General features: G+C 42.6%; 1 protein-coding gene across 1 annotated transcript; it reads right to left on the bottom strand.

The window, feature by feature from the left end:
* Positions 1 to 6458: 6458 nt before the first annotated feature.
* On the bottom strand, positions 6459 to 55773 carry LOC145357472 (protein ABHD15-like). The gene is made up of 3 exons (XM_080210839.1): positions 55258 to 55773; positions 15472 to 15824; positions 6459 to 8028 (listed from the first exon to the last, which is right to left on the bottom strand). The coding sequence occupies exons 1-3, from the start codon at positions 55714 to 55716 to the stop codon at positions 7494 to 7496; spliced, it is 1347 nt and encodes a 448-aa protein (XP_080066965.1). The 5' UTR covers positions 55717 to 55773; the 3' UTR covers positions 6459 to 7493.
* Positions 55774 to 72089: the final 16316 nt, after the last annotated feature.

A 72089-nucleotide genomic window follows, 5' to 3' on the forward strand; every position in this document is an offset into this window, starting at 1 on the left:
CTCACTGTATCAGGGTCACAAAGTAATTTTCAAAATGTTAGCTAGTAATTGGCTTAGACTCGAATTTTGCAGCTAATGAAAGATATCAGGCATTAGCAGAGAATGATAGCTAAGAACAGAGGATAATTTGAAAGACAAATGGCAGATCTAACTGGACATGCCCTTGCCTTTGGAAAATGATGAGCAGAGAGAGCAGAGGGCTAATGGTGATTTGGGCAGCCATCCTCAGGCAAACCTACATTTTTATGATGCCTTCCTTGAGGCCCTAATTGGGGTTGTGGGGGACTGGAGAGCTGTACTCTTTCCTAGCTTCATCTGGAAGAAGACTACAATGCATCATTCACAGGAGGCATGGCTGTGATGACCATAGAGGCTTAGCAACCTAATGATGCTAGGCTAACTCATAGGAGTTTGTACATTCTCCCTGTGTCTGCGTGGGTTTTCTCCAGATGCTCCAGTTTCCTCCCATTGTCCAAAGATGAGCGGGTTAGGTCGGTTGGTCATTCTAAATTGTCCCTTTTTGTTAGGGGACTAACTAGGGTAAATGCATTGGGTTATGGGGACAAGACCTGGGTGGGATGTAGTCAGTGCAGATTCGATAGGCCAAATGGCCTCCTTTGGAACAATAGGATACTATGATTCTATGCTCCTCTCAAGAATCAAAGCACTCTTTTCTACAAAATCAAGCCTCGCAGCCCTCATGATGTTAACTTGGCACCACTGCATGAGTAGCTGAGTTTAATAAGGCCTAGGTTTTTCCTGAGTTGGATTGATTCAACAGTCCTTTAAAAATGGTGGGTGGGTTCTGATTCAGTTGTTCCTAACTCCATTCATAACATAAGAACATCTGGACCCCCGAGCAAACATTGGTTGATTGACACATCAAGCTTCCTCATCTGTGAAGTCAATTTCCCAACATTTGTTTACACAGGTTAAACGGTTTTAAAGATTTGTGGTTTGCAGATTTTGAAACTCTAAGGGCCTGAATGATTGACGCTTTTATTAGCATGCAATCCAGACTTTTTTTCAAACTTAGGAGAAAGTTATCAATGGAATAGTTAAAGTTTTTTTGTTTATACGTGCACTACTGGCTTCATTAGATCTAGAAAATATGTAGTGGGTAAATGGGCATTGAAGTGCCATCAGGGGACATAGGGGTGGGTGGAGGACATGACGTGACATGGATGGGACATGAGGAGTGTTTGGAAGATGAAACGAGTGTGGAGGAGTGAGACCTGGAAGACATTTTTTTTTGACTGGCACAAAGTCCCACTTCACCAAGCTGAGTCTTTTAAACAGGTCATCTCAGCCTGTGACTGCTGCTGTATTTTTTCCAGGTTGGTTGATGCAACTTCAGCTATGACCTGGCCCCAACATAAGAACATAAGAACATAAGAACATAAGAAATAGGAGCAGGAGTAGGCCATCTAGCCCTTCGAGCCTGCCCCGCCATTCAATAAGATCATGGCTGATCTGTCGTGGCTCAGTTCCACTTTCCCGCCCTCTCCCCATAACCCTTAATCCCTTCTCTTATCAAAAACCCATCAACCCGCTTCTTAAAAATATTTAGCGAGGCAGCCTCCACCACTTCAACGGGCAGAGAATTCCAGAGATTCACCACCCTTTGAGTGAAGAAGTTCCTCCTCAACTCCGTTCTAAACCGCCTCCCCTTTATCTTGAGGCTGTGCCCCCTAGTCCTACTGTCTTTTTTGAGCGGGAAGAGTCTCTCCACCTCTATCCTATCCATCCCATTCATCATCTTATACGTCTCAATGAGATCTCCCCTCATTCTTCTAAACTCTAACGAGTACAAGCCTAGTTTATTCAGCCTCTCCTCATAGCTCAATCCCCTCAACTCCGGTATCAGCCTAGTAAACCTCCTCTGCACTCCCTCCAGGGCCAAAATATCCTTGCGCAGGTGCGGCGCCCAAAACTGCACACAGTACTCCAGCTGCGGCCTCACCAATGCCCTATACAGCTGCAGCAAGACCTCCCTACTTTTATATTCAATCCCCCTCGCTATGAAGGCCAGCATCCCATTCGCCTTCCTGACCACCTGCTGCACCTGCAAGCTGGGTTTTTGCGATTCATGCACAAGGACCCCGAGGTCCCTCTGCACCGTCGCCTGCTGCAGTTTTTCGCCACGTAAGTAATAGTCCTTCCTACCATTCTTCCTACCAAAGTGGACCACCTCACACCCATCTTAGAGGCACTTTTTCCCGAAGCAGGTGGGCAGGCCGAGCTGGGAATTTTCCCAACTCCTCCTACATGAAGTGAAAATCCAGATTAAATCCCATTAATACAACTTTCTCACACTGCAGTTACAAGGACTAATGGATCTCCTTTATTTTCGTAATAGTTATGCTCAGATGTCCCTAGAGCTTTTGTACTTTCCTTGCTTGTAATTTGAAAATTGCTACTTCTTGCCCCCCCGCCAACCCCGAAACTCATAACAGGTTATAAAATGAGCTCAGGGTGCAATTAATTGGAAGCCTGTAGTTTCCCCCATTCATTTAGAAGAATTAAATAGGTCAATGAGACATTGCAACCAGTGATGCTTTATGAATGCATGATTTTCCAAGCCCATTTGCATCTGAACTTGCCCCCAAAAATAACTGAAGATTTTGCCCAAGAGTGGCACGGGTGGCACAGTAGTTAGCACTGCTGCCTCACAGTGTCAGGGACCCGGGTACGATTCCCGGCCTGGGTACTTGTCTGTGTGGAGTTTGCACGTTCTCCGCATGTCTGCATGGGTTTCCTCTGAGTGTTCTGTCAAAAGACATGCTAGTTAGATGAATTGGCCATGCTCAATTCTCCCTCAGTGTACCCGAACAGCACCAGAGTGTGGCGACGAGGGAATTTTCACAGTAAGTTCATTACAGTGTCAATGTAAGCCTACTTGTGACCAATATATAAACTTTTAACTTTTTATACACAGAGAGGAAATGAATAATAGTAGTTGTGAATAATAGTAGTTGGGAGTTGTGAAATCAAAAATTTAGCCCTTTTTAGTTTCTGAATAATTGTGCCCCTATGTAAAAATCACATGATCTTTAGTCTGGGTAAAGATTGCTGTATTTATTTCATTAATTGCTGGTTGTTTTGAAAGTAATATAGAATTTGAAAACAAGTATATATTTGAGTTATTACTTTAAGTACATAAATATATTTAGAGTTTCTGTTTCATGGAGATGTTGAATTCAGGGGAAAGAAAAAGCAAAATTGCAAAGGAGTCCATTGAAAGTATTAATCCACCAGTTCTGTTCATTTGCTGGTTAATTGGCTTTGCATTTCACCCTTTCTGTTTTTAGTTCAGTATTCATTGAACTCCTGCTTCATTGTTTATCTCTCAGCTTATGTTGTTGCTGGTATCCAATTCTTTCCATTCTTTCTCTTTTGGCTTCTGTTGAATCATTTCTGTATCTTTGTCTTCACTGTTGTTTTCAGATTTTGTAAATTCATTGATGGGTTGTGGGTGTTGCCAGCGAAGACAGTGTTTGTTGCTCTCCCAATTGACATTAAGCAAGTGGTGGTGAACTGCTTTTTTGAACTGCTGCATGTAGTGTGGACACATGCACAGAATCATAGAATTCCTACAACGCAGAAGGAGGCCATTCAGCCCATCGAGTCTGTGCTGACCCACAATCCCACCCAGAGCCTATTCCTGTAACCCCACATATTTATGCTGCTAATACCCTGATACTAGGGTCAATTTAGCATGGCCAATCAACCTAACCCGCACATCTTTGGACCGTGGGACAAAACCAGAGAACCTGAAGTAAATCCACACAGACATGGGGAGAATGTACGAACTCATTAATGGATGGTGACCCAAGGTTGGAATTGAACCTGGGTCCGTGGTGCTGTGAGGCAGCAGTGCTAACCACTGTGCCATTGCAAAATGCTTCTTGGGAAGAAATTCCAGAACCTGGACGCAGCAACAATGAAGGAACAGTGATATATTTGCAAGTTGTGCTTGTGTGTGATTCAGAGAGGAACTTATAGGAGGTGGTGTTCCATTGCACCTGTTCCTGTAGTTCCCTGGATGCTTGAATTCACAGGACTTGAAGGTGCTTTCAAAGAAACCTTGGTGAGTTCCTGCAGTGCATTTTGTAGCTGGTGCAGACTGCTTGACTTACGCCTTGTAGATGGTGAGTTGGTTTTAGGGAATCAGGAGATGCTTTATTCATTGTCACATTCCTAAACATCTGTTCTTGTAGTCACAGTATTTATGTAATTAGCCCTGTTTAGTTTCTGGTCCATGACCATCTCAATGTCTTGCTATTTGTCTTTGGATGCTTTTGCATTACCTCTCACAAACTGTTTCTTTTGCCTTCTGTGCATCTCAAAATTGTAAGTGGGCCCAGAAGTCTTTCTATTTTTCTGTTTGTCTTTTTTGAAAAATTTATGTCTCTTTAAGCACATGCTGAAATTTAAAAAACAGTCTGAATTGGCACAGTGATTGTGGCTACTTTCCAAAGATAAAATATATTACATAATATAAAAATTGAATTACTAGAGTACTATATAAAAAAAAAATTCTGGAGGGAGCTCAGAGGATCACAGGATTGGACTGAGGTACAGAGTGGAATTTTTTGAGAAAAATTCTAAGTGTCCAGCCAGCATGAAAATGGGAGAGTTGCAGATTTTTTTTACTCCCAATTTTATGTACACAGTGCATGAAAAAAGGGCTAGATTATTTCTAGCTACTGGAGGCAATGGGTGGAGCTCTTCTCACTAGCCAGCCTGATCAGGCAGCAGAGGGAGTTTTGCGCACATACAGACCTCTGTATCTGCTCATGCGCAATTCCGACAGGAGAGGCTTGACGGAGAAAGACCTGTCAGGCCTCTGCTGTGGCTGCTGGCCTCAACCTAGCCTCCCTGCAATTACAAAGGCCAGCAGCCAATTGCAAGCCCCACACTGCCTGAACATCTCCTCTCAGCCTCCTCCCCACCACGCAGATCGATCACCTGCTCCACTGATTGTATGCAGAGGGTCCCCCTCCCTCCACCACTGACTGCAGCTGCAGAATGTGCGGCGGTCCCCAGTCCCCATTTGGGCCAGCGCAACCTGGTCCTGACCCCTTCAAGCCCTGATGAACAGTGCCAATATGCTAGACTGGCACTGGCTTCTCCTCAATGGCCTCCATTTTTACTGGTGAGGGCAACGTGATTGTTCCCCAATCATGGGGAAAGGTGTTTTCCTCACCTGAGAGATCCTCTTCCAGTGAGGCTGCAAAGGCAAGTGAGCTCGGATGATTGAGTGGTGGGCTCATCAAACACATGCAAATCAGGATTTAAATAAATTGAAATAATATATTCAGCCACTCACTGGAAATGGGTGAGAGGCTGACCGTGCCAGAAATCTGGTGCCGAAAATATCGCGAGAGCCCAGAAATTAGGCGAAATCCTGATTTCTCAGCTTTCACACGATTTTACCAGCTTGTCCCATGGGGGGAGTCAATAAAATCACAGCCATAATCTCTAAAGTTGGGAGGTCAGTTCTACATACTAGAATCAAGTAATCAGAGGGTAAGTAAAAGAAATGTACTTGTTTAGGTATGATTTAGACTGAGGTGACAGAAAGAAGGTGACAGAAAGGGAGTGCTGCCCTTAGCGCATGCTCTCAGATGATAAATAAACAAGTTTTGATTTTTGCCTGGATGAGTGCAGCTCCAACCATATTGAAGAAGTTCAACAGCATCCAGGACAAAACAGGCAGCTTGATTACTACTCCTTCCACAAACATTCAATTCCCCCATCACTGACTAACAGTGGCAGCTGTATGTACCATCTGTAAGATGCACTGCAGGAACTCACCAAGGTTCCTTAGGCAGCATTTTGCAAATTCACACCACTACCATCTAGAAGGAAAAGAGAGCAGATACCTGGGAATGCCAATATATGGAGGTACCCCTCCAAGTGACTCATTATCCTGACTTGGAATATACCACCATTCCTTCACAATGGCTGGGTCAAAATCCTGGAATTCCCTCCCTAACAGCACTGTGGGTGTACCTACACCTCAGGAACTTTAGCAGTTCGAGAAGGCAACTCACCATCGCCTTATGAAGGGAAATTAGGGGTGGGCAATAAGTGTTGGCCTGGCCAGCAATCCCTAATCCCGTAAATGAATTTAAAAAAATCAATGAACTTTTCATGTCTTATTTCAAATATGTAATAACAGCATCCAATCAGCTGACACTAATATATTATCAGTTATAGTTGGAGAGCACAATAGTAAATTCCATTTGATAAGTCAAAAGGTAGATGTGAAAGACTGTCCAACTTGAAATTCATAGAGGCTTTGGACATTTGTGCTGCTCAATGTGGTTGCTGCTCAAAACCTTAAAAATATACACATCTTTCATTTGACAACTTGAAAAACGATATCTTAATACAACTGAGTAAAGGAGGATTCTCCAGAATATTAAATGATATTATCATTTGTCCTTCAGTCTGAACATTTTTGACCATTTTTATTTACAATGGAAATCCATCTGCTCCTTATATAGCTACTAACAGAAGAATGATGACACTGAATATTTTATTTCAAAAATGAAAGGTAAAAGATAAAGGAGACTTTTTAGTGGGGGTGGAGGTGAATGGTGTGGTTAGTCCAAATGTGTAGGTCTCCTGTCGAGGAGCAGATTAATTTTGAGGCACATTGAACAGATACAATAAATATAAAACCACAGGGTATATGAAACATGACATCTATCACTTTAACAGCATACATCTATAAAACACTACTTTTCATGTTGCATTGTCAATAAACTTCCCTTTAAGTCTTTATTTCAACTGATATTGTCAAATGGAATCTTGAACTTATTAGCAAAATATTTCAGATCTTAAAAAAGGCCACAGAAAGCATTATTTCTTCCAATCACATTGAGCCACAAAACAGTAATCAGTAACCTTACAATTGCTTTTGTTTTAATAAATAGGCTGGACATAATACAAAAGTTAAGCCTAACTTACCCTTTGGGATTTGGCAGTGTTATTTTATGTTTGTTGGAATGGTAAGAAGTTAGTTGTCAACGAAAGTGTTTTCATCCTGGGATGAAGTATAAAAGTCAAACTTGATTGCAGCAAACTGTTAATGCAGCTCCAGCTGCTATAGCAAACTTTATCCAGTCCTTATAGGATATCTTAAATTATAGCTAAGACTATAAACACATCAACAGGTTCTACTACATGCCTTGTGATCATCTTAGCCCTGTTTTAAATTAATTTGTAACTTAAATCAGAGGGATTCTTTAATATTAATAAAAATTTGCAGACCTATTTTCACTAATAGTCAAAAAATGTTTCTCTGGAAGTGAAGTCATTTGGGCAAGGCAAACATGGGCCCCCGGTAAAAAAAAAGAAATGTTGTACCCTTGTCTGTGCTACTGAAGTTCCATTTTATAATCCACATAAAAAAGGGCAGCACTCCTTTAATCATCAAGGTCATTGACAGCAATCATTTCCTGAATGGTTTTAACTTCTAATCACCTGGTATAAGATCGCTGCCAGTTGAAAATGTCATGAATATTGTGAGAGCAAAATGAATCTCTTTTGAAGCTATTGCCTCTGCCACATTTATAAGACATGGAGTTTCCAGCTCCCACACATTTTCTTTTTGAAAAGCTTTTCGTTCTTTCCTCGGTCATGAAGAACTCACTGACAGATTTAAAATACTCTAGTAATACCTCATGACTCCATACAGAGGATCTGTTTTTCAAGAAGCCACAATGGCCACCATGTTTAGTTAACAATAGGAAAAAATGGGGATTGGTTTCAAAGAGCTCAAATGGCAGGGCTGCATCTGTTTCCCCTCTGCATGGGTCGTCTTGGCTGCAAATACACAGCACTGGCACTGCAACTTCATCCACATCCCGTAATGGATCATTCTTCTCCCAGTATAAGTCCCAGCATGGGTTGCTCTTCTTTGTTTGGCAGAACAATACCTCTTCTATCTCCCTTAGAGTGCGTGTGGCAAACAATTTATCCATGTCAATAATCTCACCCAGCACAGTGGCGTACCTGTGGAGTCGGTAAAATTATTAATAGTTACACTTTGAATTCTATAGTTAATTCCAACTTTATTATTTTATGGCGTTGAGAAAAATCTCTAGTTACTCTATTTTCAAGATTTGATGTTTGATTGATAAAATGTCAAATGAATTTAATCCCTAAGTAAAAATGCCCATGCTTGAAATACAAGATGCTGACTACCACCATGAAAATTGATGGGCCATAAATTAGCTTGATTACAAAAGAGTAAACTACTGCTCTAACTGCAACCTTCCTTTCCTCTGTAATATTCTTGATGCTGCCTCCCAAATTTGAGCTCCTCTTTTCCACAACTTCACATCTGAATATCTCCAATCAGGTTTCCTCCCTTGCCACAGCACAAAATCAGTCCTAATTAAAGCAGTATATTACTCTTAGTAATAATGGAGAAAATAGATGCTCTCACCTTTTTCAACCTCTCTGCAACACTTGAGATGGTTGGCAATACGATCCTCCTCTGATGCCTCTAAGTCCAGTGGACAGTCTTCGCTTGGTTTTTACACTTACCTATCTAATTATCCACAATATGTTAAGCATTGATTTTCCTTCCAACACCTCCCTGGTCCCCTCTCTACTTCTCCTGTCTATCGTATTTGGCCCCTACCCTAATTTCTGTGCCCATTGCAATAGATTCTACTCCTTCCCCAATCACTGCCTCAGGTTGAACCAAACTGTTAGCTCAGTGTTCTATTTAACCATGAACTGAACTTCCTAAGCTATCTCTTCCATTTCATAGAGACTGCCAACTTCCATTCCTGTATTAGCACTTTTGCTATTGCAACCCTCATCCATGCCTTTGTCACTTTTAGACTCAACTATTCTAATGCTATCCTGGGTGGACTCCAATCTTTCACGTTCTACACACTTCAACCTATTCAATTTTTTTAATCCATGGCTTGTCCCAAACAGATTTCAGTCACCCAATATCCCTGTATTGCTAATCTTCAAGTACTTTTCATTCATCTAACTTTGGCCTCTTGTGCATTTCCCATTCCCTTTCCTGTATCTTTGTTCTGGAATTTCTTCCTTAAAACTTTACTTTCATTTTGTTTAAGAACACTTCTTAAAACCAAACTATTTGCCTGTTACCTGTGTTAGGATTCCTTTTTGGGCTTTCTGTTAATTTTTGACTCATTACATTCCTGTCACGCCTTTAACAATGTTTGGAACTTTAAATTATGTTATAAGTGTTCTATATATGTTGTTAGCTATTGCATATTCCTAACCTACAATGTCAAACAATGAAGCCAGACTCTTAGTCACAGTATGATTTAAATTAGCAGTCATGTAACCAGAAAAATTGGAGCAAGTGTCATATTGGAAACAGAAGTAGAGCATGGCTATTTGGTACTTATTCACAAAGAAACTTACCACTTCAACATTTCTCCAACACTTTCATGTGCTGACTATTTAAATCACTAATTGATCCAATAACGTGGTTACTTGATCTTTGGTCCAGAAATTATGCAAGTCTCTATCCGTGCAGTTACTAGGCTTTATTTGGCTCACTTACCCTGTGTGTTTATATCAAATAAAGTCTAATAAATTGCTAATAATCGCTCGCCTCTGAAGTCACAAATAGATTTTGGTTTGAACTAGCTTTTTTTTTCATGTTTTACTTATAAGCGACTTATATTTCCTTTCTCTGTTTAAACTCTTAAGATTCTTGCATCATCGACATGTTTTAACTTTCATTCTACAAATGCAATAAGATCCAGGGATATGAGTGCAACAAGTAGGCAGCACATAAAAATAGTGCTGCATCTGACAGCACAGCCATGGGCTCAGATTTTGTCTGAGATGTTATTTATATCTCCTGGCCATGACTTGCAAGGATACAAATGACTCCCGTTGGGTAGTTCTTTTATGTACCCAATGAGTAAATGAACTCAAATCAACTTAGGGACAAATTAAGAGGGGTAGTCCTCCCAAAAAGGGGGGATGGCCTGAACAGAAACCAAAGTCCAAAGGAAACTTAAAACATTTAATCAAAATGTGATTGTAAGGGTCTGTAACACACAATGATTGAAACCCAGGAAAAAAAAGTGGAGCAGCAGCCTTAAAGAGCTGCATGTACGTTAAAGTTTTGGTTATGCTGGGGTATGGGGAGATTCAAAGGAGGAAATTGCAAATTCTGAGCCTGAGTGAAAATTTATCAAGCTCTCAAATTGTAAAGAAATATTCTGAGGTGCTTTGGTGAATTTACTTATGCTGGCAGAAAATGTTACTCTTTTAGTAGGAAAAGCAGTGTAAAATAATTCAGATTGCTGGTCAAGAGGGGGGCTCACATAAGAGTAATCTGTTTCGATCACAGAACCGTTGAGCAGTTGCTGGAGGTAAGGTCTCAAGAGTAATAGCATGCAATGGCAAGATCAGAGGTATCTGAAAAAATGGCAGCACCAACAGTATGCCATGAACTTAGAAGCAACCCTGGAAATTATTAACAAGAGGGGAATTGCGATTGCAAACTTCAGCACAAAAGTAAGGGCCAAGATTCACTGGCCTTGTTCGCTTTTGACAGGAATTCCAATGGCCTGTTGAATTGGGCGTCAGGCTTAAAATGGGACTCCTTATAGGTGTCAAACAGTTGTAATGCACTCAGCCTACCCTGCCAGCCCTGGACAGGTTCCCATAAATATGCAAAACTGCTAATATACTTGTTATTAGCTGGCTGGAAGCCCAATTCTCTGCCTTCACATGATATGCCCACTTCCCCAGAGACATGAAGGCGTGATTTGGTGCAGGTTCTGGAAAGTGAGGATCTGGTGCCATGGAATCTGAGGGGGGATGGGAAAGGAGGTAAGTACCCTTTTAAACTTTATTATGAGTGAACAGAGGGTTGTGGAAGTCACCTGTGAGTAGCGGCGGTTTGTGCTGGTGTGAAGTGGGGGACTCCTTGGGACAGGGGTGCCTTGGATGAACTATTTCATGGTGCAGTTAAACACCAGCAACACACTCAATCCAGTATGTTCCCTACAACAATCCATTCATAATGCGACCTTGCCCTTGCTTCATCTAATGAGCCATAGCTGTTGCCTCTTCTCTCTGAACTCTTTTCCCTCATTGGGCCTGACACTTTCATTAGAGTTCTCTCTCTTTCAGGTTCCACTGAACCCAAGCTGCTTGCACACCTCTAATCTCCCTTCATTGATAGCCCCACAGCAGATGAGAGAGAAGCATAGCTAAGGTCACTAAACACAAGGATCACATGCACCAGTAGTAACTGAATGCTGTGTTGCCAAACAGCCCATGTTACATCAAAGACTTCATTGTTCATATTATCAGTCAACGCTTCATGACGGCTTATGCACTCTCACTCTGCCCCGCAGCAACTCAGTCTGCCTTCATCCTTTTCCCACTGGATCACTTTTATAATATCAGATCCTTCCTGCAGATCACAACAGCGTTATGATAGGACTCTCATTTTAAACACTGGTTCATCAACAAACACGTGCATATCTGGGTTTCGTTAAGCTACAGTCAGTGGAATTAGTTCAGTTTTTCAGAAGGAGCCACATGCTTAACCAGAAGTTACATCAGCTCCATACAAACAGTTGCCACAGCTCACATAAGGAGGCAGAAGAGTCCCTCATTGAAGGGTTTTAGTGTAAACTCTATATCCTGGAAGGGACTGGCGGGGGGTGGGGGGTTGTTGGTGAGCACCATAGTAGTCTGCCATTTATCTGAAAATGGCAGACTACACCATGGCATTGCAACTGTTTGGAGTGTGGCAACTACCAGGAAGAAGGTGATGTGATGGTCATTCCAGTTCATAAACCTGGCATCCTTCTTCACCTCTGAGTGTACTTATGCCCTCTCACACTTCTACTAGCCCAAAGCCTCCTAACAACTGTCCATTATCTTCACTAAATTAGCTAGTCCCCCAGACGCTAAATCAAGGTGTGGCTCAGGGGAAGAGATAGTCACAGGCAAGGCCATGGGGCTCGTGGCCATGGAACCAATGTGTGATGTCTCTCTCTCTCTCTCTCTCTGTCTCTCACATGAGCCGGAACTCAAATATCCTGCCACATAGGCTCAGGTGGTGCCCGACAATCAGGTTGACGAGGGGAAAAAGAAGACATTGATACTGTAAGCCACATTTCTATAGGAGGCGCTGGTCTTATCATGAGCTGTCGAACAAAATGTGCCACTGAAGACTGAAGGGACCTGTGCCAAGTCAGAAAAAAGCCACAAAAAAAGCTATGAAGAAAAGTGAGATTGATTATAAGAGTAAACTAGCTCAGATTATAAAAACAGATAGCAAAAGTTTCTACAAATATATAAAATGAAAAAGAGTAGCTAAAGTAAACATTGGTCCTTTAGAGAATGAGAAGGGGGATATAATAACTGCAAATAAGAAAATGGCTGAGGCATTGATCGGGGATTTTGTGTCACTCTTCACAGTGGAAGACACAAATAACATGCCAAAAATTGATGACAGGAAGGTTATGGCAGGGGAGAACCTAAGAACTATCATTATCACGAAAGAGGTAGTATTTGGAAAGCTAATGGGACTAAAGTTAGACAAGTCTTATGGTCCTGATGAAATGCATCCCAAATTACTAAAAGAGATAGCAGGAGAAATAGCAAATGCAGTAGTGATAATTTACGAAAATTCATTGGACTCTGGGATAGTTCCTGCAGATTGGAAAACAGCAAATGTGATGCCACTATTTAAAAAAGGAGGTAAACAAAAGGCCTGTTAGCTTAACTTCTGTAGTATGGAAAATGCTTGAATCTAACATCAAGGAAGAAATAGTGAGACATCTAGATGTAATTTGTCCTATTGGTAAGATGCAGCATGGGTTTATAAAGGGAAGGTCATGTTTGACTAATTTGGTGGAATTCTTTGAGAACATTACATGTGCAGTGGACAATGGGGAATGTGTGGATGTGGTGCATTTGGATTTCCAGAAGGCATTTGACAAGATGCCTGCACCAAAGACTGCTACATAAGATAAAGGTGCATGGTGTTACTGGTAATGTATTAGCATGGATAGAGGATTGGTTAATTAACAAAAAGCAAAGAGTGGGGGTAAATGGGTGTTTTTCTGGTTGGCAATCAGGGATTAGTGGTGTGCCTCAGGGATCAGTTTTGGAACCACAATTGTTTACGATCTACATAGAAGATTTGGAGTTGGGGGCCGCTCCAGGGCCTATTGTGGGCGGGGCCTAGGGACGATTGGTGGGGGTGGGGAGTCCTGCTGCCACTCTGCAGATAAGATCAATCTGGGATGAAGGGAGGGCAGCACTTAGGGCAGGCTCATGGGGGGCTGGTCCGCTGCCGGTGGTTGTCTGACCCCGGGGGGGGGGGGGGGGGGGGGGGCAGGGTCAGTGGAGGGATCATCACTGCTGGGGGGGAGTAGGCTGGATATCGGGGTGCTCTGGTACAAAGGAGTCAGGGCTGGCCTGGAGATTGTTATGGCAGCTGTGATTGGGCCATTGGGGAGTGCTGGAGGGGCAGCACTGTGGAGTCCCGGGCTGGCCAGCAAATGGGGAGCCTGACGGATAGGGGCTACTGTGCATGTGCAGAGTTCCAGAACTGTCAGTTACTGGTCCCCGCCCCCTGGGTTTTTAATGATATTCATGGCTGGAACGTCTGCAATGCTCAGAGTGCGGAGATTCAGCCGAGAAGCTGAACTGACAAAACATTCAGGATCTAGAACAGTTTTCCTGCCAATTCAGTGCTTTTGGAGAATCACGGCAATGGTTTCCAACCCTTCCCATCAACCTTTTTCCCCTGTCCCATGACCAATATTCAACACCCCCCCCGCTCCCCCACCCCAACAAAGGCCAACATGACATCACACCAAGGTGATGGGCCTGAGTTTAACAGTGTTAGTGGGCCTCTTTGCAAGGCAGGAAGGTGATAACCACTCACTGTGAACAAGTATGCCTCAGATCCCTACCTCATAAGTGTTTGATAGGGGCATTTTCTTATAAGCCAAATATGGGAGTGGGGGAAGGTGGGGAAAAAGGGAGCAAGGTTTGGCCTCATAGATTAGTGATGCTGTGATACCAGGATGTCCCAGACTGTTGCGCTCATGGTGTCTCACTTCTGGGTGAGACTGGACAGCCTGCGAGAAGATTGTCCCTTCTCTTCACCTTGACTATGAAGGTTTGTGACAGGGTGATGGGGATTGTTGTGTGGAGGAATAACAGAGAGGCTGGTAGTTTGGCTGTTTGAGTCTTGCAAAGGTTAATGTAAAACGCTGGAGGTTAGGGACAGGAGAGGTGCCAGGGCAGACAGGTGGTACTTACCCTTGCAATTCAGAGGAGGTCATTCATCTTCTTGTAGCATGGAAGTCCAGTTGTCCTCATGATGCTGTGAGTGCTGATCATCTCCACCACTGTATGTTAGGCCTCCAACACTATGGGGGCGTTTCTTCCAGTCTGCTGTGCTATTTTTGTGTGCAGTGGGCTGAGAGACTCGAGCAGAGGCTGTTTCGCAGGCTCCCCGCTGGGTGCCACTGCCTCTGCGCATCTCCGTCAGCTAGATTTCCTGCATTGTCAGCTCCATGTAGTGGAGAGTTATTCAAGAGTATGGGAGATTCATTTTGAAACTCCTGCTGAAAAAAACAGCGGAATTTACTCCAGTTTTTGTGCGAATTTGAAACTTAGAATTCTTTTGGGAGAATCGCGCCCCCCCACATTGGTAGGTAGTCTCCTGCCAACACTTGGAAAGAGGGTGGCCCTCCTCTCCTTCCTGCATCCAGTCCACATCTAAATCCAGGAATCTTGGAGTAGCTCACCTGGCAGCCATGTTGCTGCTTGGAATGAGAGTTGGTGCTGAAGGGACCGTTTATATGCACCTCCTGCTTGGAGAGGACTAACAGGTTGATTCCTGACTCCAGCGAATCTGTTGCCTGTGGAACCAGGAAATCAGCATGACTCACATGGAGGGAGTGCCGGCCCATTTGAATAAGTTGAATAGAGTCTGTTCAGCGCTGCTGACACTGAATGTAAAACCGGTTTGGGTGAATTATGCCCAAAATGTTTATGCCCAAGATATCCTGTCATGCACTATTCATTGTCTGGTGACATACCGTTTTGTTTGATGCCCTCTCCTCCCCAGATGTAATGCTTGCAAAGCAATGACACATATTAACCTTTACTCAATCTTACAACAAAGGAAAAAGGATTGTGCAAGTATTTTGGGGCATCCTGACACTGCAAATACTCATGAAAATGTAATGTGTCTACAGGAAAAAAGGCATTTAACAGAAGATGGATCATAGTTATCTGAAAGAGAGCCTACAACTGTTTAAGAAGTGACCTCATCTGTAGGTCAATAGAACTCCAATAATAAGAGTGCTCCACATAGAATAATTATGAGACACTGTCTGCTTCTACTTTACACAATTCTCGATTTAGTAACAATCACTCTTCATGTAACTGATTGGGTAGACTCACCTGCTGAGCCAGGTTTTTTGGTAAAGGAGTAGTAACCAGTGATAAAGCCATGGTGATCCTGTTTCAAACCATTCTTGATACCTGAAGACAGGGGAGATGCAGGCTGCAGACGTCACATAACTGGAGGATCCACATTCACCAAGATAAGAGAGCAAAAGCCCAGCTCCTGTACTCTCACTTACAGTGAACAACCTGGCATTTGGATGCTTGTATCGAATGTATCTAACTGCTTCTCTCAGATCAGATGGATCACCAAACTGTTGCAGCTTTAGTGTAGTTAAAAGACTCCCATTGTGGCACCTTCTATTAAAAATCACTGGACGATAGCCACAATCCATGGCAGAGGCACAAAGCTTCAAAGACAAAGTAAAGAACAGTCAGTTTAAAACGGTAATAGTCAGGTCAAGAGTCAACAAAGATATGGATGACAGTTTCAACATGGTGGGATGCTCAACTCAATACAATACCAAAGCTGTAAGCAGCTTGGTTAGCCTCAGGCAGTTTCCAGGGTCAGTTGCCGGTTTCAGTGGCAAGGGACAGAGATTGTTGTGGAGCCAAAGTCAATGGGATGGATCTTATGGGCCCTTGCCAGTCATGTTTTCGGCAGGGGGGACTCAAAATATAATGAATGGCTAACTCATCCCTTTCTGTTCACCCTTTCCCTGACCTGATTCCCATAACGTGGGAATGCCCACTAACTAAGGCACCTACTAGCTTGCCTGCCCCTAGGGCTGTCAAGGGCTTCAAGTGGCCAATTATTAAGTGGTTACGATCCTTGCATTAAATCCAACCCAATGGGTTTGGTCTTGTGATACAAAGTTGAAAAAAATTTCTGCTCATTCAGTACTGGATGTCAGACAGACAGTCTGATAATTTAGAGATAATTTAATAATATAGCATATTAGTTTTGTTAGTGTTCTTTATTGATGAATGGAAATACATTATAGGTAAATAATTACAGACAACTGCTGTGAACTCAACATTTCATTGGTTACATGTATCAATCAGTACATGTCGCTTTGATTTAAAAAAAGCATACATTTTAGAGTTTGCCTTAATTGGATGGTTTCAAGGGTTTAACAAACATGGAACTTCTACTTTGTACACAAGGAAAAATCTTAGTTGAAATGAGCTCTCCTACACTTTCCTCACATGACATGTTTCCAATTAATATTCTTCTCTGCCTGTTGTATTATGTAGGAGTCATTAGACTGATTCGTACTGCAAAAACAATAGGATTCATTCAATTTTTAACCACTCAATTGCTGCAATCGTGTGATTGCTGTGTTGAAAATGCATAAGGGCAAAAACAAATTATCAAGTAGATTACAAAGTTATTATCAGTAGAAACTATTTAATTTATCATCATTTTTAATATAGTCATAGAATCATGGAAACCCTATAGTACAGAAAGAGGCCATTTGGCCCATCAAGTCTGCACCAACCACAGTCCCACCCAGGCCCTACCCCCCTATCCCGACATATTTACCCACTAATCCCTCTAACCTACGCATCTCAGGACACTAAGGGCAATTTTTAGCAATGACCAATCAACCTAACCCACACATCTTTGGACTGTGGAAGGAAACCGGGGCACCCGGAAGAAACCGATGCAGACTCTAGGAGAATGTGCAAACTCCACACAGACAGTGACCCAAGCCGGAAATCGAACCCAGGTCTCAGGAGCTGTGAAGCAGCAGTGCTAACCACTGTGCTACTGTGGTGCCCTTGATAATTCATTGATAATTCAATCCTAAACTATGGATCAATTTAAATAAAGGAACAAAGGCATGAAGAAGGAGTAGAAGGTTAATTTTCCAAAGATCACAGTTCACCTTTGGAGTAGCATTTTGAAGGTGATAGAGAGGACTGTGTTTGAATTTTGTGTAATTACTGATACGTTTCTTCCCACAGTCCAAAGATGTGTAGGTTAGGTGGATTGGCCAGGCTAAATTACCCCTCAGTTTCCAAAGATGTATCAGTTAGGTGGATTAGTCATGGTTATAGTGATAGGGCAGGAGGGGGTGGACCTGGGTAAGATATTCTTTCGGAAAATTGGTGCAGACTCTATGGGCCAGATAGTCTCCTTCCGCACTGTAGGGATTCTGTGGTTCTATCGATTGGATCTCGTGAGGATAACTTTATCATCTTTGTGGGATTTTGAGGTGTGGGAACACTTTGACAGCAATTCCCAATCGGCTCTCCATTTTTGTTTTTCCTTGGAGGTTTAAAAGAGGAGTAGGAAGAGTAGAGATTTAGGTTCAAGTTCGTTAAGAAGTGGGGTGTGCAAATATGACCCTGACAGTATTTTGTCAGTTTACAAATCCTTAAAAGAGTACAACAGATTTATATAACAAAAATAGTTGCAATAAAACTGTTTGCACTCTTTTGAATTTGTGAAAAATTGTTATACTCACACTATGACATCACCCTTGTTTCATTGCAATGATAAACAGCACAGCATGAAATATACACATATATAAAAACAGAGAATATGAATTGTAAATTAATATGATATCATATTGTTTGCACTTTTAATGGATTGTTACCCTATAGTTTGTATTAGTGAGGAAACGGTGTTAGGGAAATTGATGGGAATGAAGGCCTATAAATCCCCAGGGACTGATAATCTAAGGGCAGGATCTTGAGTCATCTGAGTTTCTCTCCATCTGTGAGATTGTCGCAGGGGCTCAAGATCTAGCAGAAATTGGAAATTGCAAATCCCACTGGTGATGTAATCAGGTTCACACCAATAATAGGCATGAAAATGATTTCAACACATTTTAAATCTGATTAAAGATCCCCCTCGCCAGACTTTTTCCCTTCGCGAGATTTTCATATGTTACCAACATGATGCCATCCAGACATAAACGTGTCGAGTTGATCCCTCTGGTGGCACAAAAGTCACTGGCTGGAAGGCCCACTTGAGATAGGTCATCTGAATAAAGTAAAAGATTTTCCTATCCTGCTGCAGTGAATGGAAATGTAGCTGGGCACCATGTTCTCTGATCTCGCTGCCGCAGTTGCATGGCATAAATGACTGGTAAGGTAACACCCATTATATCCCCCAGGAGAGAGGGACATGGCAAAGCAGTGCCCCAATGCAGCAATGCCAACTTCTGCAAGGGGCAGTGGCAGGGTGGGCCTTAAGGGGAGCCTCACATGTAGGACTCATCTATTGGGGTGGTAGGGGAAGAAGACACAGGGAGCAATGGGGATGTTGGCTAGGACAGTGTCAGCTTGGATTTATGAAAAGGAAATAATGCTTGACAAATCTACTGGGATTCTTCAAGGATGTAATTGGTAGAATTAATGAGGGGAAGCCAGTGGATGTGGTTTATTTGGACTTCCAGAAGGCTTTTGACAAAGTTCCACATAATGTTAAATTAAAGTGCATGTGGTTGGGAATGGACAGAAAACTGGTTGTCAGACTGGAAACAAAGAGTAGAAATAAACAAGTCTTCCTCCAAATGGCAGGCAGGGTACCACAGAGATCAGAGCTAGAATCCAACTGTTCACAATATATATCAATGATTTTGATAAGCGAACTCACTATAATATCTTCAAATTTTCAGATGACACAAAACTGGTTGGAAGTGTGAGCTGTGAGGAGGATGCAGAAATGTTTCAGAGCAATTTGGACAAGTTAAGTGAGTGGGCATTGCAGATTTAGTATAATGTGGATAAATATGAGGTTATCCACTTCGGTAGCAAGTACAAGAGGGCAGATTATTATTTGAATGGCTATAGATTGGGAGAAGGGAATGTGTAATGAGACCTGGGTTCTTGTAGACTAGTCACTGAAAGTAAGCATGCAGGTGCAGCAGGTGGTGAAGAAGGTGAATAGTATATTGACTTTCGTAATGAGAGGATTTGAGTACAGGAGCAGGGATATCTTACTGTAATTATACAAGGCCTTAGTGAGATCACACCTGGAATATTGCATGCAGTTTTGGTTTCATTATCTGAGGAAGGATGTTCTTGCTATGGGGGAATGCATGGAAAGTTTACCAAACTGATTTCTGGGATGGCGGGACTGACACTTGAGGAGAGATTGAGTCAGTTAGGATTATATTAGCTGGTGTTTAGAAGAATGAGGGAAGATCTCATAGGAACATATAAATTCCAACAGGACTAGACAGGATAGGTGCAAGAAGAATGTTACTGATGGCAGGGGAGTCCAGAAACAGGGATCACAGCACAAGGATGCTGGATAAACCATTAAACTATAGAGGGAAAGTGGAAACAGGTTGCTGAGCTGGATAATCAGTTTTGATCGTAATGAATGACAAAGCAGGCTCAGAGGACTGAATGGCCTACTCATGTTCTTATTTTCTATGTTTCTATAAAACACGAGGATATGTTTAAGTATCAAATAATTTAGTAAAAAGGAACAATTAGCAAGCATTACACTTAAATGTAAGTAACTATAGTCAGTTAACCTGTGCATGATTTTACAGAAAATCAATTCAGGAGTATTTAATGCACTATGAACTAATTATCATTTTGATTTTCAGAAAAGTCTCGTTTCAAGAACAATATATGTTCTTTATTGGTAACAGTGCAGTTCAATGTAAGGATCAAAATTAAAAGAAACACACTTCAGAATCTTTAATAAAATATGGATTGCAACTAATGCTCCAATATTGCACTTTTAAAGGAGCTGATCTAACTTGAATCTGCCGACTGGTTACTATTAACAATCGATGCATATGGGAGCTAATTTGCAACTTGGCAATTTTGTGCTATGAATTAGTGATGGCCTTACAAGAATTCTGATAGCAATCTCACCTCAAATTCATCATTCACAACCGTATACACTAATCAGACTAAATCACATTGTAATTATATGTTTAAGTTAGTTACTGTCATATTCAGATGAATAATTGTCATATTTGTAAGGGCAAGGAAGCATATTGCATTTATCTGCTACTTCAGATGAATAGTTTGATTTTATTGCAAAGTATGTCATAGTGCTATCTGCTAATATTTCCCTTTTGGTCACAAGTTGTGTGTTGATCTTAAATCAAAGCAATATACCAATGGCCAAATGCTCAACAATTTATATTTCAGACTCAATGACAAATGGACACCTAATAGATACACCTAGACTATGATTAAATGGAAATGGTTATAAACAGGAACATTTTATGCCTTGCAATGTTTTCTTGAACAAAGAGGATAATTTTATATCAGGGCTTAATTGACTTGGGGGGTAACCAATCTTTGATATTTAGCTGCTACAATTTCAACAATTTCATGTAGCATGTATAACTTCATTCAGGATGTGTGCATGACATTTTTAAAGATTTCATAAATAAGGTTTCATTATTCAAACGTATGTTCATGGCTTGGAAGCAAACAAAATATTCATGATTTGATCATCTTGAGAAATATATCAACCAGTTTCACTCTAAAACCATGCTAACGTCATATAAGAAAATGTTGGTCAAATATTTTGCCTCTGCCAATCTATTAAGTAGGGTTATTATTAATGGACCACTCTGATGCACCCCCCGCCCCGCCCCAGTCAGCTTTCTAAATTAAAAGTCTTAGGAAATATCACATTACACTGTCTCAAATGAAAGAGCACGTTAAAATCAGAGGGGAAATGAGTCACTGCTGACACAGACTAACCATATTTTAGGAGAGTCTGAAGAAATTTTATAACTTCCAGATTATTTGATGATGTTGTGAATCACAGGGAACATAGGAAGTTATATAGTATTGCAAATTTCACTAAATTTGAACATGTATGTATGGACATCCTCTCGCAATTATGGAATTCCATGCAAAGTTGGTACACATTTCTCAAAATTTCAGATGTTTCTGCGACATTATAGTGGATAGTTCTGTAACGATTAAGGCATAGAATAATCAGACCATAAAATCTTAAAAATTACGAGCATAAGTAGGCCATTTGACCCATTTAGCCTGCTTTGCCATTCATTAACATCATGGTTGAACCGATGTAGCCTTAACGCCACTCTCCTACCTTTCACTCATAATCCTTGACTCCCTTCTCTCTTTCTAACTTAGCCTTGAATATATTCAATGACCCAGACACCATTACTCGCTCGGAGAAAATTTTCTTCTGAGAGAAGAAATTCCTCCTCGTCTCTGTCTTAAATGGGAGATCTCTCATTTGTAAACTGTGCTCCTTACTTCTAGAATCCTCCATGAGAGGAAACATGCTCTCAGCATCTACCCTGTCAAGACCCTTCAAAATCTTTGATGTTTCAATAAGATAACTTCTCATTCATCTAAACTCCAATAAATACAAGTTCAACATGCTGAACCCCTTCTTATCCAAGGAGGAGCCTAGAGAACCTGCTCTGAACTGCTTCCAATGAAATTATATCCCTCCTTAAGTATAGAAACCAAAACTGTTTGTAAGTACTTGAGGTGTGGTCTCACCAGTGCCTTGTACAGTGTATAGCAAGACCTCCCTAATTTTATATTCCACCCCTCTTGTAATAAAGGCCATATTTATTTTCAAATTAAAGCCCTGATTTTTTTTATTTCATTGTTGGAATGTGGACTTCGCTGGCTAGGCCAACATTCATTGTCTGTCCCTGATTGCCCTTGAAAAGTTGGTAGTGAGCTGCTTTCTTGAACCATTGCAGTCCATGTGGTGTAGATATACCCGCAGTGCTGTGAGGGAGAGAATTTCAGGATTTTGACCCAGTACCAATGAAGGAACAATGGTATATTTCCAAATGAGGATAGTGAATGGCTTGGAGAAAACTCCAGCTGGCAGTGTTCCTATCTGTCTGTTGACATTGTCCTTTTAGACGGTAATGGTCATGGGTTTGAAAGTTGTTGTCTGAAGTTCCTGCAGTGCATCTTGTAGATGGTATACCCTGGTATTACTGTGCAGTGGGAGTGAATGTTTGTGGAAGGGATGCAATCAAGTTGACTGCTTTATCCTGGATGGTGTCAAGATTCTTTAGTGTTGTTAAAACTGCACTTATTCAGGCAAGGGGACAGCTCTGATGAAGGGTCATCCAGACTCAAAACCTTGGCTTTATTCACTCCCCACAGGTACTATCAAACCTGCTGAGATTTTCCAGCTTTTTCTGATTTAGTTGTTGAAGGGGAGAGTATTCTATCGTATTTCTGACTTGTGCCTTGTAGATTGTAGACAGGTTTTGGGGAAGCAGGAGGTGAGTTACTCGCTGCAGGATTCCTAGCCTCTAAACTGCTTTTGTAGTCAAGTTATTTAACTAGCTAGTCCAATTCAATTTCTGGTCAATTGGCAGGATGTTGATAGTGGAGAATTCAGTGATAGTGATGTCAATGATTGTCAAGGAGTGATGGTTCATTTCTCTCTTCTTGGAGATGCCTGACAATTGTGTGGCACAAATGTTACTTTCCACTTGTCAGCCCAAGTCTAGAAATTGTCCAGGTCCTGTTGCATTCAGACATGGACTGCTTCAGGACCTGAGGATATCAAGAATGGTGCTGAACATTGTGAAATCATCAGCAAACATCCTCATTTCTGACCTTCATTGATGAAGCAGCTGAAGATCATTGGGCATAGGACATTGCCTACCATTTGGGCAGAGTTCAAGATAACATCGTGAATGTCCTGAGTTCACAAAATTTAGAAGGTTATTTAAATTATGGATTGTTGTATCAGCAGTTGATGTCATGCTGGTGATTTCTGCAGATATCGAACAATTTAAAAATAACTTGGAATCTTTTCCCTCTGACAAAGTCAATCAAGATTCTACAATTAAGGTTAATTTTCAATCACTCAGAACAATGTCATACAGTAGCCATTCACCATTATAAAATCTCACCTTATCTGAGATTAAGATTGCATTTATATTTGTAACGGAACAAAGTGCAGCATTGGATTGGAAGAGGCCCTCAGCCCTCCAAGCCTACACCAATCATGATGCCTGCCTAAATTAAAACCATATGCACTTACGGAGTCCATATCCTTCTATTCCCATCCTATTCATGTATTTATCTAGTTGCCCCTTAAATGTTGCTATCTTACCTGCTTTCACCTCCGCCCCATGCAGCACGTTCCGGACATTTACCACCCTCTGCGTAAAAAACTTGCCTCACACATCTCCTCTAAACTTTCCCCCATGCACCATAAACCTACGTCCCCTAGTACTTTACTTTTTTACCCTATGAAAGAGCATCTGACTATTCACTCTGTCCATGCCACTCATAAATCTTGTAGATCTCTATTAGGTCACCCCTCAACCTCTGTCATTTCAGTGAGATCAAAGTGAGTTTATCCAACATCCCCCCATAGCTAATACCCTCCAGACCAGATAACATTCTGGTAAACCTCTTTTGTACCTTCTCCAAAGCATCTACATCCTTCTGGTAGTGTGCGACTAGAATTGTACACAGAATTCTAAATGAGACACAACTAAGGTTCCGTACAGCTGCAGCATGACCTGCCAATTTTTATACTCAATGCCCCAACTGATGAAGGCAAGCATGCCGTACGCTTTCTTGACTACATTATCCAGCTGCGTTGCCACTTTCAGTGATCGGTGGATATGTATGCCGAGGTCTCTCTGCTTGTCAATATTCCAAGGTGTTCTAACATTTACTGTACAATTCTCACATGCATTGGACCTCCAACAATGCATTATCTCACACTTATCCAGATTAAACTCCATCCACCATTTCTCCACCCAAGTCTCCAACTGGTCTATATCTTGCCGTATCCTCTGACAATCCTCTTCACAATCCGCAACTCCACCAATTGTTGTGTCATTGGCAAATTTACTAATCAGACCAGCTATATTTTCCTCCAAATCATTTTTATATAGTACAAATAACAAAGGTCCCAGAACTGATCACTGTGGAACACTGCTAGTCACAACCTTCCATTCAGAAAAGCACTCCTCTATTGTTACCCACAGTCTTCTATGGTCAAGCCAGTTCTGTAGTCATATTGCTAGCTCTCCTCTAATCCTGTGTGACTTCACCTTTCATACCAGTCTGCCATGAGGTACCTTGTCAAAGGCTTTACTGAAGTCCATGTGTACAACATCCACTGCCTTTCTATCATCTATCATTTTTGTCACCTCCTCGATAAACTCGATCAAGTTAGTGAGACACAACCTCCCCTTCGCAAAACCATGCTGTCTGTCACTAATAAGTCCACTTGTTTTCAAATGTGAGTAAATCCTGTCCCTAAGAATCTTTTCCAATAATTTCCCTACCACTGACATAAGGTTCACCAGCCTATAATTTCTTGTATTATGTCTGCTGCCTTTCTTAAACAATGGAACAACATTGGCTATCTTCCAGTCCTCTGGAACTTCACCTGTAGCCAATGAGGATACAGAGATTTCTGTCAAGGCCCTAGCAATTTCCTTATCTCCCTCAGTATTCTGGGGTAGATCCCATCAGGCCCTGGGGACATATCAACTTTAATGACACTCAATACCTCCTCCTTTTTGATATTGACAATACCGAGAAAATCTAAACATCCTACCCTAGGCTCCTCATCCATCAAGTCACTCTCTTTGGTGAATACTGAGGCATTGTATTCATTTAGTAACTCACCCATTTCCTCTTGTTCCATGCATAGATCCCCTCCACTATCCTTGAGTGGCCAACTCTTTCCCTGGCTACCCTCTTGCTCTTTATATGTATAAAATGCCTTAGGATTTTCCTTAATCCATGTTTATATCTCAACCTTTACTATTTTATTATTAGCATTGGAGGGGAAGTGGAAATGCACCTATGGTGGAATTTTAAAAATTCATTTGTGGGATATGGGCATCACTGGCTGGCCAGCATTTATTGTGCATCCCTAGTTGCAGTTGAAAAGGTGACAGTGAGCTGCTTTATTGAAATGCCGCACTCCACATGCTGCGGGTTGACCCACAATGAATTCCAATATTTTCACCCAGCGACTGTGAAGGAATGGCGATATATTTCCAAGTCAGGATGGTGAGTGGCTTGGAGGGAAACTTGAAGGTGGTGGTGAGCTGATGGTCTCTGCACGTGGCAGGGGATGGTTGTTCCACCACCTAAGCTGCAAAAGTGCTCCTAATTGGACTGTCAATAATGTTAATTGGCTGCCTTTCTTTGTGTAGCAGGCAGCCAGTCCAATTCCTAAGCTGTCCTGGGGAAAGAATCTCTTGGTCAGGAAAATTCAGCTTGTAATGCCTAGAATTCACATACCCCAGCTCTCAGAGGGTCCTGGCATATTGTTGAGGGTGCTGCACCTGGTCAGCCTGACCATTCTAGCTTGCTGAGTGACCAGATGGCCTCAATTTGGGTTGCAGGCTGGGATCATGCTCTGGACTTCAATAAATAATGTTTCTCATTGACTAAAGTTAAAGTTAAAAAGATAAATGTTAAAGTTTATTTATTAGTCACAAGTAAAGCTTATGTTAACACTGTATGGTCTCCTGTAAAAGATGGGGCCTTACAGCAGGTAAATGATCTTTCTAAGGAGCATAGAGAGAAAATGGTATTCTCCCCAACTCTTTGTCAGCCACTCCTACCAAAATTTGTAACACATCTGGTGAGCATCATCATTGTTCCTTTGAAGGCATAGCCATCTGCCATTTCTATTCAAGTAATCCTGTGAAGCTTGATTGGATCTTGAGTGGGCAAGTGAGTGCATTTTGGCATAAGTGCTCAGAAATCCTCAGATCCTCTTAGAGTCTTAGATTTTCTATCACTCTTCAGCCTCAGCTCCCATTCTGACATACCTAGATAAACTTATTAGAGTTCTTAAGCACAAAGACTAAGGCCAATAAATCCAAAAGCAGACGACTGCAGGTGCTGGTAATATGAAATGAAAACAGAAAATACTGAAAATAATTAGCAGATCAGGTAGCATCTGTAGAGAGAAACAGAGTTAAAATTTCAAATTGCAATAAGCCTTTACCAGAAAAATAAATATGCTGTTCTGACAGCTGCAGCTTATGTACTAGTTGTGATATATCTGCAAATAACTATTAAGTTCATAATAACATCAGGACAATGTTAAGATGTGAACATTTCATGTAAATGTACTGGTTAGATCATCACGGCAGAGAATATACATGCTAAATAACAAGCCCCAGTCCTCCTGGCTTACAGGAAGACAAATTATACTTTTAATTGGTAGAGGTGGAAGGAAGGCAGGCTACATCACCAAGGCCAAGGTTGCCATGTAAAAGCAGTTGTGGACCGCATGGAACATATCAGCCAATAACTTACCGCTGATATATAAAGCATGTTTGTCCAAGTTCCTAATAAATCATTTTCCAAAACTACTGGCACAGCAGTTGGAGAGGATGATGAACTTTGCTGATTAGCATCGCTTCTTCAGGTGCAAGAAACATAGACTTCACCCACATCACCATCCATGCTCCAACTGAGAATACCTTCAACTTATATGAAGAGAGAAAGATTTCAAGAAGTGAATATCCAGGCAGAATGGGGTGCCAACCATCTTGCCATGCATTTTAGCTGCCATGGTTCTATCTGTTTAAAAAAGTCAAACCTACTCTGCCCGTATTCTGGTGAAAGACAAGTGTCTGTTTGGTAAATTGGAGATCTACTGCATTGGCTCATGGTTCACCTCCCAGGAAAGCTCAAGGGCAAGCATCACAATGACATTCACAGTATCATTATAATTGTCATTAAATGCATTACTGGTATTGGTATTTTTGAAGTTTCAAGTCATGTGTCATGACAGATCTGAGAAAGCACCCTAGCCCATACCAGCTAAGGGCTCATGCTTTATTGTTATTTCCTGAAAATTGCACAATTTAAGAGTTTGCAAACAATATTGATGGTCTGCAGGAGGCAAAGGTTTTAAAGGAAGGGTGAGCATGCAACTGAAGGTCTGCTCCAGGAAGTGGTTACCCGAGATAAGACATCTGCGCGTACATCTAATAAAAACAATCTTCACCATGACAAGCTCCACTGTACAATGATTACAATACAAACTCAGTAAAGTGCTGACCTGTAGCTTTCCTCCACAGTTAGCAAGACCTCTATTTTGAAGATACTCCACTAAAGTTTCTCCACCTAAGTTCAATTCTTGTCACACAAGCCCTATCATTGATAAACAAAATTTTTGGACAACATTTCTGGAATTTTTCTTGAGACATTTCTCCCTTGGGGCATATATTGCACAACCCTTCAATTTTTCTTTCCCTTGTGTCTAATATGTCAAAGGAGGAATCTAAATGTTTGAGGGCTCTTGGCATTGATCAGACTGTCTCAGACATCTTTTCCTCGCTCCCATTACAGTAATGCTAAATTAATTTAATACCTCTTGATTTGATTTTAATTGATTTACTATTGTCACATGGATTGGTATACAGTGAAAAGTATTGTTTCTTGCGTGTTATACAGATAAAGCATACCGTACATAGAGAAGGAAATGAATGTAGTACAAAGAACAACCCAGCACGGGAAGCAGGCCCTTCGGCCCAACGAGCCCGCGCCGCCCCTTCAACAAAGCATTTTCCTACACCTACCCTGCCCTGTGTGTATGTGAATGGAACCCCTAATGTAGCCAGATTCAGGGGAGAATAGTGTCAATTTGGTACACCAATCAGCCTAAAAGCACATCTTTGGGGTGTGGGAGGAAATCGGAGCACCCGGAGGAAATCCACGCAACCACAGGTAGAATGCGCAAACTCCCACAGACACAGGCCCAAATCCATGTATCTGCACAGCTAGCAGTGATAGTCACTGAGCTGTTGTGGTGCCCGCCTGCTGGTCCAGGATTAAGCATACACAACGACACAAAGTACTAGGCCACTCTCGGAACCTCCAAGAGCAGCCCACGCACGACCCACCGTGTGCATGCCCCTCGTTTGACAACAAGATGGACCGACACCTGTGGATTAAAAAAGACAAAACATTAACAAGTAATACTACATTTCCGGTGTCGTCCCGAGGCTCTGACCCTATTTAATACCGTCTACTATAACCCTCCATCCCTGTTTCACTCATGTGTCTAAGTAAGCCTTAAACAAGTCCAATGTGCCTGCCTCCACCACCTTACTTGGTAGCGCGTTCCATACCCCCACGACCCTCGGCGTGAAAAACCTTCCTCTCATATCCAAATTATACTTCTCCCCCCTCACCCTTAGATCGTGACCTCTCGTAATTGTCCCCAATCTAGGGAAAAGCCTACCACTGTTGACTCTATCTATTCCCTTCATTATTTTATACACCTCTATCAGATCCCCCCTTAATCTCCGTCTTTCTAAGGAGAAAAGCCCCAGTTTCTCCAACCTTTCCTCGTAACTCAGTCCCTCCATGCCAGGCAACATCCTGGTAAACCTCCTCTGCACCCTCTCCAGGGTCTCCACGTCCTTCCGGTAGTAAGGTGACCAGAACTGGATGCAGTACTCCAAATGAGGACTAACCAACGTTCTGTACAACTGAAGCATTAGACGGCAGCTCTTACACTCTATACCCCTTCCTATAAAGGCTAGCATTCTGTAAGCTTTCTTCGCAACCTTCTCTACCTGTGTTAACACCTTCAGAGACTTGTGCACCTGCACTCCCAGGTCCCTCTGTATTTCTATACTCTTAATCTGTCTACCTTTTATCATGTAACTCCTCCCTGCATTATTCCTTCCAAAATGCATCACCTCGCATTTGTCAGGATTAAATTCCATCTGCCATCTATCTGCCCAATATACCAACCTATCTATATCCTGCTGTGTCACCTGACAGTCCTCCTCAGTATCTGCCAATCCTGCCATCTTGGTGTCATCCGCAAACTTGCTGATCACACCACGTACGCCCTCTTCCAAGTCGTTTGTATATACTACAAAAAGGAGAGGTCCCAGTACTGAGCCCTGCGGCACACCACTGGTGACTGACCTCCATGATGTGGATGTGCCGGTGTTGGACTGGGGTAAACACAGTAAGAAGTCTGACAACATCAGGTTTTCACCTGACGAAGGGACTAACCCGAAAGCTTGTGTGTTTACTATCAAATAAATCGGTTGGACTAAAACCTGGTGTTGTCAGACTTTGGACTGACCTCCAGCCAGAAAAGGACCCTTCCACTACTACTCTCTGTCTCCTATTGCCCAGCCAGTTTTCAATCCACCAAGCTACCTGTCCTTGTATCCCATGTGCCTTAACCTTTTCTACCTGCCTACCGTGAGGGACATTGTCAAACGCCTTACTGAAATCCATATAGATGACATCAACAGCTCGCCCATCGTCAACCGTTTTTGTCACCTCCTCAAAGAATTCTACCAGATTCTTAAGGCAAGACTTCCCCCGAACAAAGCCATGTTGCGTATCCCTAATCAGATCGCAATGCTCCAAATGCACATACATCCTATCCCTAAGAATTTTTTCCAATAATTTTCCTACCACCAATGTCAAACTCACTGGTCTATAATTACCAGGGTTATCCCTACTACCCTTTTTAAACAGCGGTACCACATTAGCTACCCTTCAGTCCTCTAGGACCTCACCTGTGTCCAAGGAAGAGACAAAGATTTGCGTCAGAGGCCCAGCAATTTCATCTTTCACCTCCCTAAGCAGCCTGGGATAAATACCATCAGGCCCCGGGGCTTTATCCGTTTTTATGCTACCTAAAAACCTTAGCACTTCCTCCCTCGTAATGGATATTTCCTTCCACTGATCAACAGCTCCCTCCAAGACATTACATGGCACCAAACCCCTCTCCTTCGTGAATACCCCCATTCCCTCTGACTCGATACATAGCTCCCCTCCTTTGTCCCTAAGAGGACCAATTTTCCCTCTAACCACTCTCTTGCTCCTAATATAAGAGTAAAATGCCTTTGGATGTTCCTTAATCCTATCAGCCAAAGCCATTTCATGGCCTCTTTTCGCCCTTCTAACTCCCCTTTTTAGCTCCCTCCTACTCTCTCTATATTCCTCCAGCACACTCTCCGTTCCCAGTTGTTTTGACTCAACATATGCCTCCCTCTTCTTCCTGACCAAGTCTTCAATACCCCCTGTAATCCACAGCTCTCTCATCCTGCCTTTCCCATCCTTCGTCTTTGCCGGCACATGCCTTTCCTGCAACATTATCAGTTTGCCCTTGAAAGCCTCCCACTTACCAACCGTTGACTTGCCAGCTAACAACCCCTCCCAATCAGTGTCCTTCAGCTCCCTCCTAATCCGACTATAGCTCGCCTTCCCCCAGTTCAGCACCCTCCCCTTCGGACGGCACTCATCCCTTTCCATTTTTATCCTAAAGTAGACGGACTTGTGATCACTGTTAGCCACATGTTCGCCTACCTCAACCTCAACCACCTGCCCCGGCTCATTACCCAACACTAAATCCAGTATAGCCCCCTCCCTAGTTGGGCTAGTTACGTACTGCTCCAGGGACCCTTCCAACACACATTTTACAAACTCCTCCCCATCCGTACCCCCAGCTCTAAGCACCTTCCAATCCACTCCAGGAAGATTAAAAAGTGTTCCTGTCATAGCTAGGGTGTTGAGAAACATCAACTTAATATATGGTAGGTCCATTCAAAAGTCTGATGGCAGCAGAGAAGAAACTGTTCTTGAGTTGGCTGGTATGTGGCCTCAGACTTGTGTATCTTTTCCTTGACAGAAGAAAGGGGGAGAATGTCCAGGGTATTTGGGGCCCTTGATTATGCTGCTTTTCCAATGCAGTGGGAAGTGTATTCAGAGTCAATGGATGGGAAGCTGGTTTATGTGATGGATTGGGCTTCGTTCACGACCCTTTGTAGTTTCTTGCAGTCTTGGACAGAGCATGAGCCATACCAAACTGTGCTGTAAAAGTTGGTGAGAGTCATAGCGGACATGCCAAATTTCCTTAGCCTCCTGAGAAAGTAGAGGCGTTGGTGGGCTTTCTTAACTATAGTATTGGTGTGGAACGACCAGTAGAGGTTGTTGATGATCTGCATACCTAGAAACTTGAAGCTTTCAACATTTCCACTTCGTTCCCATTGATGTAAACAGAGGCATGTCCCTCACTATGCTTTCTAAAGTCAATGACTATCTCCTTCATTTTGTTGACATTGAGGGAGAGATTATTGTCATTGCACCAGTTTACCAGATTCTCTATCTCTTTCCTGTACTCCATCTCATCATTGTTTGAGATCTGAGCCACTATGGTGATGTCATCAACAAACTTGAAAATAGAGTTGGAGGGGAATTGGGCCACACAGCCAAAGGTGTATAAGGACTACAGTAAGGGGCTGAGGACATAGCCTTGAGGAGCACCAATATTGAGGATGATTATGGAGGAGGCATTGTTGCCTATTCTTACTGATTGCGATCAGTAAGGGTTAGGGAGTCTCGGATCCAGCCACAGAGGGAGAGCCGAGCCCCAGGCCACAGAGCTTGGAGATGAGTTTTGTAGGAATAATGGTGTGGAAGGCTGAGCTGTAGTCAATAAATAGGAGTCTGACATAGCTGACATATCTACCTTTCTATGTAAAACCAACCAAAGGAAGAAAAGTCAAGCCCATGTTCATTTAATTTTATGGATCCTGATCGATCAGTAATATCAATTAAAATAACAATCTTCCCCTTCTCAAATTAAACCAGGTGTTACAAACTAGTGTGGACATTAGTCACAGGTTGGTAATGTGAGTTTACAATAATGTTAGATATTTTCAGTTGCATTGTGTATAACGTAGGGCACTAATGATCTGTTTTCTAGTGCTTTATTCAAATTGTAGAAAATAAGATAGAACTTAGCATATAGCAACAATGTAAGAATGATGAAAAAATAATCAATTCTGAGTTAGTCAGATTTAAAATTTCTATTGGGAAACAGATAAAATATTGTTTGGATCACAGACAGTGATACATAGTTCTAAAACAGTGTTCCAAGAAAATTCAAATGAATTGCCATCAGGAGTTTAGATTCAATTACTGAAGCATTCACAATGCTAGAGTAGAGGGCTGAAGGCTAATAAAAATTCTCAACTAAGGTATGGCATATGTGCTACAGCCACAGATTTAAATAAACCTGATAAAAGTAATCTGCACAGTATCAAATTAATTATTTTGCAGTGGCTTTATTTTTGAGATCTAGATCAAACTAATTATTAAATGAACCATTTTGTAAATTTGCTGTTTATAATGCAAGTGTGCAAATAATGTAGAGCCAGATTTTCCCATTGTGATCCCACTTTTGTCCTGGTAGTGTTGCCTGGGAAGATTTTCATCTGCTGGAGGACAGGGTAGTTACAAGATGCCATCAAGTGACAGGCCAGAGCCAGAGACAGAAATGGAGGCAGGCCCATCTACATTCACAGAAACATCAGTTCGGTTCTTAATTGTCACCAGTAGCTCCTTCAGATAAAGTTCCAGCTGCTGATCAATGTAAAGCCATTACTCCTTCACCCCTCATCCCCTTACTCAGCCAAACCCCTCACCACTTTGACCCATTTACCCCACACACCCAGCCAAACCCATCCCACCTCTGTTGCAGGACCACAAAATCTTGGCTATGGAATCATTATGGGACAGAAGGAGCCCATTGAGTCAATGCCAGCTCTCAGTGGAGCAATCCAATCAGTCCTATTCCCGTGCTCCATCCCTACAAGTTTATCTTGTTCAAGTACCCACCCAATTTCCTTTTGAAAACATTGATATCTCTTCTTCTTAGGCAATGGGTTTGAGGTCATTATATTCTGTGTGTAAAAGAGTTGTTCATCACATTCCCAATTGCCAAAAAGCTTAAGATATGTCTCCTACTCCTTGTATCATCAGTTAATGGGAATAGCTTTTCCTGTCTACCCTAACAAACTGGATCTTGTACTTCTCTATCAGATCTCCCCTCAATCTCTTTCGCTCAAAGGAGAACAAATCCACCTTTGATCTTTTTACTTAAAGCAGGATATACTTGCATTGGAAGCAGTTCAGTAAAGTTTCATTGGGCTGACACCTAGAATGAAGGGGCTGTCTTATCACGAAAGGTTAAACAGGTTGGGCCTCCATTCATTGGAGTTTAGAAGAATAAGAGGTGATCTTATTGAAAAAATAAATTCTGAGAAAGCTTAGCAAGGTAGAAGCTGGGAGGATGTTTTCCCTATATTGCACTAAGAGTTGTGGAGGCTGAATATATTTGACACATTTCTGATAAACAAAGGAGTCAAGGGCTATGGGGATTGACTCACATGGAGAGGATTAAGTGATACTCTGTCATGAGGGCCTGTTAGAGCAGTGTGGGTGGGGGGAGCGATATGCTACATTGGCTGTGAGGGTGGTGTTGGGGCTGCTAATAGAAGGGGTGTAAGTAGTGCATATGCAGAAGATTTGCAGGACCAAAAAGCAGCTTTGATGTGCAGCATAGAACATAATCAGATCAGCCATGATTGTATCAAATGACAGCGCAGGCTTCAAGAGCCAAATAGCTGACTCCTGCTCCTACTTCCTGTGTATTTCTCCAACCTAACCTTGTCACTAAAATCCCTTATCCGTGACCATTCTGGTAAATTTCATCTGCATCCTCTCCAGGACCCACACATGGGCCACAATTCTTCCATTGCGATTCGCAACTTTTCTGTCGTGTTGCGGTAGCAGATGTGCATCTACGGCCTTAAACAGAGTTTTGCGCATGTGCCAGGAATGCATGCGCATCTCCCAGAGTCGGTGAACAGTTGCTGGCCAGACCACACTGGAAACCGGCGGGAAGACTGATAAGTAATTTCAGTTTTTCTGCATGTATTTTAAGTATGTATATTTGTTCATTATTGGGACCTTTCAGGTCCTGATTGAATCTCTCACCCCGCCAAGAGTACTTCATTCCGGCAGGGTTCAGAGTAGTTTCCCATGTTCGGGGGGACTAGTGGGAGACTCCACTGGAGTGAAGAGGGGCAACTGAGGCCCCCCAGGGAGTTGGGCGGCAGGGGGTGGTGCCCCCAGGCATGGGCACCATGGCAGTGCCAACCTGTGCCCCTGGCACTGCTCAATGGGAGTGCCCATGCCCAGGGGGCACCTTGGCATTGCCCATTGGGCATTGGACAGTGCCAAGGGGGCAGGGCCTATTGTGGGCAAGGCCTAGGGGCAATCGGTGTGGGTGGGGGTCCCACTGCCACTCTGCATGGTGATCAGTCTAGGGTGGAGATAGGGCAGTGATTGGCGGGGGTGCCAAGTGGGGGGTGGTCTGCCGGGACTGGGTGGCCTACCGCTGGGGGGTGGGGGGGGGGGTCTGACCCCAAGGGGGTGGTTTGACAGGGTGGGGGGATTACCACTGTAAGGGTGCGGGGGGGGTTGGACACCAAAGCGCCCTGGGACGGGGGGGAGTCGGGGCTGGCCCAGGAATTGCTGGGGCTGCGATCAGGCTGTGGGGGGAGGGGCTGGAAGGCAGCACTGTGGTGCTGCCAGGCTGACCAGTGATCGAGCTGGCCAGCAAATGGGAAGTTGACAGTTGGGACTGCTGCGCATGTGCAGAGCTCCAGAACTGTCAAACTCCGATGTGAATAGATACCCCACCAGCCTCCCACCCCACCCCTCCCCCCCCTCAGGTTTTTAATAAGATTCCCAACTTCAGTGCACAAATTATGGAGATTCAGATGAGAAGCTGCACTCACACAACAGTCGGGATTTAGAACAGTTTTCCTGCCAATTTGGCACTTTTGGTAGAATCGCGGCCATCATTTCCAAAGTGTAGTCACCAGAACTGGATGCAATACTCCTTTTGTGACCAAATGAAAGGTTTATAAAAATTCAATTTAAGTTCTCTGCTTCACTGCTCAATACCTCGTTTTATGAAATAAAAACAGAAGATGCTGGATAAATTCAGTGGAGAGAGAAACACAGTTAATGTTTTGAGTGCATTTGACCCTTTTACAGACTGGGTTGTTTGGACTCAAAAAAGTTAACTGTGTTTCTCGCTCCATAGATGGTGCCAGACCTGCTGAGTTTATCCATTATTTTCTGTTATTATTTCAGATTGGCAGCATCCACAGTATTTTGCTTTTACCTGTATTTATGAGGCCCAAGATCCCATTTTGTTTGATTACTCTCTCAGTATGACCTGCCATCTTCAAACATCAATGCCCATGAGCCTCCAGGTTCCTGTGTCCATGCACACTCCTTAGAATGTACCATTGAACTTACATTGAACTTAACCCTCTGCTAAAATGCAATTCTTTATGTTAAGTTCTACCTGCTACTTATCTGCCCATTCTGCTAACCTATGTGCATTTGATTGATACTATCCTCACTGTTTGCTACACCGCCAAGTTTGATATCAATGCAACATTTTGAAATGTTACTCTTTATTCCAATATTCAAGTCGTTTATACATATCTAACAAATAAACACTGGTCTTATCTTTGACCCTTAGGAAACAACACTGTCCACCATCCTCCTGTCTGAAAAACAACCATTTACCATGTTCTGCTGTTTTAAGCTTTCTTTTCGTGTCATGTTGACATTCTTCCATTAGTCTCATTTTTGATAACTAGCTTTTTATGTACTTTGGCAAGCACTATTTTAAAATCTATATGGACAATATCCATTGCGATCCCTTCATCAATCTTCTCTTTTTTCAGGTGTGACCATGGTCATCATGGTTCTCTAATTTTCATGAAGCTTGATAGCAACCAATACCTTGGTGTTGTTCTTAAATTTTATATTTGTTCTGCTCCTTAAACAGGACACAATAGCTTTATAAACATTCAATGTGACATCCCTACTTTTGTTCTCAATGCCTTTATTAATTATGCCCAATATTCCATATTCTTTGCTAATTATTCTCTCAATGCACCCTGCCATTTTTAAAAAATCTATGCATGTGCCTCTGTCTCAGTCGTTAGTTTCATTTTACCCTGGCTGGATCCACACTCATCCCATTGAAGTTAGCCCACTTCCAATTTAAAAGTTCTATTTTAGATTGTTTCTTGCTCTTCTCCATTGCTAATCTAAACCTTACTTTATATAATGATCATTCTCCCACAGACCCACTTGGCCTACTTTAATCCCCAGCACCAGATCCAGGAAAGTCTCCTTTCTACTTAGACAGAGAACATACTAGTCATGAAAGTTCTCCTGAACACATTTTAGAAATTCCTCCCTTGACTTTACCTTTTCTCCAACATTTTTCCAATCAATGTTTGGGTAATTAAAGACCCTAATATCTCCACCCTATAGTTCTCACACATCTCTGCTCCTCTCTGTCTCAATCTGTCTCAATATTTGGAGACCTGTGGCATACTCCCAAATCTAACCAAACAGATTCTGTCCTCAACCTCTCAAGAACATCTTCTGTTTTCAGCTTTGCGATGTCTTCCATGACCATATTGTTACTCCACCTCCATTTTTGACTTCCTTATTTTTTCTGAAATATTTGTATCCTTGAATATTAAAGTCCTCACCATTTTAAGCTATGTTTCTGCAATTGTTACTGTACCATATTGATCTTTGTGCTTGAAACTTATAGAAATGTCAAACATGCCTGCAGTAAACCTCAACACCAACTAACTTGTGGTAATGAGATCACAAATGCAAAACAGTCCCAAAGGCCAGCACAGGTCCATTAAAGTCATCTATTTCACTTCAACAATCAGGCTTGTAATGTGTAATCTAATCAACTGCATTAAATACAAATAATCTAAAGCTCTAGTAAAATAGAATTGCACCAAAAAAAAGCCATCAGGCTTAGTCTTGTTCCTGCCTATCACCTGAAAGGCACAGAACTCGTAAGATTTGTATTTCATGTGGTCTACTTCCTTAAGTATTTGTCTGAGTGCTACTGCTGATAAACTGCGCATCCTCTGATAACCATCAATCTGTCAACAATTAACATTTAATGAGCTTAGTTCAAAATAGATAATGCTGTGCATATCAAAACAATACTATATTTTCACTTATGTCATATGTTGTTTCACCTTATGGTGAAAAAAATAACTGCTATTTCTGTGCTGGGACATATATAGTGTATAAAGTATATCCTTGATGTTGCTCATGTGATTGAATATGTGTGGGCATAAATAACTTTATGTGGTTGCAAAGTGCAGTTACTGTGAAATAGCTATGGTGCAGCTGTTAGATGTGCCTGCTGTGATCACGCTATTGTTTGTGGTTTTGCTGCTGCTGTGTAACTGATGTGGAAGTTTTATATAGTCCTGTCAGGATGGAAGTGAAATATTAGTTACTTGTACTTCTTCAAACAGTTCAAGTTATATGATTAGATGGAATAATAAAGTACACTGTCACATCATAAACTTCATGCTATGGGAACTATGGGGGTCCTGAACAATATATTCATCAGTGTAGGCCTCGCCCTCATCAGAATAAGGCTACTATTACTCATTCTACCACTGTCATCCTATATCACTGGTTTTACACGGTTAATCTGTGCACCTCCATTTTTGGATTCAAACAGACTGGGATTTCTAACATCGGATTTAGTTATAATTGTATCTTCTTTTAATATGGACAAATGAATTGCGTTTTTCATTTGGTGGGTTGACTGCAATGAGTACCAGTAGTCATTAAGATTCAGAGGAAATTCTATGGCAAGAAATTAAGAACTGAGCTGATCACTGAAAATGCTGTTTTGCAAAAAGTCTGTTTCTTGCTGAACAGAATGTGTGATATACAATGACGAGCTGTCAATGAGATATTGAATAACTTATGGAGAATGAAAAGCTGCATCAGTCAATCACAATTCCTGTAGCAATTTATGTTTAATCAACTCTCAGTCTTATTGGAACTAAGCAGAACAAAAGGATTTGAGTGCTACACATTTTCTGATCATGTAAAAAGCTCAAATTATTTTTTGGGGTGTGTAACAAGAATTTACAACATTACAGAAATGTGATTGGATTTGAATCAGTTGTATTGCCTTTTGATGCTTCCTTGTGACCTCACTAGCCTTTCTGAAACTGTAGATGAAACTATATTCATTTGTATAGTATACATTAGCACATTGGAAAAGTACAGAGAGCTCCACCCCAGTATAATATTCAACCTTCAAATATTACACACAGGGCAAAAATTAGCATTGTAACAGAAGAGTTCACAATTTTTTTTCTGTAAATGATGGACTTTCAAGATTACCTTTTGTTGTAAGGGTTTCTTCAGTAGCTCTCACGAAGAGGTTCAGAGTCTTGCAATGTTGAACAACATTGGTAATACATAGCCATTTACGTATGTACAAATTATCGTCCAATCTACAAGCTAACTTCATGTTCAGTTCTCCTTGTTTTTCTCTTTGCAACTCTGTCTTCTGTCTACTGTCATGTATCTACATCATACTGTGGATAATACTGTTCTCCAATCCCACATTAACCCTTACTTTGCCAAATACCAACGCACAGAGGTTTTGGAGTAGACATCTATTTGTACTTCGTTATTTCAAATTCCCAAGAAAGGCATGATGAAATACATAAAGGGCAAAACAGTAACAAGGGAGAAACTTGGGCCTCTAAAGGATCAACAAAGTCACCTATGTTTGGACCCACAAGAGATGGGTGAGATCCTAAATGAATATTTCTGTTGAGAATTACTGTTGAGAAAAGCATGGATGTTAGGGAACTTGGGGAAATAAATAGTGATAAGAACATAAGAACATAAGAAATAGGAGCAGGAGTAGGCCATCCAGCCCTTCGAGCCTGCCCCGCCATTCAATAAGATCATGGCTGATCTGTCGAGTCTCAGTTCCACATTCCCGCCCTCTCCCCATAACCCTTAATCCCCTCGCTTATCAAAAACCCATCAACCCGCGTCTTAAAAATATTTAGCGAGGCAGCCTCCACCACCTCAATGGGCAGAGAATTCCAGAGATTCACCACCCTTTGAGTGAAGAAGTTCCTCCTCAACTCCGTTCTAAACCGCCCCCCCTTTATCTTGAGGCTGTGCCCCCTAGTCCTACTGTCCTTTCTGAACGGGAAGAGCCTCTCCACCTCTATCCTATCCATCCCATTCATCATCTTATACGTCTCAATGAGATCTTCCCTCATTCTTCTAAACTCTAACGAGTACAAGCCGCGTTTATTCAGCCTCTCCTCATAGCTCAACCCCCTCAACTCTGGCATCAGCCTAGTAAACCTCCTCTGCACTGCCTCAAAGGCCAAAATATCCTTGCGTAAGTGTGGCGACCAAAACTGCACACAGTACTCCAGCTGCGGCCTCACCAATGCCCTATACAGCTGCAGCAAGACCTCCCTACTTTTATATTCAATCCCCCTCGCTATGAAGGCCAGCATCCCATTCGCCTTCCTGACCACCTGCTGCACCTGCAGGCTGGGTTTTTGCGACTCATGCACAAGGACCCTGAGGTCCCTCTGCACCGTCGCCTGCTGCAGTTTTTCGCCCCGTAAGTAATAGTCCTTCCTACCATTATTCCTGCCAAAGTGGACCACCTCGCACTTGCCAACATTAAATTCCGTTTGCCATTTCCTGGCCCATTCGCCCAGCCTATCTAGATCCTTCTGCAGACTCTCCACACCCTCTGCACAATTTGCCGTTCCACCAATCTTGGTGTCATCAGCAAACTTCGACACCATACACTCGGTTCCCTCCTCCAGATCATCTATATAAATGGTAAATAGCTGAGGCCCCAGCACCGACCCCTGGGGCACTCCACTTGTCACCAACCGCCAATCCAAATAGCACCCATTAACCCCCACTCTCTGCCTCCTATTTGACAACCAATCCTCTATCCATGCTAACACCCTACCCCCAACTCCATGCCCCCTTACCTTCTGCAATAACCTCTTGTGAGGTACCTTGTCAAACGCCTTCTGAAAATCAAGAAAGACCACATCCACCGGCTCTCCTCTATCCACTGCCCTAGACACATCCTCATAGAACTCCAATAAATTTGTCAGACACACCTTCCCCTTAACGAAACCGTGCTGCGTCTGCTCTATCAAGCAATTCCCCTCAAGATGCCTCGCTATTTCCTCCTTGATGACAGATTCTAACATTTTACCCACAACAGACGTTAAACTAACCGGCCTATAATTCCCTGCCTTTTGCCTGGCACCCTTCTTAAACAACGGCATAACATTAGTCGCTTTCCAATCTTCCGGCACTTCCCCGGAATCCAGCAACGTCTGGAAAATAACCACCAAGGCATCCACTATCACCTCCGCCATTTCTTTCAGAACCCTCGGATGCATTCCATCCGGTCCTGGGGACTTGTCCACAATCAGTCCCTCCAGTCTGTCGAGCACCGCCTCTCTAGTAACAATAATGTCATTGAGACCCTCCAGTCTTACCACCTTTCCATCGCTAACACCCGGCAAATTATTCACGTCTTCCTCCGTGAAGACCGAAACAAAAAAGTTATTCAAGACCTCAGCCATTTCCCCATCCCCTACCACTAAGTCCCCCTTCTCATCCTCTAAGGGTGCAACGTTCACCCTAGCCAGCCTCTTCCTTTTTATATATTTATAAAAACTCTTGCTATCCTTTTTTATATTAAGTGCTAGCCCAGCTTCATAGTTTCTCCTACCCTTCTTTATCAGCTTCTTTGTCAATCTTTGTTGACATTTAAACCTCTCCCAATCCTCTTCTAGTCCACTACTCTTAGCTATTCTAAATGCCTCCGCTTTTAATTTAACACTTTCCTTCACCTCCTTCGTTATCCACGGCTTATTACCTCTCCTCCTACAGTCCTTTTTAACCGTCGGAATAAATTTCTGCTAAGCACCAAGAAAGATCTCCTTAAAGATCTTCCACTGCTCCTCAGCAGACCTACCTTCCAACGCGCTCCCCCAGTCAACATTCGCCAATTCTTCTCTCATCCTACCGTACTCCCCTCTGTTCAAACAAAGGACGTGTGTCCGGGAACCCACTTTCTCCTCCTCCATCTGCACCAGAAACTCCACCATACAATGATCACTCTCCCCAAGAGGATCCTTCACCGCAAGGTCCCTAATTCTACCCGCCTCATTACATAGCACCAGATCCAAGATAACTCGCTCCCTCGTCGGCTCCAACACACACTGTTCAAGGAAACTATCCCGGCAGCATTCCAAGAACTCCTCCTCGAGCCCACCGCGTCCAACATGGGTCGACCAATCAATATGCAGATTGAAATCTCCCATAATTACGGCCGTTCCATTCCTGCACGCCGCACTTATTTGCGCGTTAACAGCCCGCCCCACCTCCAGATCATTATTCAGGGGCCTATAGATGACACCCACCAGCGTCTTCCTCCCTTTGCTGTTCCTAATCTCCACCCACAACGATTCCACATTCTGCTCTTTGGTTCCTATATCATCCCTTGCTACCACCCTGATGCTATCCTTAATCAGCAGAGCTACGCACCCCCCCCTTTTTCCTCTCGCCTATCCTTCCTAAACACTTGATACCCCTGGACATTCAGCTCCCAGTCCCTGTCACCTTGCAGCCACGTCTCTGTAATGGCCACCAGATCATATCCATTTGTGCTGATCTGCGCCACCAGCTCATCCACTTTATTCCGAAGGCTTCATGCATTCAGATAAAGTGCCTTCATCCCAGCCTTCACCTGGACCCTATTTGCCAGAACACCACCAACCATACTCACGCCCCCTACTCCCTCTATTATTGGGACATCCTCGGCCTCTTCCCTTACCTGTACCGTCTCCTTAACTTTAGTCCTCGTAATGTCACCTACCCTCGCACCCTCCCCCCCCCAATTAGTTTAAAGCCCTGTCTACAGTCCTATTTACACGATTCGCCAGGACTCTGGTCCCAGCACGATTCGGACCAACCCCATCCTGCCCGAACAGGTCCCACCTACCCCAATACTGATGCCAATGCCCCATAAATTCAAACCCATTCCTCCCACACCAATCCCTGAGCCACCCATTCACTTCCTTAATCTTATCAACCTTACGCCCGTCTGCACTTGGTTCAGGCAGTAGCCCAGAGATAACCACCTTGTCGGTTCTACTTTTTAATTCCATTCCCAGCTTTTCATACTCCCTCCCCAGATCCTCAGTTCGCATTTTGCCTACGTCATTGGCACCCACATGTACCACAACGACCGGATTCTCACCCTCCCACTCCAGGTTCCTCTGCAGCCCAGATGCGACATCCCGGACCCGAGCACCAGGCAGACAACACACCCTTCTGTGCTCTTTGTCATTGTGACAAAGGACAGTGTCAATACCCTTAACCCCACTATCCCCAATTACTACTACGTTCCTTTTCACCTTCTCTTTGCCTATGTCCTGCTGCATCACTGTACCGTGTGCAGTTTGCTCACCAACCTCACCTCCCTCGTTCTCGTCCAGACTGGAAGCAAGTACCTCAAACCTGTTATGCAGATTGAGAGGCTGAGGCATCCACTCCCCACCCCCTTCCTCCGCTCCCCACCCCCCTTCCTCCGCTCAGCAGCCCCCTCTTGTTCCTGACCCTTAGAGTTAGCCAGTCTAGGGGGGATGGATGTCACTTGCACCCCATTGACAATGGCACCCTCTCTCCCCCTGATGAGCCTCAGTGTCTGTAGCTCAGAGGCCAGATCATTTACCTTGAGCTGGAGCTCCTCCAGCAACCTGCACTTACTGCAGACATGGTCACTGGGAAGGACCCTGGGGTCCACCAGTTCCCACATCATGCAGAAACAACACATCACATGCCCCTCCATTATTCACTGTAGTAATATTGAAAATTTCCACACGAACTTACCTGGCCCTTTTTCTCCCCAGCCCTTTTGATCTTAAGCCCTAATAGCTCATTCTGCTTCCCTCTCACTCCACTGCCCGCTCCGACGCTGCCCGCTGTCTATACCAGGCCTCCTTTTAAACCTGGCGCTGTTTTAAAGCCTGCTCCCCCACAACTCCCTGCTATCCACTTCCTTAGAATTCTTAAAGCGGTAAATACAAAAAGCCCGCAAAAATGCTTTTAAATGATTTAAACAGTTCTGCAAGGTAAGTTCTTACTACAAAAGTGCTTTAAACTTATTTAAACAGGTTTTTAACAGGTAATTTCTTATCTGTCTCTCTGCTCCCTCACTCATCTGCTCCAGCAAACAATGGAAGGCTTCCCCGTGTGAGCACCTGATAATTAAAGCCTGCTCCCCCACAACTCCTGTCTTGAGGAGTGTACATATTACAGAGGAGATGCTGGAAGACTTAAAGCGCATCAACGTAGATAAATCCCCCGGATCTGATGAAGTGTATCCAGGACATTATGGGAGGCTGGAGGAAATTGCAGGTCCCCTGGCCGAGATATTTGAATAATCGATAATCACAGGTGACATGCCTGAAGATTGGAGAGTGGGAAATGTTGTGCCTTTGTTTAAAAAGGGCTGCAGGGAAAAGCCTGGGAACTAAGTCATTCAGCCTTACATCTGTGGTGGGTAAATTGTTGGAATGTATTTTAAGAGACAGGATCTACAGATATTTAAAGACACAAGGACTGATTAGGGACAGTCAGCATGGCTTTTGTGAGTGGAAAATCATGTCTCACAAATTTGATTGAGGTTTTTGAAGGGGTAACCAAGAAGGTAGATGAGGGCAGTGCAGTTGATGTTGTCTGCATGGACTTTAGCAAGGCTTTTGACAAGGTACTGCATGTTAGGTTGTTGCATAAGGTTAAATCTCACAGGATCCAGGGTGAGGTATCTAAATGGATACAAAATTGGCCTCTTGACAGAAGCCAGAGGGTGGTTGTAGAGAATTGTTTTTCAAACTTGGAATACCATGTGCAATTCTAGTCATCCTATTATAGAAAGGACATTATTAAACTAGAAAGAGTGCAGAAAAGATTTACTAGGATGCTACTGAGACTTGATGGATTGAGTTATAAGGAGAGGCTGGATAGACTGGGACTTTTTTCTCTGGCGCGTAGGAGGCTGAGAGGTGATTTTATAGAGGTTTATAAAATAATGAGGGTCACAGATCAGCTAGATAGTCAATATCTTTTCCCAAAGGTAGGGGAGTCTAAAACTAGAGGGCATAGGTTTAAGGTGAGAGGGGAGAGATACAAAAGTGTCCAGAGGGGCAGTTGTTTCACATAGAGGGTGGTGAGTGTCTGGAACAAGCTGCCAGAGGTAATAGTGGAGACGGATACTCTTTTGTCTTTTAAAAAGCATTTAGATAGTTACATGGGTACAATGGGTATAGAGGAATATGGGCCAAATGCAGGCAATTGGGATTAGCTTAGGAATTTTAAAAAAAAGGCGGCATGGACAAGTTGGGCCACAGGGCCTGTTTCCATGCCGCAAACCTCTTGTGACTCTATGACTCTATCTGAGTTTTTTTTAGAAAGTGCCCTGCTTTGCCTGGATGCCATTCCCTGCTGCATTATGCAATGATTTGCTGCAAGGAGTTTGCTGAGGACATTCTAAAAATGTTCGAGAAAAAGATTTGTGAAATGTGCTGTGAGGTTACATGAGATTCAGTTGGATGAGTCAAGTGCTGCTTCTTCCTTACCAGCCTGCCCCAGTTTGGTTGAGGTGTTCCATCTGAACTGTCCTTTTAATAGCTGCAGCTTTTGTACGTGTACAGCAGCAGTTTACATCCATTTCACATGCAATTTTTACCAATAATTGCTTCAGGAAATTGAAATGTAAATATTTTTCTTGACCAATAGTGGGCAGAAATCTTTTTTAATGGCATAACTCACACATGGAAACATTTCCCTAAAGATTTTCCACAGAAAGTAGAACATCCTCATTGCTTAAATCACAAAATAGATCAATTTGAAGAAGGCACATGTGGTCTCTAATTACATCATGAACTATGTCAATAGCATGCATGATATATTTTACAGTATTAACTTTATCATGAATGTGAACCAAAGTTTTGTTTGCTTAACCTAAGTTAATTGCAGAGGTGATTAAGACCTAGGATGTAGATTTTTATTTCAGATCTGAGTTAGACTGAATTCATTTAATACTTTCATGTTAACCTAGATTGATTTGAACATCATTTGTCATTTGTGCAACAGCTAGAAGTGCAAACCTACAACTTATTGATTTCTAAAGCACTGACAGTACAATGTGAATTACCTTAAATGTTCCCAAACAACCCATGCCTGACAGTTTCAGAAGAATGCTGATTATCCTCAATTCAGCATGAATCAAGGTTTTAAAAATAGGACAATGAAAATCCACCTTCAAGTCGAGAAGAAGTGGTCTTTATCTCGAATACAATGGCAAAGTACTGCTGATTCTGGAAAGAAACAGTAAGTGCTGGAAATACGTAGCTGGTCAAACAACACTTGTGGAGAGAGAAGCAGAATTAACATTCCAGGCTTATTCCAATGAAAGGCCACCAGTTTGAAATGTAGAAACATAAACATTGAAAGGTTTCTGGCACAGGAAGAGGCCATTTGGTGCATCTTGTCCATGCCAAGCAGGAATAAGTTAACCAGTCTGATCTGACCTTCCCCTTCCAGGTTTTGTTCTGTAGCTCTTGAGGTTACAGCCCCTCAAGAGCATGTTCATTTGTTTAGGAGGGTTTCTGCCTCTACCACACTATCTGACAGTAAGATTCGGAGCCTCAACACTTTCTGGGTGAAAAGATTGTCCCTCGCTCCCCTCAAATCCTTTTACCAATTACTGTAAAATGATGTCCTCTGGTAATTGACCTCTCTGCTAATGGTTTTTCCAACCACCCAAGTCAGTTCCCTCACAATTTTATACACCTCAATCTGCTTTTCCTCCTCTGATGCAAAAAAATCAACCCCAGCTATTCAACCTTTCCTCTTCGCTAAAATTCTCCATTCTTGACAATATCCTCGTAAATCTCTTCAGTATCCTATCTAATGTGATCACATCATTCCTCTAACGTGGTGGCCAAAACCGTACACAGTACTCCACCTGAGGCCATTTATATATTATAATAATGTTTTATAAAATCTAACACTACTTTCTTGTTCTAATGTTCTAGACCTCAGGCAATGATCTTGTATGCCTTCTTGTTCACTGTATTAATTTGTCCTGCTGTCTTCAGAGACGAGTAAATATCAGTTCCAAGGGCCTTATCTTCCTTTACATTTCTCAAAATGTTCCCTTGCCTTGTTTGTCTTCCCCACATGCATTAACTCACACTCCTCTGGATTCAGTTCAATTGCCACTTTTCTATTCACCAACCAGTTCATTGATTTTTTTCCTGCAGTTTGCAGCTTTTGTTCATTATTATCAATCATGCAGACTATTTTTGTGTTATTTTCAAACTTCTTAATCATGTCACCTAAAGTCTGAATCATTGATATATATATCATAAACAGCACAGGACCTAGTAATAAACACTGAAGAACCCCACTGGAAATAGCTTTCCAATCATGAAAATACAGGTTGACCCTTTGCTTCCTGCCATGAAGATAATTTTGAATCCACCAACCTTCCATTTTCCTTTGGATCCCATGAACTTTTAATTTTCTGACCATGGTGCCATATGAGGCGATTAACACTGTTTTTCTCTCTCCACAGATGCATGCCTCACCTGTTACATTCAACTTGTCCTTTTCCAAGTTAAGCTTTATGTACTTTTAAAAAATTTATTCTTGGGATGTGGGCATTTCTGGCAAGGCTGCCAATGCCCAAGCCTTGCTGCTTTGAGAAAATTGTGTTGGATTACCATTTTGAATTGCTGTGGTCCGTGTCTATCATGGTTTGATACAACTGAGTGGTTTGGTGGATCATTAAGAGTCAACAGCATTATTGGGACGTGTGTGTGCAGGGACAAGGGAGCTGAATTTAGATGTAATCCAGATGGAGTAAGAATGGAAGGTTTCCCTTCCTGAAGGACATTACTGGACTAGTTGAGTTTTTAAGAAAATTCAACAGTGTCATGGGCCTGAATTTTTTTTCCATTGGGCACACACACTTGGGGGGCCCGGATGTGGGCACGAAACACCCAGCCGCAGTTCATCCTGGAGCACAATTTCATGCTGGCTGACCAATTGTCAAGCAGACAGTGTGAAATGCACTCACTGAAAAGCTGAGGCTGCTGGGTGGGGCAGGTGCCATGAAAGGAGAGCATATGGGTTGGAGCTTCTAATGTGCTTCTTGAGAAATCTTTTTAAATTTAATTCATCAGCCAGCATTAAATTTTTAATTTTTATTTTTTTTAGAAGTTCATCCCACCTTGGAATGAAATTGAAACTAAAATGTAAAGGTCACCTGGCCAATCAACCCACCAATCATAAAATCAGACAGGCACATAAAACTGTATTCATTTAGCTCCTTAATTGTCTGCTTGATTGGGTACGTTTCCAACTGTCACAAGTGCCTGCTGATTGAAATATTGCACAATTGCACAATGATGGCATGATGCATGCCCGACATCTTTTTGTGTGATTTCAGGTGCTTCCAGGTCGGACACGGGCTCACCTGCGTGATGTAAAATTCTGACCATGGTCTCTTACAAAACAAATATTATAAAACAATTCCAATCAACTCAGTATAATGTAATCTCATTCAAATCCATGTGTTGGGAATGTGAATTGGAGGACTTGACTCAACGTAACTCTGAGGGCAGTTTTCCCTAACGTATGGAGCTGTCCAAATTTATAAGGCAAGACTGCTTGTTTAGTTTGATCTGAAAATTAGAAAATTAGAATAATTGAAATAAGACTTTGTTTGCACAGCAGATCGAACTGAAGCCAAATTTAATATATAGATATCAAAGGCACCTCATGTCACAAATAAAGACTTAGTTCGACAGTAAGTGATTATTGCCGGATGCATATTCTGTACTATACAGGGATCTGAAATAGACAGCTTGTACGGATTTAATTAAAATCATGGTAATTTACAATTGCTATAAAGCTGCATACTTGCCTCATAGAGTTCCTATAATGATTTACTCAGTAGCAGCTGAAGAAATTGCTTATTAAAATCAATTTATAACAACAGAGGTCAATTGCAGGATTTTGCAAGTTGTATACTTGTTCAACTGACCTCTACCCAACCAAACTGGATTCCATGACCAGACAGCCCTTAGGATAACTATCAATGATAAAAAGACACATTTTTCATCTACCTGAAACAAGAGGAGGAATTTTACGAGTTTTTTCTAGGTGTTGGGCAGGTGTGAAACTGGGAGAATTCCAGATCTGTTTTTTGGGCACGTTTTCAGGCCCTATCTTGCACACTCTTGTCTGTGAAATTTTGAACAAGTCCATTCGTTGCGACAGAAAGCACTGGGCAGGGCTTAACATGTCTGAAAGCCTGCCGCTCCGATTGGAGCCTCAAGCTGTGAGGCTGTTGGGCGGATTCCCAAAGCTTTCAGGTAGACAAGTGTGGTTCCTAGGCCAACACTGCAAGGATGGCATCTGCAGTGAAGAGCCTGGTGCAGGTAATCCTCACCATGAGTGGCAGGGTCCAAGCAATAGTCGAGTCACAGCAAAGTCCCAGATGGCTGTGGCTGAGTCACAGCAGGTCACAGCTGAGGGCCTCTACAGCTTCTTGAGGTTATGTGGCCCATGACTGAGAGGCTTGAGGGCTGCAAGAGACCCAGTGGGACATTGCTGAGACACAGCAGGCTGTGGCAGCAGCCTTTGAAAATGTGGCCCTGTCACAGAGGGTCATGGCTGAGGGGCTGCGGAGCATGGCCTAGTCTCAGAGGGCACTTGATGCTACCATTGACAGGTGGCCCTCTGGTTTGGAGTGCCATCGCAGAGGACTCAGCCACCATGCATGTGGTTCTCCAGGACTGGCAGGGCCAGGTGACCACGGAGCTCTTGGTGCTCACTGCAGAAAGACTGGTGTCCATAGAGTGACCCAGGGACCCACAGGAACCCTGAGGGAGAAGATAGGGCTCAAGCTCATGCCAGGGCCTTCCACGCAGGAGACAGCAACTGTGGCTACAGCTTCTGACTCTCCCCTTCCTGACACCAGGGCAAGTAAGGGACAGCCGGTGTGATGGAAATGCCCCAGACAGTGGGCAGCTAGCCAGGGCCCTAAAGGTCCCAGAGGATGATTGCCAAGGGCATCACAGGCCACAGGGTGGTCTAAGCAGCTGGTCATCTGCAGCTCCAATGTACATCCTGGGGAGACACCAAGACATCGTGGTAGCCAAGTAAAGTTAGGAAGTTGTAACCGGACTAAGATTGCACAGGTGAACGGTAGCACCAGGTTGATAAATAGTCATGCACTTAATATCTCATGTTTGCATGTATTACTTATCGTTAAGACACTTTTATTGGCACCAATAAATGTCATTTCACCACCCACTTGAGACTAATTTGTTTTGGATTTGTCTCCAACAGGAATGTCGTTATCCCAAAGGGAACCTGCATGTGGATGTTAGGGGAGAATCCCCCCACTTCCCCCCCCCCAACCCCCACAATGCTCTGTCACTGAGAAAATGAAGACGCTGGCTACAGTGGGTGGCATGTGTGGCAGCAACTTACACCATCTGACATGGCATCCCCAGAACCCACGAGAGATTCCCTCCCCCATCCCACACACCCATGGCCCTGCATGGGCATTTATTGATCCCTTATTCACTACCCAGACATGGGCCTCAATGCCAACGTGCATAGGGAGCATAGGTAGGTGTCAGACTACTTTGCACCAGGGCACTATCATAATAGTGCATAGCAAGTCATCATCATTCTCCTGCCTGCCACAGAAACTCACTAACACAACATACCCAGGCCCACCACTCCAGTGTTACAATGTTGCAGGGGATTGTAGGACTCCGGTTGCGGCGGGAGTTGCTTGGATGGAACCAATGTGCGGCAACACCGGCTCCTAGTGGCCACAAACAGTGCTGCTTTAAAAGCCCTGAGTCCGCATCACAGTCAGTTTTCAGCAAACCCCCACCTACACCAGTGCTTCCAGCTACATGCACTAGGACCATGAGTGATCCCCATGATCCAAGGTCAGTGATCCAACTCGGGTTTGTGCTGAAAATCTGAGGTTGGACCCGGTGGGCAACAAGAGCCCTCCATGCCCTCACACACTTGCAGCCCCCTCCACCCCAAAATGCAACGTGGCCATCATGAATTAGCCCCCTCTGAGCGGTACGGAGCAGTTTGAACACAGAGACTTAGCTCCTTACTTGCCCGCACTAATGTAGCACCAGACTCCGATCCAGTTGCGGTGAGTGAGGCGGTAAAGGCAGGCAAGCTGGGATGATTGGGCATGAAGGTTTGTTAATGACCTTCTGTTAATTTTGCATTATGACAAATGCAAAAACATGTAAATTGATGTCTTGCCCTGTTTGGATGGGCTCCTGGTCGCACCAATTTTCTTACTGTGGTAAAGTTGGAATGGAATGCCAAAATGGACACCATTCTTTTTAGACACTTCATATCCATTTTACAACATTTTCACGTCCAAAAACGGGTGTAACAAGGTCACAAAATCCCACCCTCGATTTCCTGCTCAGCTATAACCACTAGCCAGCCTGCTGCACAGTACGCTCTTGCCCCTGGTTGCATTGTCAAGGTCAGGATCATTTAAATAATTCTGGCAGTTCTCTAGTCTCTGCTGAGATGCAGGAAAGGCCTGAGGAGGAAACCTGTTTCTTAAAGCTTGGCAAACTTGGCTGGCAAGTCCTGGGAGACTGAATTCTCTTTAACGTTTTACACAGCGTGCACTGGGAAGTTTAATCAATCAAGTAATCAGCCCAATTCCGTTCAAAAATTTTAATATTTAAATTCTCCACCTGCTGCTCATACAGTACTGGATTTTAGGATATGGAGACGTCCATGGCAACCTGCACAGCTTAAGCACTGGGAATACACTGCATGATGTGCTTCCCTCACTTACAACTGCTAAAGCCTTCTGTTTTGGACTGGTGTCTGATTAGCCCATGTCACATTCTAGTATTGACAGAGGTAAACAGGGTACTGGCAAAGTGGCTGCAGAAACATTTCCACACAGTCGCCGTTCAGATAACACACAAAATCCTAGTTAACTAAAATTTCAGGCGAATATATTTACATAAGCAAATCAAGTGATAGGATTATGTTGGCTGTCATATCGAATCTCAACAGAAAGCAAATGATTTTACTATTATGAACATCCTCTTTGTTTGATCAGAATCATAGTTTAATCCATGACATTAGCAGAGGGTAGAAAACACTAAACTTTAATCCAAGATATTCATGTGAATTGAACTTATATTGCGATCAAGTAGAAATCATTATATTCCAAGTCAAGCACTGCCTCTCATTGATAACACACTTATAACTTCAACAACTTTTAATTAAAAAAAACCTTTAATTTTCTCAAAACATTCATTCCCTTCATCACCAACACACTGGTTGGAGATTCCAGCATCTGCAGGAAGCACAGTAGTAAACCATTATGGCTGTTTTGACAGGAACTCCCAAACCCACAAACTTCACCAGCTAGAAAGACAAGAACAGCAGATGCATTGGAATACCATCACCTCTACATTTCCTTTCAGACTTGTGTGCATATTGTCTTTTTCTTGCCATCTCTGGGTCATCTGGAACTCCCTGGAATATAGCACCATAGGATTTCTTTAATAGCGAGAATGACAGCTATCCAAGATGGGTGATCACCACAACTTTCTTAAGAGCAACTAAAGGCAATAAGGCCACTAAGTGCTAAATACCACCAACATCAATATCAAGAGCGTGTTGGTGAGGGTATGGGGTGTTGGTGAAAACACATCTGGAGTACTGTGTCCAGTTTTAGTGTCCTTATTTGAGGAAGGATGTGGTGGTATTGGAGGCAGTTCAGAGGAGGTTCACCAGATTGATTCTAGGGATGAAAGGGTTGATTCAAGAGGAGAGCTTAAACAGTTTGGGTTCATACTCGCTGAAGTTTAGAAGGATAAAAGGGGATCTGATTGAAGTATATAAAATTTTAAAGGGGATTGATAAAGTAAATGTAGACCAAATGTTTCCTCTTGTGGGGCAATCTAGAACAACAGGTCAGAGGTATAGGTTGAGAGGCAATAGATTTAAAACTGGGATGAAGAGAAACTACTTTTTGCAGAGGGTGGTGAACTTGTGGAACTCACTGCCCCATAACACGGTGGAGTCTGAATTGTTGAATGTGTTCAAGAAGGGGATAAATATATTTTTAAATTTTAAAGAAGGATAAGGGGATATGGGAATAGGTGTGGAGATGGATTTGAAACCAGGGAGAGATCAGCCATGATCTGACTGATGGCAGAGCAGGCTCGAAGGGCTGAATTTGCCTACTTCTGCTCCAAATTCTGATGTCCAACCTTCCTAAGAGAATAAATTGCATCCTGTTCTAGATGTGTTGCTGGGCAGAACTAAAACTTTGTTATACCATTTCCCCCAGAATTTCTCCTCTGCTTTTAAAGGCACTGATATTTGCTGCAGTAGAAATGTCTATTAGAAACGGATCATAACTCACCAGGAATAGTTTGTGCCTGGAAAATGAGTATCAGCAGACAAGCAAGGATTAATTGCTGAGCTTCACTCTGTTCTGGACAAATGTCTCACACGCGCACATTTATTAGCACCACCCACTGGTGACAATTGCAAGTGTGATGTTGGCAGCTTTTTATCCTTCTTAGACCAGTGGCACTGAACTGTCAGCTATTTTATTTCAGTTTACAAGTAAAAAGCAAAAAACTGTACACATCTAGATGTTTTGTTCGAGATATGAGCCAGCATGAAAATGTGTTTTTCTATCTGGGATCCATACCAGTGATTCACTGACAATTCTTCTATCCATACTTCAATTATAGACTCCTGTCAACTATGCAGTCAGGAAGCGGGGAGCAAGAAGGAAGTTATGAAATTGTTGCTGAACTATTAATTTGATTCAAATGGATTCAATTTAGGGAAGAAATGTCTTCATTTGTAGGCTTCTTAAATGAGCAATAGAGAAAATAATTATGATTGGCAGCATCTTAAAATTAAATTTTCTAATGTGACTTTAATATGCTTTCTCCTTTTCGTATTTTGTTGCTTAATAAGTTAGCAATTAAAATGCTCCTACCATCCTGCAGCCTGTCTTCAGCTAGAGTAACATATGTGATAGTCCATTTTTAAATGTTTCTATGCCACTTCCACTGCAATTTTAATGGGAATGTGCTTCTGGAGTCTGCTCGCCTTTATTGTCAATATGATAGCATTAAGGTGAATTATAACTATTTGGTAAATTCCCAGCTGAACATTTGAGAGCTCTCTGTCCAAGTAAAGTGAACATGATGTTTTGTGATTGGCATGTGCAGACTGGTTCTAACTTCAACTACTGATATTATAACTCAGTCAGCAGAGACGCATTGGCGAACTTGGTGGAGGGGCAGGTGATGCTTTGGAGGTTAAGACCTATAGCCAAGTGCTTCAGTTTCAAACCATTCACTCGAAGAACAGAAAAATCTCCAACAATTGCAAAACGCAAATAAATGAGAATTACTTTAGTTCAGCCATACAAACAGATGCTATGGCTTCTCCACTGTGACATCCAACTGTTCATTTAATAATTCTTGCATTCTATCACCATTACTGTACATGGAAGGTACACATAAAGATCACTTCCTATAGAAATAACTTTTTGACATTGGCATAAATTTGCCAACAACAGACCAATATCACCAATATATATCATTTACTCTGTACCTCTCGGACGCCCTCTTTTGAGGGCTTATGTTTCTCACTCTCTCCACAGCCGAGTCCTTTGATAGTAAACACGGGGCTTAAGTGTTTCCGGGAGGAGATATTGGGAATTTTGACACACCCTACCAACAATGTTCTGGCCATCGCTTTTAATGGTCAGAAAAATCACAATCACTGGTGTCAAATTTCCTGTTACATATTGCCAGCAAGCGACAGGGGTAATGAAGTGAAAAATCCCAGACTCGGGGTGGGGGGGGGGGGGGGAATCAGTATAGTGGCTCTTTTCCTTCAAGGATTATTATGTCCTAAAGGGCACAAATATTTCACAATTCTCAAACTGCCTTCTGACCAAAGCACTCTGCAGTTTACAGGATAATTTCCTCCGAATTGTATTCTGCTGTTTTTAGATGTATAATTGTTGCTCTAAAGTGAATGAACACGATGGGTGGTTTAGCACAGTTAGACAGCAGCTGTTCTTGCATTTACTGCCATTTAATTTGGATTATGAGGAACCAGCATGTTGGATCCGGTGGTTAGGGTTTATACTGAGAGGTCGACACCTTTATCCGCAAAGAAAACGTTTTAAACTGGTAGTTTAAAAGCCTGACATAAAGAAATTGGACTTCGCAATATAAACATGAAGCTTGCTTTCAGGCAACAATCCTCCAGAATCTTGAATTAAACAGCATTGATAATTCGTAGCTGGAGTAAATCGCTGAAAGCTGAACAGGATGGTCTTAGCTTCTTATTCCGGCCATATATTGCATCATGAGATTTGCACAATGCTCTGACAGGGAGCTGTCATTTCGATATCGCTCCCCCGTCAACATTATTATAAACATGTCTTTTAGCTACTTCTATGTTTCGTTTTATCGTCTTTTGGATTCTGGTATCGAGTTTTGATAAAATGCTTCTCTACATCTGTGCCTTTAAACTGATTTTCGACATTGCGGTTACTCAGACTGGGAACCTTGTAAATTCATGGAATACGGATGAGAAAAACTGGTGGGTTGAATGGGAGTGAGGTGGGTGGCTAGATGGACCAGATTTATCTGTTGAATATCTGAAGTGCTCCTGGATCAGTATAAACTCCGGAGTAGGATTTAGCTTTGTCACCTATGGCCGGTTTCAAGACAAATTGACTGAAGAAATGGTGCGAGCCGCCTCCCTTCCACATCAGCCCAAAGCTGATCCAAATCCTACTTGAATTTGTACACCAAATGTTGCCTTTTCATTCAGCACAGACAGAGGCCGTTCGGTCCATCATGGCTGTACTAGTTCCCCGCTAGTGCTACCAATCATCCCCTGCTCTGACCCTCCTGGTGACTAAATAATCCTAACCCCAGGAATTTCGAGTCGGGGTTAGAATTAGAGCTCAGATCTCACCTTGACCGCATTTCTGGTGATTTTCCCGAAGGAGTTTGGGATAACCAACATGATGGGCGCTGGGGAGTTACTAGATGCCCTTCTTCTGCTCGAGGTGCAGGGCACTGCCCAGTCCAGGGCCACCAGCCCCTCATCCGCCAACTGCAGGTAATCCCGGACGAAGTGGACGGCTGTGCCGGGTGGCCAGATCACATTCCAGATGGTTTGTAGGTGAGGCAGCTTCCTCCACATCCACTGAGATTGGCATTCCGAGGTGAAAGTCAGGCAGGTTTTGAGTAGGTACTTGGCGAGGGCTGAAGGTTTGCAGATCAGATTCGGGACATCGCTGTCCCCTTGCTTCCGGGCACATCGACTTCTCCAGTGGAATCGATCTTTTAAACTCTGGCCGAAATACAATCTGGCTAACAGATAAAGCACGGCCAGGGACACTATGCAGACAGTCGGACCCCACAGTGGCATTGCAAAATGCCAACTGACTGCAAAAGCAGTCACAACGGCAGGAAAACGAATCAAAAGGCAAGCAAGCTACCAATTCGTCCCCTGCTTTCAGATGCACAGATTCAGATCAAATGGAACCATGAAATAGTAACTTAAAGCAGCTCCAAATGTCACAGGACGGAGAAGACCATTTCCTGAATAACTGAGCAGGCGAGTCGAGTCCACTGTTTACAGATATATCTGCTCTGCTTCAAGGCACTGAAAAGGAAAAGCTCTTTTGCATGCACCCATTAAGCAGTCAGAAAGGAAGTTGATGCGATTGCACCGTCTTCCTATTGACGCTGAACATCTCGTCTCTTCAAATTAAAAAAAAATCAACATCTTGCCTTGTTGTGGTCAAACCTTTACACTCACAGCTCCCCAACTGCACCCCCGCTCGCTACACGCTGCCTTCACGTACTTCCCGTAAGATGGATTTTTTAAAAAAATCATATAGTTCAAGGTGCAAAATTGAAGATTCTCCGTTTATGTAACCTTTCACTGTCAATCACCTCTGTACAAAGCAGATGGTAACGCTGCTGCTAAAACCCATTAAACCTCCAGCTCCTCGCTGTTTCACACCACTCTGCGAAATCAAATGATGGAAAGATTTCCATCGGGCTTCTGTCTTTTGCTGAACCCCGGCGTTTTGTTTGGAGCAAGCCCTGTTTTGCAGACATTCATCAAGCTCCTGGCCGAGTGACAGCCTGAGATAAGAGCTGCGTGACAGGTGCTGCCCGGTACTAGAGTTTGATCCTGTGCTACCCATTTTCAGTGACTTATTTAGTTTAAGCTGAGCGCGGATGTGCAGCTAAAACTAAGTGATATCCCTGAACATTTGGTCCAAGTCCGTCATTTCCCCTTAGGTTTGTGGAATATAGCTATGCTCGCCAGTGGAAGTTGCATTCGCTTTTATCCCATAGTCAATGCCTTTACACCAACAGCAAACTATTGGGAAAGGAATTCAACACACACGAACAGAAAATCTCAGCAGCTCTGACAGCTTCTGTGGACAGATAATAAAATCAACGTTTCGAGTCTGAATGACCCTTCGTCAGAGGGAAAGGAATTCAGTTTGCTTTGCAGAACTTCATTGAAAACGGATTTTTTTCTAATATTTACAGAGGTACAAATTAGCTGTGTGAGAAAATAACATTACAGTTAACATCCGTGGAGAGAGAAACAAGAGTTCAGGTCGGTGATCTTTCAACAAAGTTGTCTGCCCTCGCGTGGAACCATGTAAGGTTAGAGTGAATGGAGTTTACAAGTGGCTGATCATCACCAGCTTTGGCGTGGCCAGCTCACATTCTGTGACCAAATCGGCATCCTTTGAAGAATAAGGTGAACTCCACCATTCAGCCCTCTTCAGGATTTTCACAGTAACTGCAGTGTTAATGCAAGCCAACTTGTAACACTAATAAATAAACTTTAACTTCTAACACTTTAAACCTTGCTCTCTGCAGTTTTTCTCCACATGATGTGGAGATGCTGGTGTTGGACTGGGGTAAACACAGTAAGAAGTCTCACAACACCAAGTTAAAGTCCAACAAGTTTATTTGGTAGCACAAGCCACTAGCTTTCGGAGTGCTGCCCCTTCATCAGGACTTCTTGGAGATCCTCTACGCTTGTAGCTGTCAGATTGTGGTGTTGATGGTAGCCATGATGTGGAGATGCCGGCGTTTCCTTCAACACTCACTTGATGAAGGGGCAGCATTCCGAAAGCTAGTGGCTTGTGCTGCCAAATAAACCTGTTGGACTTTAACCTGGTGTTGTGAGACTTCTTACTGCTTTTTTCCTCACCCATGCTTCCCATCAGCCTTTTCGTTTCACCATTGAAGCTGCCACTTGACTTTTCTTCAACCCCCTCTCCACTCTAAAATTAGTTTATAAATTTAGATTAATTTTAAAATTTAGATGTATTTTCAAATACAGCTAATAAGAGACTGAGGAGACTGACAAACTTAGTGATGTCTTGGAAATCAGTCCAAAGTCATCAAAAATATAAAGAGATTAATTAAAAATACTATCACCAGAATGCTACCACCTCGCCCGCCACAGAATTGGAGCAGGCAAGGGTCTGACAACGGAACTCTCCGTTGACTTCTGGTAGGAATTTCCAGCCTCGTTGAGCGAGGCCTTAAAATCCCACCCAATGTGAAAGAAACAAATTAAAATAAACAGATGGAAAAATTAAATACAAAACAATATACTGATTACTGAAAATCTAAGCCAGAAACAGAAAATGTTGGGAACATACCTTTATTACCTCCAGACTTGACAATTCCAATGCACTTCTGGTCGGCCTTCCACACTTTACCCTCAGTATACTATAGATCATCCAAACTCTAAACATTCCTCATGTGCACCAAGTCCCATTTACCAAACACTTGTGCTCACTTTGTCTGACTCTGGATCAAACAGTGCTTCAATTTTAAAATTCTTATCCTTGATTTCATATTTCCCTAAGGCCTCAGCCCTTTGTATCTCTAAAATCTCCTCCAGCCACAGAACCCACCAAGATATTTGAGCTCATTTTATTCAGGACCCTTAAGCATTCCCAATTTTGTTTTACTTCATTATTGATGATCATTCCTCCTGCTGCCTAGATCCATAGCTCTGGAACTCCCTCCATAAACCTCTCTGCCTCTCTCTCCTCCTTTAAGATGTTTCTGTAAAACTTACATCTTTGACCAAGTTTGTTGCCCTCTGCCACTTACATTGCTTCATAACAGCCTTGTGAAGTGCCTTCAGACATTTTATTATTTAAAGGTACTATGTAAATATAAACTGTGTTGAAACATTAAGATTAGGCAGTATCTGTGAACAGAGACAATAGAATCAAGTTTTCAGTTTGGTGGCCTTTCAGCATTAATGTTCTTTTTAGAAAAACATAATTGCTATTAAGGTTTCTCCAGGCTTGTTGGCTCAGTGGAGGTAAATAAACCCCTAAAAATAAATCAGCAGTCTGCAGTTTACATCCATGGTATAAAGTACAATGATCTAATTGAGATCAACATGAAATCATAAATAGTGAGAGTGCACCCTGGGCAGCCAGGATTACTGACTCATTACATACACTTCATTCATCTTTGTTTACTTTTTGTGTGGAAAGGTACATTGATAAAGTGTTTATCTATATTTTCTAGGATTTGCAAATTGTCTGTAAGCCTTAATGAGATTATAAGTGTTCTGGGGAAACTGATACCAATTTAGTTTCACACTAGTAGTGGCAGTCTGTGAACTCCTCGTTGATATTTATTGTCCTTGTTGGTTTATCAGGAATAATCTTCAATCATTTAACATTAAAGTTTGGTGTTAAGGTTAATTAGATATAGTAAGTGCTTCCATATAATTCCTACTTCTCTAAAGCTGTGTGTAATGGTCAGTGCTGTTTTTTGCTATTTTCTTGAATTTGTCACACAGTGTAGATTATGTCTGTGGTGCCTCTCATTGGGTGAAAACTGTGCTGAGGCTCTGGGAGGAGTTCCTTAGCCACAGAGAAGAGGTGGCTGAGAAGGATTTTTAAAATGATCTTCTCTGTATAAGATAGCAGAGAAGATCAACTGTAGTTACGGCAATCAGACTTAGCTCCCATCTTTCAACCAATCAAAAATGAAAAGTACTCCGATCAACAGAGAACAAGTTAGATTTGACAAACAAGTAAGTATTGCACCCTCTATGAACTATTTATTTGAACCTGTTTAAAAAGGGTAGCAGGCAAAAGGCAGGGAATTATAGGCCGGTTAGTTTAACGTCTGTTGTAGGAAAAATGCTTAAATCCGTAATCAAAGAGAAAATAGCGAGGCATTTTGAGAAGAATTATTTGATAGGGCAGACGCAGCACAGTTTCGTTAAGGGGAAGTCGTGTCTGACAAATTTATTGGAATTCTATGAGGATGTGTCTAGTGCGGTGGATAGAGGGGAACCAGTGGATGTGGTGTTTCTCGATTTTCAGAAGGCGTTTGATAAGGTGCCGCACAAAAGGTTGTTACAGAAGGTTAGGGGGCATGGAGTTGGGGGTAGGGTGTTAGCGTGGATAGGGGATTGGCTGTCAAATAGGAGGCAGAGAGTGGGTGTCAATGGGTGCTATTCAGATTGGCGGTTGGTGACTAGTGGAGTGTCCCAGGGATCGGTGCTGGGGCCTCAGCTATTTACCATTTATATAGATGATCTGGAGGAGGGAGCCGAGTGTAAGGTGTCGAAATTTGCTGATGACACAAAGATAAGTGGAACAGCAAATTGTGCGGAGGGTGTGGAAAGTCTGCAGAGGGATCTAGATAGGCTGAGCGAGTGGGCGAGGACCTGGCAGATGGAATACAATGTTGGCAAGTGTGAGGTTATCCACTTTGGTAGGAATAATAGTAGGAAGGACTACTACTTACAGGGCAAAAAGCTGCAGCATGCTATAGTGCAGAGGGACCTGGGGGTCCTTGTGCATGAGTCGCAAAAACCCAGCCTACAGGTGCAGCAGGTGCTCAGGAAGGCTAATGGGATGCTGGCCTTCATAGCAAGGGGGATTGAATATAAAAGTAGGGAGGTCTTGCTGCAACTGTACAGGGCACTGGTGAGGCCGCAACTGGAGTACTGTGTGCAGTTTTGGTCGCCACACTTGCGCAAGGATATTTTGGCCTTGGAGGGAGTGCAGAGGATGTTCATAAGAACATAAGAACATAAGAAATAGGAGCAGGAGTAGGCCATCTAGCCCTTCAAGCCTGCCCCGCCATTCAATAAGATCATGGCTGATCTGTCGTGGCTCAGTTCCACATTCCCGCCCTCTCCCCATAACCCTTAATCCCCTCTCTTATCAAAAACCCATCAACCCGCGTCTTTAAAATATTTAGCGAGGTAGCCTCCACCACTTCAACGGGCAGAGAATTCCAGAGATTCACCACCCTTTGAGTGAAGAAGTTCCTCCTCAACTCCGTTCTAAACCGCCCCCCCCCCCCTTTATCTTGAGGTTGTGCCCCCTAGTCCTATTATCCTTTCTGAGCGGGAAGAGTCTCTCCACCTCTATCCTATCCATCCCATTCATCATCTTATACGTCTCAATGAGATCTCCCCTCATTCTTCTAAACTCTAACGAGTACAAGCCTAGTTTATTCAGCCTCTCCTCATAGCTCAACCCCCTCAACTCCGGCATCAGCCTAGTAAACCTCCTCTGCACTCCCTCCAAGGCCAAAATATCCTTGCGTAAGTATGGCGCCCAAAACTGCACACAGTACTCCAGCTGCGGCCTCACCAATGCCCTATACAGCCGCAGCAAGACCTCCCTACTTTTATATTCAATCCCCCTTGCTATGAAGGCCAGCATCCCATTCGCCTTCCTGATCACCTGCTGCACCTGCAAGCTGGGTTTTTGCGACTCATGCACAAGGACCCCAAGGTCCCTCTGCACCGTCGCCTGCTGCAGTTTTTCACCACGTAAGTAATAATCCTTCCTACCATTCTTCCTACCAAAGTGGACCACCTCGCACTTGCCAACATTAAATTCCATTTGCCATTTCCTGGCCCATTCGCCCAGCCTATCTAGATCCTTCTGTAGCTAGGCTGATACCGGAGTTGAGGGGGTTGAGCTATGAGGAGGGGCTGAATAGACTGGGCTTGTATTCGTTAGAGTTTAGAAGGATGAGGGGAGATCTCATTGAGACATATAAGATGATGAAAGGGATGGATAGGGTAGAGGTGGAGAGGTTCTTCCCGCTCAGAAAGGACAGCAGGACTGGAGGGTACAGCCTCAAGACAAGGGCGGGAGCAGTTTAGAACAGAGTTGAGGAGGAACTTCTTCACTCAAAGGGTGGTGAATCTCTGGAATTCTCTGCCCGTTGAAGTGGTGGAGGCTACCTCGCTAAATATATTTAAGACGCGGATAGATAGGTTTTTGGTAGGCAAGGGTATTAAGGGTTATGGGGAGAAAGCAGGAAAGTGGAACTGAGCCACTTCAGATCAGCCATGATTTTATTGAATGGCGGGGCAGGCTCGAAGGGCTAGATGGCCTATTCCTGCTCCTATTTCTTATGTTCTTATTATGTTCTTATGAACCAATATTTTATTGTCAAACACTTCACAGTTAAAGCATAACATTCTGCTAAACATAGATCGATAAATGTTTGATGCAGTACCTATCTATCAACACTTTGTTCCAATAAAATATGATGGTGTTCCATACTTTCATATGTTTGAAATGCATTTTGCTGATTATTAAAGTAAGGAATGTCTTTACTGGAAAATGAGGGCTCAACCCACAGTGAACTCAATCCCAGGTTAGATGTAATGCAATTCTGATACAGAGAAAAGTTCTCTTTATTCAACCCAAAAGTGTGCAGTTGCTTCAATCATGAAAGAATATTAAACCTCTGAGTATTATTATTTCAGTATGACTTTTCCAATTCTCACACTACTATTGTTGTGACTTTCTTGAATGAGGTTGTCAGTTTAGTGCTGAATGTGATCATAGTGGACTTTCTTTTACCAGTCAAGCTCACAGCAAAAGCAACGTAATGCAAAAAAAGAGACTGGGAGTTCAAGTAGATAATTCTTCAAAAGTGTGAGCGTATATAGCTAAAGTTATAAAAAAAAATTGCATTTTATTACATAATAAATAATGTGCAACAGGAAGTAATGAGGATGACTCTGCACTGGGCAATGATTATGTTATGTTGAGATGCATTTAGTTTCAGGTACTGTCTTACAGAGAGAAAACCACAAAGACAAATTCCATTGGAACAGAAGAATTAAAAGGAAATTTAATTGAGATTTTAAATTTATGAAGAAGTTTGACAGGATAAACAGAGGAAAAAAGCTATACTTCCTTTAAATACATCAAGCAACATCCTGAATAGCCTGCATAACAAATTAATTACTTTTGAAACATGGTTACAGTTATTTTGTAGACAAATACAGTAGCAAATTTGCATATGAACAGGTCCAAAAAGCAGAATATTAGCTGGCCAGTTATGTCTTGGGTGAGGTTTCAGATGCTCTACAGGAAATATAGAGAACTCCCTGATCTTCTTTGAATACTGTGAAATTCTTTACAACCAGAAAAGACAATAACAACCTTGGTTAATTATTTATCTGAGAGATGGCACTTCTGACAAAGCAGCATCCATTACTGAATTGAAGTGCTGGGTTAGAGTATGCATCAAACCCTGGAATGGCTCTAGAAACCATATCTGCCTAATTCAGAGGTGAGAATGCCTCCACTGAGCCATGATGAGAGAATGACCAGGTAATTCCTGGGAGCTGTACAAAGACAAAAGAATAAAAAAAATTACAGCACAGGAACAGGCCATTTGGCCCTTCAAGCCTGCACCGACCATGCTGCCTGACTTAACTAAAACCCCCTACACTTCCGGGGACCATATCCCTTTATTCCCATCTCATTCATGTACTTGTTAAAACACCCCTTAAAAGTCACTACCGTATCAACTTCCACTATCTCCCTCCGCAACGAGTTCCAGGCACTCTCTGTGTAAAAAAATCTGCCTCATACATCTCTTTTAAAACTTATCCCTCGCACCTTAAACCTATGCCTCCTAGTAATTGACTGTTCCACCCTGACTATCCACTCTACCTATGCCTCTCATAATCTTGGAGACTTCTATCAGGTCTCCCTCAACTTCTGTCGCTCCAGTGAGAACAAACCAAGTTTCTCCAACCTCTCTTCATAGCTAATGCCTTCCATACCAGGCAACATCCTGGTAAATCTTTTCTGTACTCTCTCCAAAGCCTCCGCATCCTTCTGATAGTGTGGCGACCAGAATTGAACACTGTATTCAAAGTGCGGCCTCACTAAGATTCTATAAAGCGTCAACATGACTTGACAATTTTTAAACTCAATACCCCAGCCGATGAAAGCAAGCATGCTATGTGCCTTCTTGACTACCTTCTCCACCTGCATTGCCACTTTCAGTGACCTGTGTACCTATACACCCAGATCCCTTTGCCTATCAATACTCCTAAAGGTTCTGCCTTTTACTGTATATTTCCTATCTGTACTAGACCTTCCAAAATGCATTGCCTCTCTGTCTGCCATCTCTCCGCCAAGTCTCCAACTGATCAATATCCTGCTGTATCCTCTGGTGGTCCTCATTGCTATCTGAAAATCCACCAACATTTGTGTCGCCCACTAACTTACTGATCAATCCAATTACATTTTCCTCCAAATCATTTATATATATTACAAACAGCAAAGGTCCCAGCACTGATCCCTGAGGAACATCACTTGTCACAGCCTCCATTCAGAAATGCACCCTTCCACTGCTACCCTCTGTCTTCTATGGCCAAGTCAGTTTTGTATCCACCTTGCCAGCTTACCTCTGATCCCCTGCAATTTCACCTTCTGTACCAGTCTGCCATGAGGGACCTTGTCAAAGGTCTTACTGAAGTCCATGTAGACATCATCTACTGCCCTACCCTCATCAATAATCTTTGTCACTTCCTCGAAAAACTCGATCAAGTTTGTGAGACACGACCTCCCCTTCACAAAACAAATGTTTCATCTCACTAATACGTCCACTTATTTACAAGTGGGAATAAATCCTCTCCAATAATTTCAGCAAAAATACATATATATAACAGATGGCAGATGCATTTTAATCCAGACAAATGTCTACTGATGTTACTTTGGTAGGACTGCAGCAGAGAATACGTACATAAATGGGGTTTATATGGCACAGAAATCGGAGCAGCTTCAAGTTTCATGGCAAATCAGCAAGCAATGATAGGTCATCAGTGTGAGACTGTCTTAAAGTGAGGAGGGAGATTGGGAGAATTTTTTTCTACATATGGGGAGATGGAATACGGAATGTTTTTCTAGAGGGAGCAGTTGAGTCAAAGACCATTACATCTTTTTGAAGGTAAGAGTCATGACTATTTGTCGCAGAATTAAAATGGGGGAGCAGGGGGTGGGGGGGAGAGGGGAGGTTGGGGGGAGTGGGATTAGTTCTGGATTGGTCTTGCAAATGGCTAGATCAGACATGCTTGGGAAGAACAGGTGACTTTGTCTTATGATTTCCAAAGACAGGGATTTTTCTCACGTGAATACCTGATAGAAATTGATTATTGTGACTAATTAACACTTCCGTCATCCTTATATCATATGGCTGCCAGGATATTCAAAAGAAAGTTTAGATGGACATTTGTATTTATTCATCAAGCAATTTCTCTGTTCCCGTGACATAACAAACTGAAAGGCCTCCTTCTTTGCTTCAACACTATAAATTGCATTGTGACTAGCCATTGTTGGCTTAATGCCATCACAGCCAGCAAATAGACTTTCATCCAAGTGGTCAATACAGGATGCAAAACCCAGTTCCCAGGGTTACTGCAGTTTTGTAGTTACATATTTTCGATTACTCATGATTCATTCACATCAAACCCAATTGGAAATTGCTACGTTCAACAAGAAAACTTGGAAGAACAGTGAAATTCAGTTGCTCTGCCGTTTTGTCCATTTCTTTAGCTTTACTAAGTGTAGCATCGATAAGCTTCTGCAAGACACAATTCAATAGGATTCACCTAAATAAATGAACAAAAAGGGATAATAAGATTATTGAGGCCCATGAAATTACAGTGTAATACCTTATTGATTTGTTACAGTGAAATCCATTCAGTTTTTCCAGTCAAAACTAAAAGCTGAAATGTGCCCAACTGTGCATGGAGTACATATTGCCAGCTAGGGCTTTATTATCTGTGAAATAAATGTACTCAAGTTAAATAATTTTCTCCAAATTATATTCTGTAAATAGATGGAATTGGAAAGTGCTAAAAGGTGATAGTTAAATGCATCTTGGTGTAATTAAATGAGATGTGCTGACCTGCCTACATGATGTGAGTATATTTGGAGCAAGTGTGTTATAGCACCATAATAATAGCCTACTTCTTATTTTCATATTTAAATATTTACACATATTGTTAGCTATCAGGGTCAGTTAAAAAAAAATAATATTAAGTAGCTGTAGTTACTCAGGCAACAGGTGTCTGCCAAAAGCATTTCTCTCTGTACTAAGAAAGCTATTGAACAGGGACACTTTTTACCACCTAACATAATGGGCCCGATTTTAGCATTGCATTGCGCCCCGTTTTCAGGTGCGAAAACTTGACAAAGTCAGGCATGAGACAAGTAGCGCAATCCGCGCCTGCCCCTTTGTCAATCCCCCCTTTACCAAGGCCCGAAAATGTCTGAATCATTTAAATTGACTTATGGGCTGCATGCCCAACCATACTGGCACTTCCCCCTTTACCACCGTATTCACCCATCCAGAATCGGCATGAAACAGACATGCTCCACGAAAGTCCGATTCAGGCACTCCAATTAGTGAGGAGGTAAGCGCCAAGCATCTGACAGCTCTCTGCATGAGATTGGGGGTGGAGGGTGTCCAATGGTTCTCTGTTTGAGATCAGTGGTGGGGGAAAAGGTGGGTCTGACAGCTCTCTGCTTGAGATTGGTGGGGAGGGGGGTCCGCTGCCACTCTGCCTGAGATCAGTGAGGGGAGCAGTGGTCCGCTGCCATGCTGCCTGAGATCAGTGGGGAGTGAGGGGCCTGCAATCTGTCTGGGTGGCGGAGGGGGTTGAGGGATAAGGGGGTCAGTTGTGCTGGGGGTGGGGCAATGTCTATGGGGGTCAGGGGGAGGCATTATCCGACCCGGGTGCGATGTGGCAGGGGAGCCACGTTTTGTCATTCTTGTTCTGTGCAAGTGCAGATCAGAGTTGCAGGATTTCAAGTATATTAAGCCCTGCCCACAGGCTTCTGTAGCGTGATTCAGAATCCTGATATTTTTGCAGGCAGAATGTGTATGGGGTTGCCTGAGAACAGGTCTAAAAGTTGGATCTGAAACACTCCCAGTTTGAAGTCCGCACAGCACTTCGAATCAAAATGGTAAAACAGGGCCCAATGTTAGATATTAGCAGGTATGTGTGGACTAGGCCTAGTTGGCATGACCTGGCCAGTATCTTATTGGTGAATGTCTACCACATCTTGAAGCATCTTCAATTCATGTATTTGAGAAACCTACATCTGCACAATGTGTGCACTCTCCCTTCATAACAAAACACACCTTGTAACTAGTCTGGAGAACTTTGCTCAACAGGGCCAAGTTTTAGGAACCCCCAAGTAAACCAATGGTCCTGATAGAGTTTAAATTGTTAAAACAGCAATTTACCAGAATAAAACTACCCAATACTTAGCCAGCAAGGTTGTCTGAGGCTAAGAAGAAAGAAACCAACTTCCAGTAATATATCACCTTTTTAAGCTTCCACTGGCGAGCCCTATTCATCACTGATGCATTAGAGTACTGATGGAAATTTCTCAATTTCCATCGTCAGATCCTATGGTTCCTTCAAGCTCCAAGAAACCTGACTCAACATAACCCTTATAGAAGGAGTCCAAGAGATGGTTTTTAGACAATTGCGTGTTTTAGTCCTCGAGTGGAAAAATAGAATCCTCGAGTGGAAAATATTGAGCTCCTCAATAATGATTCAATGAGTAGCACAGTAGACTATAACATTGTATAAACATTTCTATATTCTCCTTTACCGCAGCATAGATGTATACAATAGCCAACTGAACAATGGAATCAACACTTGGAGATTTTCAGCAGTAGCTTTTTATCTCTCTAAACTACAATCATGGTCATCACAAATCTTAAATAAAAGACTGTATGTTCTCATATTTAACTCCAGATAATAGAATGGAGTTTCTGCCAGATTATCTTAATTACATATAATTAACAGTTTTGGCTGAAACAGGATAAAAGATTGGGAATTGTTAAACATGAGTGAGTAATGCTCAGAACCAGCTACATTTGACACTCGCTAAAGATTCATTTCACCTGGTATAGATCCTGACCACGGACTGGCCATTCCCCCAAGTCAAAATCACTGTTGTGTTCTTCAATGACATAAGTCTTTGAGCTTATTTACTGCATAAGACACAAGGCACCAATTGCTCATAAGGAATTTGATAAACAAGTTGTAGGTTCATTTATTACGACTAGGCACATGAGAACAATTATACATAGGTTTTACGCTTGAAAACATCAGAGCTGTGTGTGTGTGGTCTCTTCAAAACAAAAGTGGAACTAAGGCTGGATTACATGACATATTTCCCTTCTAGAACTGTCATGCTGATATCCTTTAAAGGCTTAGTACAACATTCCCCTTTTTAAAGATACTTGCCCCCTTCCAAGAAGGATAATATATGTTCATGTTTCGTTGCAATTATATAACTTCATAGCACTGATGAATTTTTGAGTCTCTAAATATGTCCAGGGCTTCTGGTGGTAAATTTATCTGGAGATTTCTTTAGTCTGTGGAATTATCATTCTTGGATGTTGTTCCTAGTTGCATTTAGAATCTTGTCCTTGCTGTAATTGGATTGCATGGTGGTAGGGGAGCTAGAACGAACTTTATTTGTCCTCAGTCAAGCCTTTATGTGTAATTACTTCATAGGACCTTGGTTCTGAACAAATCTTTGTCACCTAAACTGGTTGCCATCTTCTGTGGGATCATGGTTGCAAATTGTTGTCAACTGTAAACATGGCAATTCCATACCTGCATTTGTGTTATGCACTTTGGTCACCTCCTCTTGAATTTTTAAATGTTGCCCTCTAATTTCTGAGAGAGTAGAATAGGTAAATTTAATAATAACCCTTTGGTATGCACCCTGGAGTGTCACTGAAAAAAAAAGCCATCTGAAACCTTTTTGTTTTGCACTCATTAAGACACTTGCTATAAGATTGGTCTTACTGCAACCTTGTTAATAGTGCTGAAGTCCTTTTTTCACCTTGCAAGCTTAATCCTGAAATAGGGTGCATCAAAGGCAACTTGCAGATTAATAGCTACCCTGATCAAATCACTTTGTGCTATAAATCATGTAAACTCATGAACTTGCTTTAAGCCGTCACTTTCAGCCCTGAAAAGTGCCCAGTCTACTGCAGATTAGCCTGGAAGGGCATGATATCTCAAAACATTCTAGAAACAGGTGAAACCATTTGTTTCATGCCTCTACTATGCAATAGCAACATGAGTGGTATTTGGCACTAACAGGATGTTGCTTTTAAGCCACAAAGACATTCTGTCTACCAGACAAATGAGTAATGTGGTATATGAATTTCAGTGCCAGTGTGATGCTCGGTAAGTAAGTTGTACATCCAAATGTCTGGCCGAATTTATGAAATAGCATGACCCAGTTGCCATTCTCAATGGCTAAGGTACAGATCATACACAACCAGCCTGTACTTGCAGAATTCGGGAGAACTTGGGAAATAAGGAAGTGTAGGTGACAGAAGTGTTAGTGAGGGATCACTTTGGGACCAGTAACCATAATTCCATTAGTTTTAAGATAGTTTTGGAGAATGATAGGTCTGGCACAAAAGTTAAAATTCTAAACTGGGGCAAGGCCAATTTTGATGGTATTCAACAGGAACTTTCAAAAGTTGGTTGGGGGAGTCTGTTGGCAGGCAAAGGAAGGTCTGGTAAGTGGAGGGCTTTCAAAAATGTGTTAACTAGGATACATGGTAAGCACATTCCTTTTAGAGTGAAAAGCCAGGCTAGTAGAAGTAGGGAATCCTGGATGACTTGATATATTAAGGCCCAGGTCAAGAAGAAGAAGGAGGCATATGACATGCATAGGTAGCCGGGATCAAGTGGATCCCTTGAAAAATGTAGAGAGTGTTGGCGTAGAGTTGAGAGAGAAATCAGGAGGGCAAAACAGGGACACAAGATTGCTTTGGTAGCTAAGGCAAAGGAGAATCCAAAGAGCTTCTACAAATACATAAAGGGCAGATAACAGGCCTCTTAAGGATCAACAAGGTCAAGTATGTGTGGATCCACAAGAGATAGGTGAGATCCTAAATGAATATTTCTCATTCGTATTTATTTTTGAGATATGATGGATGTTAGGGAACTTGGGGAAATAAATAGTGATGCCTTGAGGAGTGTACATATTACAGAGAAGGAGGTGCTAAAAGTCTTGAAGCATCAAGATTCCCGGCTTGGGTCACTGTCTGTGTGGAGTTTGCACATTCTCCTTATGTCTGCGTGGGTTTCCTCCGGGTGTTCTGGTTTCCTCCCACCGTCTAAAGATGTGCAGGTTAGATTGATTGGTCGTGCTAAATTGCCCCTTGGAGTCCTGAGATGCGTAGGTTAGATTAGCAGGTAAATATGTAGGGATGTGGGGGTAGGCCCTGAGTGGGATTGTGGTTGGTGTAGACTCAATGGGCCAAATGGCCTCTTTCTGCACTGTAGCATTTCTATGATGACTCTATGAAGGGGAATGAATCCGCGGGACCTGTTGAAGTGTATTCCAGGATGTCCTTGGAAGCTCGGAAGAAAATTGCGGGTTCCCTAGCAAAATTATTTGAATCACCGACAGCCACAGATGAGGTGCCTGAAAATGGGAGAATGGCAAACATTGTGCCTTTTTTTAAGAAGGGCTGCATGGAAAAGCTTGGGAGCTATTGGCCGGTTAGCTTAACATCTGTAGTGGGTAAATAGTTAGAAGTTATTCTGAGAGATAGGATCTACAAGCATTTAGAGAGGCAAGGACTCATGTGGGACAGTCAGCATGGCTTTGTGAGTGGAAAATCAAGTTTCACGAATTTGATTGAGTTTTTTGAAAGGGTAACCAAGAAAGTAGATGGGGGCAGTGCAGTCGACATTGTCTACATGGACTTTAGCAAGGCCTTTGACAAGGTACCGCAGGGTAGGTTGTTACATAAATCACAAGGGACCCAGGATGAGGTATCCAATTGGATACAAAATTGGCTTGATGATAGAAGACAGAGGGTGATTTAGAGGGTCGTTTTTCAAACTGGAGGCCTGCGACCAATGTTGTGCCTCAGGGATCGATGCTGGGTTCACTGTTATTTGTCATTTATATTAATAATTTGGATGAAAATTTAAGAGGTATGGTTAGTAGGTTTGTAGATGACACCAAGGTTGGTAGCATAGTGGACAATGAAGAAGATTATCTAAGATTGTGATGGGATCTTGATCAATTGGGCCAGTGAATAGCAGATGGCGTTTAATTTAGATAAAGACGAGGTGATACATTTTGGTAGATTAAACCAGGGCAAGACTTACTCAGTTAATGGTAGGGAGTTGGGGAGAGTTTATAGGACAAAGAGATCTAAAGGTACAGGGGTTCATAGCTCTATGAAGGTGGAGTCACAGGTGGAGAGGTGGTGAAGAAGGCATTCAGCATGCTCGTTTTCTTTGGTTAGAACATTGAATGCATGAGTTGGGATGTCTTGTTGAAGTTGTACAAGACATTGATAAGGCCACACTTGGAATACTGTGTACAGTTATGGTCACCCTATTACAGAAAGGATATTATTAAATCAGAAAAAGTGCAGAAAAGATTTACTAGGATGCTACCATGGCTTGGTGGTTTGAGTTATAAGGAGAGGCTGGATGGACTGGGACTTCTTTTCCTGAAGTGTCGTGATGTGGAAATGCTGGCGTTGGACTGGGGTGGGCACAGTAAGAAGTCTCATAACACCAGGTTAAAGTCCAACAGGTTTATTTGGTATCACGAGCTTTTGGAGCACTGCTCCTTCATCAGTTACTTGATGAGGCACCGAGAAGGAAGAGACACTGAAGGGTTCAGAGGGGCAATTTTTCACACAGAGGGTGATGATTGTCTGGAATGAGCCACCAGAGGTAGTAGTAGATATAATTTTGTCTTTTAAAAAGCATTTAGACAGTTACATGAGTAAGATTGGTATAGAAGGATATGGGCCAAACACAAGCACTAGCTTAAAAACTGGGTGGCATGGACAAGTTGAGCAAAGGGCCTGTTTGCATGCTGTAAACTTTTATGACTCTATGATTCTTACCCAGAAAATAGTGTCCAAAATTCGATGTGATTTGCCGATCGAACAACATTTGCTAAATAACCCTCAATGTGCTAAGAATGACACTGACAACTAATTGTGAGTTGTGCTCACAGTTTGGTGCATTTACAAGTACTGGAAGCTACTTTTATTAATACAGGGCTGTTCTTTTCAGACACACACTGTACCTGGTTCAACTAAACAAAATAAGTGGTACTCATTTGCTAACTCATTCCTCAGGGCAAACCTTGACCAAGCATGCTCCAAACACAGAGGGCTGTGGCTGCAGGCGTTAACAGCATGGTTCAGTCACAATTGCAGAGGGGGTCCAGAGCTTGGTCCAGATGCAGAGGTTCATTGCTGAGGGCACTCACACTATGGTGCAGACGATGTGGGGCCTCCAGGACTTGCAATGCCACATGATGCAGTGGCTTCTGGAGCTCATTCCAGCTGCTCTCCACCTCAAGCACCCCAAGGGAAGAGGAAGCATTGGAGACAATCCTGGGTAAGATAAGGGTG

This window comes from Carcharhinus amblyrhynchos, chromosome 23 (genome assembly GCF_965287045.1).
Source record: "Carcharhinus amblyrhynchos chromosome 23, sCarAmb.v2.hapA, whole genome shotgun sequence".
Taxonomy (NCBI): domain Eukaryota; kingdom Metazoa; phylum Chordata; class Chondrichthyes; order Carcharhiniformes; family Carcharhinidae; genus Carcharhinus; species Carcharhinus amblyrhynchos.

Bases quoted from the DNA above. Each gene is read 5' to 3' on its own strand.
- LOC145357472 (XM_080210839.1), bottom strand. From the start codon at position 55,716: ATGCCACTGTGGGGTCCGACTGTCTGCATAGTGTCCCTGGCCGTGCTT. The intron at 15,825-55,257 runs GTGAGATCTGAG...TTGTCTTTGAAG, and splicing joins TCACCAGAAATGCGGTCAAG to CTTTGTGCCTCTGCCATGGA. The intron at 8,029-15,471 runs GTGAGTCTACCC...CCGACTCCACAG, and splicing joins CAAAAAACCTGGCTCAGCAG to GTACGCCACTGTGCTGGGTG.